This window comes from Acipenser ruthenus, chromosome 11 (assembly GCF_902713425.1).
Source record: "Acipenser ruthenus chromosome 11, fAciRut3.2 maternal haplotype, whole genome shotgun sequence".
Classification (NCBI taxonomy): domain Eukaryota; kingdom Metazoa; phylum Chordata; class Actinopteri; order Acipenseriformes; family Acipenseridae; genus Acipenser; species Acipenser ruthenus.
This window is the reverse complement of record NC_081199.1, coordinates 25464699-25533042: the sequence shown is the minus strand read 5'-3', so window position 1 is coordinate 25533042 and position 68344 is coordinate 25464699. Positions and strand designations below refer to the sequence as shown.

The 68344-nt window shown below is 41.1% G+C and overlaps 5 protein-coding genes and 1 non-coding gene across 6 annotated transcripts; 3 read left to right on the top strand and 3 right to left on the bottom strand.

The window, feature by feature from the left end:
- Positions 1–11959: 11959 nt before the first annotated feature.
- On the bottom strand, positions 11960–17786 carry LOC117426301 (transmembrane protein 169-like). The gene is made up of 3 exons (XM_034043749.3): positions 17543–17786; positions 15580–15960; positions 11960–14296 (listed from the first exon to the last, which is right to left on the bottom strand). The coding sequence occupies exons 2-3, from the start codon at positions 15875–15877 to the stop codon at positions 13656–13658; spliced, it is 939 nt and encodes a 312-aa protein (XP_033899640.1). The 5' UTR covers positions 15878–15960; positions 17543–17786; the 3' UTR covers positions 11960–13655.
- Positions 17787–18813: 1027 nt separating this feature from the next.
- Positions 18814–21253, top strand: LOC117427086 (large ribosomal subunit protein eL43-like). The gene is made up of 4 exons (XM_034045451.2): positions 18814–18886; positions 20073–20201; positions 20478–20560; positions 21051–21253. Exons 1-4 carry the CDS (start codon positions 18884–18886, stop codon positions 21112–21114), a joined length of 279 nt encoding a protein of 92 aa, XP_033901342.1. The 5' UTR covers positions 18814–18883; the 3' UTR covers positions 21115–21253.
- Positions 21254–24321: 3068 nt separating this feature from the next.
- On the top strand, positions 24322–28421 carry pecr (peroxisomal trans-2-enoyl-CoA reductase). The gene is made up of 8 exons (XM_034044247.3): positions 24322–24485; positions 25309–25442; positions 25898–26063; positions 26392–26473; positions 26702–26798; positions 27092–27202; positions 27798–27909; positions 28209–28421. The coding sequence occupies exons 1-8, from the start codon at positions 24374–24376 to the stop codon at positions 28328–28330; spliced, it is 936 nt and encodes a 311-aa protein (XP_033900138.1). The 5' UTR covers positions 24322–24373; the 3' UTR covers positions 28331–28421.
- Positions 28422–30477: 2056 nt separating this feature from the next.
- trnak-uuu (transfer RNA lysine (anticodon UUU)) lies at positions 30478–30550 on the bottom strand. Its single transcript has one exon. It is a non-coding gene; the product is annotated as a tRNA-Lys (tRNA).
- Positions 30551–32184: 1634 nt separating this feature from the next.
- LOC117426723 (uncharacterized) lies at positions 32185–56904 on the top strand. Its single transcript, XM_059033423.1, has 5 exons — positions 32185–32206; positions 52380–52733; positions 53868–53954; positions 55431–55522; positions 55946–56904. The coding sequence occupies exons 1-5, from the start codon at positions 32185–32187 to the stop codon at positions 56066–56068; spliced, it is 678 nt and encodes a 225-aa protein (XP_058889406.1). The 3' UTR covers positions 56069–56904.
- A 3638-nt stretch (positions 56905–60542) lies between these two features.
- On the bottom strand, positions 60543–65049 carry LOC131739324 (tRNA endonuclease ANKZF1-like). The gene is made up of 7 exons (XM_059032684.1): positions 64998–65049; positions 63515–63663; positions 63165–63257; positions 62565–62755; positions 61959–62068; positions 61573–61715; positions 60543–60866 (listed from the first exon to the last, which is right to left on the bottom strand). Exons 4-7 carry the CDS (start codon positions 62712–62714, stop codon positions 60787–60789), a joined length of 483 nt encoding a protein of 160 aa, XP_058888667.1. The 5' UTR covers positions 62715–62755; positions 63165–63257; positions 63515–63663; positions 64998–65049; the 3' UTR covers positions 60543–60786.
- Between the last annotated feature and the right edge of the window lie 3295 nt (positions 65050–68344).

Below are 68344 nucleotides of genomic sequence, written 5' to 3'. Positions count from 1 at the left end.
TCACTGACACTGTTATCTGCTCCGTTATTGAATCGTATTTTGTCATATACTTGTACTTGCTAGAACCGAAGTCATTGTATTTTATCTTGCTCTTAATTGTATTAATACTTATATTGTGATTCTTGAAATGTATAATGTATTTTTGTTTACGACTGTAAGTCGCCCTGGAAAAGGGCATCTGCTAAGAAATAAATAATAATAATAATAATAATAATAATAATAATAATAATAATAATAATACAATACAATACATACATACATACATACAGTACATATATATTTACGTATCCGTGAATAAAACCTTTTTGGCATAGATTGCTGCCTTACACAGCTGGTAGCAAAGGAGACCCACCTGTCTGCACTATTGCCATGCACCCACTGGAAACATCTCCTCATGTTGAGATTGTGTATGGTTTCTGCTTGGTGTGAAGCTCTGCCTGGAATGCATGCTCTCACAGGCTGTGACACAGCTAGTGCATTCCATGGACCTGGGAAGAAACTCTCCTTTGACTTCATTGTCAACAATGCAGGACATTGTCAGTCAATGAGCCAAATGGGGCAGCAGTTTGATGTAAGCAAAGACCTAGTCAAGTCTTGTGAGGCTTTTGTCTGTTCTTTCTATGGTAAAGCAGGAGATGATGTTAATGAGTGCCGTTACAAACTCTTCTGCTGCAGAAATCTTCAGAGCAACCCGTTACCACCATGCCAAGCTGCCTTAAAGTAGCACATACAAAGGGCAAACTACCAGGCTGCCATATGGAGACATGCTCTAGAAGCCAAACAAACTATAACGGACCATGTTGGACATGGGTGGACTGTGGTTGAAGGTGATCTCACTTTTAATCGGATATCTTGCCTGCTCCAAATGCCCTCATGGAGGCTTGTCAGCTGTGTCTGTTCATGGAAATATAATGGAATATGTTGTTCCTGCATCACCAACATGGTGGATTGCACAGAACTGCAAGTGTGGACAGAGCTGTGAAAACTACACATTGCCAAAGTGACAGAGAATCTGAGGATGACAGCGACACTGACAGATCAAAAATGATCTTTGTTTTCCCACCACTGCACATTTAAAAAAAATTGTGATCAGAAGACATTAGTGCTTCATTTTTATATGGCAATCCCCAGCTGAGAAACGGGGAGGGTGGATAGTCTACTCTACTCCACCCCCACGCACTCCTCCTCACACATAGACACGCATTTGTATAAAAAGAAGATTCACAGTTGAGTGTTGATGTGGAACTGTTGACAACAGTCCTTTCATTGATTGAGACTCCTTTATTTATAGTGGCCTTGCTCCTGCCTTAAAAGGACCTGATTGTTTAAATGAATCATTTTTAACCACTTTATTAATACAAGTATACATTCTTTGTTTACCAGAGCTTTACTCCAGCATCCTGCTTTTACAGTCTTTACTTACGAACCAACTACAGTATTTGACCATAAATGCAATTTATTTAGCATAAAAAATTCAGTATAAGCTGTATTATTATGTTTATAAACATGATAAATGACACTTGTCTAGGTAAACTGATCTTGTAGAAGTTAACATTTTGTAGCTTCCTGAATCTGAATCCATCACAGAAAATATATATTTTTAAAAATAAACATATTTTCAGATAGGAGAGGTAAATTCAGAATATATTGCTGCCAAGCCAAACTGATACAAACTCATCTTGGCAACAGGCAGAACTGTGGAGGAACAAAATGAAACCTTAGTCTGACAGGGGGTGCAGTCTACTTGAAAATGTCTGGTCTTGGCCCATGAATGGAGTTATTGCCTGCGTTCCTACCATGCTTGCTAGCTGCCATTGCATTGTATCAAAAAACATAGTGCAAAGTGATTACAATAATACAAATAACTATATATACACTCGTTTCAGTTAAGCGTAAATATAAAACTAGAAGACGTTTCATTTGTTCAGTTCACTTTCAAACTTTCCCATTCTGCTAAAACCAATTTTTTGCAGTCAGTGACAGACACACCAGAAAAGTTTGGGAACAGTGATAATTAACAAAAAGTGTGTTAACTACTTAATAACTCAGCAGGTTATAATGTATATAATGTAATAACAGCACGCAACATATTTACTGCTTATGTCCCTTCTTCTCTGTGGCCGGAATAAAACATTTCCCTAGCTTGGAAAAAAAGGGGCTGCCTTATGTGGCGTAGAGTGTTAGTAATTACATAGCCAGCCATCTCATGAATTATGATTCATAATATTGTGTAGTATGTAATTGCAATACAGCTTTAATTAACATGCCATGACACTTGTCTTCATCATCCATGAATACCATAACTGTGTCACACACAAGCATTTTCAGTTTTACACTGTCTTCCTTTGTGCTATGCTTCATCAATTGACTGACATTGTTAGTTTTCTGGGTTGTTAACAAGAACACGTTTCAGCTGCAGACACACTTGTTCCATGTGATCTCTGCTGTGGTGTATTACAGTATTTCATATGCTCTTTTTAATGCAGTGCCATGTAAGCAAAATATGAATATTGTAGCGTGCACGGGGGTAGGGGTCAGGGCTGGTAGGTGACGCAATCTGAATGGACTTAAGCCCGATATACGCTCCTGCAAGGAAGCCGTCTCTTTTGTACAGCAGTATTATCAATATACGATTATGGAATCCAGATTTTATTTTCTCTTTGCCTCAGGTGATTTCTATAAATCTTGCCCCCACACCACAAATTCACATCCTGTGCAGCAGGTGGACCACACCAAATATCATACTTACTGCACTTTGCTGCACATGTGGGGTAAAATAAAAAGTTGCACAAGTACATTTTTTAAATAACCAATTAATAATAAAAACATTTATTTGTCCACAATTATGTAATTTTGTTTAAAGTGATTTTGCAGAGAAAATAGAATGTATAAGCTGCTTTGTGTGGACAAAATGTTAACTGCAAATTCTATTAGGTGCACAAAATTAATTTAGAAAAACAACATATCGTGCACAAAATGTAAATCTGTAAAATCATTTTGTCCACATAAAAAGCATGTTTGCCTTTTGTGGGCACAATGAAATCCAGGTTTGTTTACATTTTGTCCAGTTTTTTTTTTCTTTTTGTGCACAGAACGTACCAGTATGTACATTTTGTCCACTAAAGGTCCTTTTGTGGATGAAATAATGCATGAGACAAACAGTGCCCCATAGACAATGACCAATAAAAAAGCTGTGTGCCAAACGTGAAGACACGGTTTCATCTTTATTGGACAACAATGGAACTGTACTGAGAATTATTTCTGACTTACCCAGAGAACAATCATGTTTTTATCCCACATGTAATTAACCATTTACTTACTCTAGATAGAGCGATTGTTCCCCAGAGCTGGATCTGGGATCTTGGCCTTATTGCCTAACAGTGTGCACACTCACCTACTGTCCCAAAGGTTGCAGGTTTGCATCCCGCTGTCTCTTAGAGGTTAGTTTTTTTTAATTATTATTTTTATAGTATCATTTTTTATGAAAATTGGATTGTTTTCAAAGCGTTTATCCAGTCTTTAATTAACTCCTATTTTTTTGGAAGGAGAAAATTCCTTGTCAATCATATACAACTGAGAACAGCTTTAACATGTATAAAAGGCCATGAACAGCAGGACTCAAGCTGTTTGGTTCTCAGAATATAACCCCTGGAGTTTAAAATATTTGTATTATTTGAGATTACAGGGCTTTGGAGTTCAGAATAAGATTTTTTTTTAATTTAATTTCATGTAATCTGATTCCAGAGGTGCAATCAGAGGACTAGTCAAAGGCTACAATTACATTTGCCCTGAGGTGTTTCCGTTGCACCGAAAATATGAAGTCAGCATCTTAAACAGTTTATGCGCTGCTGGGGTGAAAAAATAAATAAATAAATAAAAATCTGTGATGATGCATTTATAAAACCATATACGCTCCAATAACAGGAATGCCTACAAATAAAAATACAAGAACTATACAAATAAGAATAAAAAAAGCTTTATAGGAAAATAAACAGATAACAACACACAGATCTCACAAACATAATCGAAGCAATCAGAGTTACAGTAACATGGGCTTTTAGCAGAGAAAGGAGCAGAGTGTATCGCTGTGCAGATACAGGGTTTGTGAGGGACCACAGGGACACAGTTTGAATAGGAAACATGAGCAAAGTGCCTCCAAAGTTCATACCCACTCAAAACATGCACACCATTCAAAAACAACCTTCAGATGCCTGCATGCCAAGGTTGAGACAGGTATGCAGTGTCAAAGTTGACACATAAGCCATTTCAGTAGGTGTCTGGCCCCATTCAGTATGGCTGTATGACTGCTGTAAAGCAATGCCCAGGCCATTCCACTTTGCTTCTCATGGCTGTATAAGAAGCAGTGGGTTTAAACAAGTTCGGCAGTGGGGATTGAAATACAGTGTGAAACGCTGCTCACAGACATAAATAAATAAATAAATAAAATCACATTAATAAATTAGAGGAAAATAGGAACAAATCTCATAGCCAGTCATCTGGGTGCACAGTAAAAAATACTACAAAAGACCTGCTAAATCAACACATTTTTGCTATAGCTTTGGGGGGTGACTTTAATTTTCAAACACATCATTGCAAGTCTATTCTATATTGGAATATTGAACGTCTGTTAGTTTTAGTTACTTCAGGAGTACAGCTAATGCAGAACATGGAAATCAGAAAGCGATTCAACAGTGCAAGTCAAACCTTACATGTCACATGAACGTGCTTGTGATTTCATCTTGCAGCCAAACCAAAAATCTCTTTAACATATAAACTGTGCCGGAAGTAACTATTTGTAACTGTAACTAGTTTTTTTTTAAGGTAATAAGTTACAGTAACTAGTTACATTTTTGTTCAAGTAACTTTTAACTGTCGGTCTGATTACACTGGGAGCGGTAGCAGAAAGCGGTAAGTGGTAAACCGTGCAGTTCCCTTTCAATTCAAAGACGACCACCAATGACATTATGCATGGGATATGCCTAGCCATTGGGTAGGTATCGCTGAGCTCTCTATAAAAGAGCTGCCGATAGGCCCCTTCCTGGTCCCGCCCACCAAGGGATTAAAACCCTGAGGAAGCCATTTCTCTTTTTACTTCTCAAGATGGTAAGGTAAGACCTCTATGTCTAGCTGAGCGTGTTGATAGAAAAGAGCTTTGAGTCGTGTTGTATTTCCCTTGCATTCGTGCTGAAAGACGGCTTGCCGCTTTCCTGGAATCACTGACTCTCTATTTCGGGTCTCTTCTTTCTGTCTTTCAGCAGCCTCCTCGCTTGCGTTGTAGGCTGCTCTGCTTTTTACTGTCTATCGTGTGTGAGCGACTGCCTGTGCAGTTACCCCGTGATTGAGTGTCTATTTCTTTCTTCGGAGAATACAGTTCCTCCACAGGGCTAGGCCTTGCCGCATCCCCGCTGCCTTCAACTCGCCGGCCACAGCTTCAGCCCTTGTGTTTCCCTGGTGCATGCTATGCACTGACCAGGTGTGTTACCACGCGGTTAGGGTAGGCACCTTTGCATGGCTGCCCCCTGGTGCTTCGCTACCTCGGGGCACGCATAGCCCTTGGTACTTCAGTATCTTGGTGCGCATGGTGCTCATTCCACACGGCACACAGTGCCCACTGCTACAGCGCTAGTGCACGAACGCACGGTGCTGTACAGTACACATAGTGCTTACCGTACTCGGTGTGCACAGTGCTCATAAGGCAGGTGTCTAGTACCTTGGTGCGCATAGCGCCCTCGGGTGCTCGGTGCACAAAGTGCCTCGATACCCTCTGCCAGAACCGGTGCTCCACTCCACGGTAGGCTAAGCGCTGCCCAGGTCGTGTGACTGCACGTAGTCCAGACTAGACACCTCTGTCCAGTTGCTGTGATCGAGACTGCGCGAAATAGCTCTCTCTCGAGTTTCCTGTAGTTCCCCTGCAATTTCATTGCTAGAAGCCAGCTTGCCACTTCCCTGGAATCAGAAATCCCGCTTCTGTGAATTCAGCTATAAATGCTGCACAACTGCGCTGAGTTTACTCTTTTTCTTTTCAACAGCCTACATCACTTTGTGATTGCAGTCTGCTTTCTAACCTTACAGCACTCGCTTTTTTGTGTTTTCCTCTGCTATTGCAGTTTAAAAAGAAAAGAAAGAGAGACACGTGATCCTCCACCAGACCCCAGCTCTGCCGCGCCCCGCTGTGGAGTTGACTCCGCTGGATTGTCTCAGTCCTCGGCGCACTTAAAAATTTCAGTTCACCCGCGTTGCTGTGGTGTCTCTTGTATTACCCTCACAGCTTTGCTGTTGTGTGCGTGTATGTGTGGTTTGATTTCACTGCCTTGCAGTTGAAAAAAATATATATAAAATACAAGCGCGATTCCTCCACCGGGACCAAGCTCTGCTGCTCCCCGCTGTTGAGTGGCATCTACTGGCTTTTTTGAGCCTGCCTTAAAAATAAAAAAGCAGTTACATGTGTTGGCGTGGTGACTGCTATTTTACCCTCACAACTTTGCTGTTGTGTGTGCGCGTGTGTGTTTTTTTCTTTACTGCCTTGCAGTTTAAAAAGAAAAAGTAGTAGCAGTGCGATTCCTCCACCGGGACCCAGCTCTGCTGTGTCTCGCTGTTCAGTTGAATCAGCCGGCTTGTTTCAGCCCACCTACACGTCACCCGCCTGGCGTGGTAATGTGTTTCTCCCTGTGGCAAAGTGGTAATGACGTGCAGGTGAGTGCAGTGCAGAATAATCACACAGACAGACGTTGGTACAGGTGCAAGGGTGTTTATTTAATTTAATAAATGTCCAGAGCCTCAAGGCAAAACCTGTAAATAATAATAGTGCTAGAAGTGATACAGCGGCGTGTATCACTTCTAATTGTAATCCTACGGGTTTGACCCGCAACCCCAAAGTCCCGTTCAGACACCCACACTAAACACAAACACAAAGACAGTGCGTGATTCAAGTGCTAAAAGGTGCAGACACAAAGACAGTTCCGATAGTGAAAAAGGTGAGTGGTGAAGTCCGGGTTTTCGCTGGCCTGCGGCTGCAGCTCCGGATCGTGCTCAGTAATCTTTAGTGAGACAACAACACACAAGACACACAGTGTTAGGACACAGACACAAAACACTCACGGTCGATTCCACAATACGGGCTCCTTCTCGGTTATAGGAGTTAACCATATGCAAAGGAACAGATCACTCAAGCCATGCCCCCTATTTATACCCTCGCCCATGACCCCGAGGTTAACGAGCGCATCCGCTCCTCCAGTCCTCGGATGCCACGCCGCTCTGGGTCACTGAGCTCGGGTGCCATAGCTCCGCCCCCTTCCGAACTGACCGACTTCCATCTACCCTACGGAATAAATTGTCGTGCCATTTCATTAAGGGTACTCTGTTCCTCGTACACCGTGCTCTCACAGGTCGAGAGGGAGATCTAACACTAAGACTCATTCGATCTCTGTCACACTCCCATAGCTGAATTGCTTGGTATGTAAGCCTCATTTTTTTCCTACCACTGCCTTTGCAGTTTAAAAAAAAAAAAAAAGTACATTTTTCTTCCTGCCTAACACACCGCAGCTCCTTGAGCTTGTGCTCCACTCTGGCATACGCTATGCACTACTCGTTGTGTGACTGCACGCAGTCCAGAACCAGGTTATTGCCGCGCTGCACCGTGCGCTCCCCTGTACTGCTCTCCTGATTGCCTACCACAGCCACTCGAGCCTGTGTATCCACCCCAGTGTATGCTATGCGCTACCCCGTGTTGTGTTGTCTACACACGGTTACGGCTAGGCGCTTCAAGGTGCTTTGGTGCCCTCGGTGCTTAGACGCTCCATGCCTCCGTGCTTAGTGCCACAGCATGTCAATAACACCTGCACTCGGTGCCCCGATTCTTCGGTTCACCAGTACTGTATTCTACCTCACTCAGTGTCCTCGGTGATTCTGCACCCTTGGTGCCTGAGTGCTTCAATACACAGGACTACACCCTCCGGTGTTTAAACAACGCCCTTGGGGCTGTGCAGACATCAAGCATGGATGAAGTCCATGCTTGCACGTCCTGTACAACGTCCCCTGCTAGCACGGCTGAGCCGTATGCGGCGTTGGGGGGCCCTGGCCAGACAGCAGGCTCAGCTCAGCCGATAACGCCGGCCCTGGAGCTGACCCCGTCTGCACTGGTGATCACCCCGGATGTTACAGAACTGGATGTTAGCATTGCTGAGAAGGACCACGATGCGATTTCGATCGTGGCCTCATGGGAAGGTAGCTCCTTCCTTCTTCCTCCCCTGACCATTCCTTTGGACCAGCAGTTGAGGAATTGCTGCAGCGTTTTTACCGAGAACACAAGGCGTCTCGGCAGATAGACTCAATGCTCCCCTCCTGTCCTCTGGTACGGGAGAGAATGAGATGCTGGCACCGCCATACTCACCAGGCTGTCCGGCCGGGCAAATGGTTTATCACAGTGGACTGAAAGGACGTGTATTCCACGTCCCTGTTCATCCAGCACACAGGAAGTATCTCCGCTTTGCCTTTCAGGGGAGTGTCTGAGTTTTCCTTGTTGCCATTCGACCTCTCCTCATTTTCAAAGTGCATGGCTGTCATCCTAGCTCTCTTGCGGTTGCAAGGGATCAGGGTGATGAATTACCTGGACAACTGGTTGATTTGTCCCAGTCGCAGGAAGCAGCAGTGGCCCACACAGCAATTGTGACGAGCCAGTTAATACCGGTGCCAAATACGGTCTACTTGGATCACCGGCTGGATTCCCTTACAATGCGAGCCTACCTGTTGGATGATAGAGTAGCTGCCATTCGCAACTGTCTGGCCGTGTTCAACAAGGGTTCACAGTATAATTGGTGTTGTGTTAAACTATTGGGTCTGATGGCCGCAGCTTCATCACCCATCCAACTAGGGTTACTCCACATGCGCCCAATCCAAGTGTGGATCTCCTCAGTCAGACGCAAGGCATACTCTGTCACCCAGGACTGGGCAGACTTCAACTGTGGGTCTGGCCCCTGAACTAGACCGTCTGTCCGCCTTAGGGCTCTCAGATGCAGTTGTCAGCACACTGCAGAATGCTAGGGCCTCCTACACAGGGGCATTACATGCCATATGTGGAAGTATTTTCAAAATTGGTGAATGGCCAGAGGTCATGACCCCAATTATTGCCTTATAGCAACTATTTTTCAGTTTTTGCAAGATCTGTTAGAGGCGGGTCGATCCACCTTTACGTTGAAAGTGTACCTAGCAACCATATCTGCATGCCATGTCCCCATTGACTCAGTGTCCCGGGAGCTTATATGCTAGCAACCCGTTTTTTGAAGGGTGTTCGGTGGTTACGCCCTCCCAGCAGGGCCGTTCTCCCCCGAATGGAGCCTTGATGTTGTACTGGAGGCTCTCACAAAGGCCCCGTTTGAGCCTATACACTCCATAGAGTTGAAACATCTGTCTATGAAGACAGCCTTCCTCTTGGCTATCACCTCTGCAAAGCGGTCAGTGAGCTGCAGGCACTGTCGGTGCACAGTTCCTGTATGCGTATTTGGGACGATGGCAGCAGGGTGTCACTGTGTACAAACCCTGCTTTCCTCCCCAAGGTGATTACAGCCTTCCACATGCATCAGTCTGTGGAACTGGAGTCTTTCCATCCACCCCCATTTGCTTCGGAGGAGGATAAGAGATTGAATTTCCTCTGCCCAGTGCAGGCATTGAAATGTTACATGGATTAGATAACAGCTCTGCGTCATACTGACCAGCTCTTTGTCTGTCACGGTATACGGACCCTAGGACAGCCCCTCTTAAAGCAGAGTCTGTCACATTGGATTGTGGACACAGTCTCGACTGCGTATGATGGTGCTGGCTTGCCCCCACCTGGGAGGGTAGCCGCACTCTCCACTAGAGGGTTGGCTACATCTTGGGCCCTCTTCAGAGGGGCCTCGCTGTCCGATATTTGTACTGCGGCTAGCTGGGCTACCCCGCATACTTTCTCCAGGTTCTACTGCCTTAATGTGGTAGACCCTGCCTTGCCTTCGTTAGGCACGAGGGTCCTTGAGGGTGTAAGCTCACACCGCTAACCCTTGGGTTATGCAGTTCTGATGCATCCCTCATATGCTGTCGTTCCTTTTCCCTCGCGACAGCTCTGGTATACATTATCCCATACATAACGTCATTGGTGGTCGTCTTCGAATTGAAAGGGAATGTTAGGTTACTTACCGTAACCCTGGTTCCTTGAAAGAGAAGACGACCACCAACCGCGAGGTCGCATTGGTCGCCCTCACAGGTTCGATAGAAAAAGAGAAATGGCTACCTCAAGATGACGGTTTTAATCCCTCGGTGGGTGAGACTGAATGTGTCATCATCCCAGGAAGGGGCCTATTGGCAGCTCTGGTATAGAGAGCTCAGCGATACCTACCCAATGGGCAGGCATATCCCATACAAAATGTCGTTGGTGGTTGTCTTCTCTTTCAGGGAACCAGGGTTACGGTAAGTAACTTAACGTTTATCACATTACATTGGTGGCGGGAAACCTTCTGCTATATGTACATTTATTATCACATGTTAATGTTCCACATGCAGCGTTTCACCTGTGTAGCAATCTCCAGAGTGACCATTATATTTATATTAATAAACATTATACATTATATATACATTACATTATAATTATATTATAATTACATTTTATATATATACACTCATGTCTGCACCATATAAAGCTAGTGTGCATCACATGACTGAATTGTTTACCTGGCTTGGCGAATCCAAGAGTTTTATGACAATATAATTTAAAAACCTGTACAAAAAACCTCCATGAAATACTTCAAGAAGCCCGTCATTATCAAGACCGCTTTTTTTATTCAACTTTGAAGTGTTTTGCTTGGAGGTCTATGACATACAGCATGCTATATAGTGTATATTTTCTGTTGCTCTTCAAATGCAAATATTTTACCTGTCCAGTTTGGCCACTATGGTGTCCCAGGTGACTTCTTTAGCACATCCTTATAATCGGGATGAGACAGTTGAGGGCATTTTTGCACCTCGGAAGTCATTTCGTTCGCCATCTCTCACTGTACATAGTGCAGATAACGTCACACAGCAGCACTTCAGTTGATTGGTCTAGATAGAGATTTGCCACACGGTACTATCAAAAAATCGCTCTGGTTTCTACCTCGCGCAGTTTTCCGCCATGCTGCTTTCCCATTCCGCGCTCTGTGTAATTGCACCCATTCAAAACAATAGATTCTGTTGTTTTTTGGGTTTTTTTGCCGCAAGGTTGACCGCTTTCTGCTTTCCGCTCCCGCTCCCAATGATTATTTTTTAAAAGGAACTTCCCAAACACTGTCTCTAGCACAAAAAAGGGAGACAACCGATTTAGTGCCAAAAAGAGGCGAGGCATTTTTTTAAAGCCTTGGTTAATCACTGCTTAAAATGATTTCTTAGGATAAGCATCAGGCTAAGAAATTAGAGAGTTACCTCCATCTTGTTCCAAGCTCAATTGTAAACCCTGCTAATGCAGGTTTCTAGTAAAATTAAAGCTGTAGTAATGACTAATTCAGAGTACTGAAGGGTTGAGAACCAGTAAACTCAATACCGAGTGCTGATAATATTACTCGACCAGCATATAACTCACAGAGAACAGAGTGCAAAAGAGAGCCAATATAACACATTATTATGAAGAGCCACACATGTTTATAATAGAGAACTCAGCGCAGAGAGTAATAACATTAAACAAGACAGCAAATTTGGGAAAAGCATTGAGAACTCACTACTGGAGATATAAGTGTAAGCAAGTTTACTGCAGAAAACTTAATACTGAGCTAGCCAGTTGAATTATAATCTAAATAGGCAAATCAGCCAAATTAACCCAGTATGATTGATAAAAGTCCAATTCAAGAGCCGTGTTCTCATGTCTTACTATTACTGCCTCCATTTAAAGTTACAGTTTCATTTTTAAAATATAACCATGTCTGTGGTAGAAATACATCAGGAATGTCAACTTGTCAAGTGATTTGGAATTAAAAAAAAAAAAAAAAACATTTTTAATGGAGAAGTAAACAGGAGATATGCAGAAGTAAATTGTGCTACAAGCGGACACAGATTTAAAAAGCTAAACAGTACTCTAAACCATGGATTACTTTTTAATTAGATTTTTTTACCCAGATTTACCAAACACTAAAATACACTTTATATAAATAGCAAATAAACTATCGTTTTCTTTTAAAATGAAACTACACCAGCAGTACTGAAGTGCAGCTCTATTAAAGAGAAAGTAGATTCAAATGTATTTTACTGTCCCTTACTGTTTTTATAGTGTTTGCAATCATTCTCAGTGGTTGTGGGTTTAGGGAGGTGAAAGGTCACATTATCACATGATTTGAATGGAACGAGGAAGACTGTTCCGATTCTCCAGACCGGCTGAAAGCAAATTCAGATAGACAGAAAAATGAAACTCAATGTTGAACCAGCAGAACCCAGAACCAGGCATAATGGTTGCAAATGCCATCAAACAGTATGAGCAATGTACAAAAAATTATTCAAATGACATTTAAAGCTATCAAAATAATCAGTTGGGAAAAGACAACTTTGGACCATATTATTAAAGATATAATACTTCCTTTTGTGAAAGGAAAAAACTCTAATATTACTACATTTCCATCTTAAATATGCAAAAACTAGGTTTTCCACAGCTGTAAAATAATAGTTGCAAACATGTACACCAACTGCACTTAACTAAAATGTTACACTTGCTATGAACAACAAAGCACAATCTTTGCAATAAAAAATGTAACTTGTGTAATTAAACATTGCAAACAGTACTCCCCATGTAGTAAGCAATACTGAATGTACTAATATAAAAGTTCAGGTGACAACAAAGCAAATTAATAACGTGCCGAATGTATTTAGAGGCCGATATTTGTTTAGTTTAGTTGACATGTGAAAGACTGAACATTTAGCATTATCAAGCTGAAGGAAGTATGTACAGGTTAAACTTAGACTGAACATTTAGCATTATCAAGCTGAAGGAAGTATGTACAGGTTAAACTTGAAACCCCTAATAAAACTAGTTTGAAAACCTTAGAAAGAGTACGTCGATTCAAATGACATTCGATTTTGTTTTTCTGTCCCCTGTGCAATCCTTCTGAGTGATTCTTAGTGCAGTTACTTTACACGCTAGATGGTGCTAGTTCATACAACTATCTAGCCTATGTTACACACACGTCAATGATGAAAGAGAATCTGGCAACTCAGGTCAAAGCACTTTTAAGGGCTAGATTTTCACAGATATTTATTCTTATTTGTCAGTAGCACAATGTTTTCAGAAAGGCAGAACACACACAATAAAAAGTTCCCAAATCCTACATTTAATTCAGGCTCTTCGGGTAAGTAGTATTTGTCATTTTAGAACTGGTGTTTTTCCCTTTCAGAGCAAAATTATGACAATGCCGATTTGAAGCGAATAGCTTTCAGAATGTGGTCGGAAGAGTAACTGCAGTAAAAACCACTCCAAATGATTACAACCTCAAAAAAAGCTAAAACAAAAACTAATTTTAAGCTACCTGCTCTTTAATTTCTGTGGCTCATCAATTTGGTTGCATAGCCAGATTTAATTCTCTACTTCACCACCATTGCACAAAGTAAAAAGCTGTGATAAACCAGAGCCACTCTTCTGTGAGAAACAACGACATGAAAACAGGCTGGAGGACTCAGACAGCGGAGGTCTCGAGCCCCTGTGAAGGGCCCCCCTTGCCCTGCAGGCTGCCCGACAAGTTATCGGAGTCAAGCAGCTCCACGATGCTGTAGGGGGAGCAGTCCTCCAGGCCTAGCTTGCCGCAGATCCAGCCGCATAAGCCCTTCTCCAGGTCTCGGACTGCCTGCCACCACTCGGTGAAGGCCCAGGACACCTGGGTGATGGCCGTGTAGACCCCCAGGGACAGGGAGAGTGCCACGATGAGGATGGGGTAGAAGATGATGAGGCAAGGGCAGATGGTGATTTTGTGCCAGAAAGTCCGCTCCTCGTTGTAGACCAGGAAGACATTGTACCAGGTGATGGTCCCGTAGTAGAAGGACATGACGAAAGAGAGCAGGAACACCACGGGCGCGCAGGATAAGCTCCAGAGCAGGACGTGGGGCCCGCGACCAGCCCCCACACAGCAGGCCCGCTTGCCCTCCTCTCCCCCCTCGCCTTCCCCCTCTCTCCGGACAGGCTCCCTGGACCTGGCCAGCTCCTGCATCTCTTTATCGGTCAGCGTCACGTGGATGTCCACCATCTGGCCCTTCTTCTTCCCACGGGTGATGGTGCCGGTCAGAGTGACGTAGCGGCTGTCCAGGGGAGCATTCCAGCCTCCTGGGAGAGCCGACAAATCAGGCTGTTAATAGCGAACCATCCAGGGAAGGATTTAATTCTCCAATTACATAGAACTGACCAACCTTTGAACCTAAACAGGTGAACAGTGTGTGCTTAAATATGCAGACAATCACAAATCTATGAACTTTAAAACTGAATTAAATGAAAACATTTGGATGAAAAAAGACTAACATCTAAGGATTATCACTAATCCTGGCATACTTAGTGTTACCTTAGGTGAGGTAGTCCAAGATTAGTGCTACATCGGGGACTAAATAGCAACATAGAAATTAAAGTTATAACCAAGCTTTTTTTTTTTTTTTTTTAAAGACTAAAGAGCTTCATATATCATTTCAATTACTTTAATTTTATGCTCTACTATTTTATGGTGTTTGAAATTATTCTGAACAGTTCTGGGTTCTGTTTCACATGTATTGGTTCATTTTTCTCTAAATCTGTCTTTACCTGGCTATGAGCTTGAGCTGGTCTGGAGAATCCTAAATGCCAGCAGTTAAGCCTTTCTCGTTCCCTTCAAATAATGTGACAATTTGATCTTTCAGCTCTGCCAGACCAGCTCTCTGTCTAATAGATAGATAGTGAGTAGCTGGGGATGGCAGAGTTGAAAGGTTACATTGTCACAGGATTTGAATTTAATGACAAAAGCTGTTCAGTCCTGGCACTTAGGATTCACCAGACAAGTTCAAAGCCAGCTAAAGCCCCAAGTAAAGGCAGAAACATTCTAATAACTATTATTGGAGCAACAGAACCCCCCCCCCAAAAATGTATATACCAGTTAAAAATGCTGCAAAAAACTACAAAGTAGCCTGTCCTGAAATGAGGACAATGGCACATGCGTTAAATCAATGACAGTTTTTTTTTCTAAATGAGCTGTGAGAGAAGCACTCATGGCTCCTGCTGGCACCATGCCGACTCTCATCCCTCAAATATAATATAATAAATAAATAAAATACCGGTAGTATGAACTGCTCTTCTTATAACTAAAGTGCCTTAATAAGATGATACAGTTGCACAGTTGACTGGCATACATTCAACTTTATTGTGTTGCACAGCTATACTTGGTTATGGTGGTACCATCATTTTGATTTAATCCAGATGCAAAACCTAAATTTCCTCTGTGGGCAAATTGCCCATATCACACATTAACATTCACCCACTCCGGTGGAAGACACAGGCCCCTGTCTCTCACTGTATCAATTCTGGAGAACAGTTTTAGCCCATTCTAGTTTACAAACAACATGAATTTTAATCTATTCCATGCTCACCCTCGCTTGTGGGGGTGCTGAGGAACTTGGGCCCTTCCTGTCCGCTCTTCTCACTCCCCTCCTCTGCCGGCGACTCCTCGCTCACCCCCTTCTCTGCCTCCGAGCGGTACACAATGATGGACTCCGGTCTCGGCTCCTTCTTCCTCCTCTTCCTCCTCCTCTCCACCCCGCCCTCCTCGCCCTGGGAGGGGCCGCCCGTGACCTCTGACCTGCGCAGCGAGGCAAGGCGTGGGCTCTCGGCCCCCCGCTGGCTCACCTGCTCCATGCCGATGGCCCCTGCTGAGGCTTCTCCCTGCATGGCCTGCTGGTGCCTGACTCCTCAGTGAGAGCTCAGGGCGCCAGGATGTCCCATTCTGCCCGGCACCACACCACACAGGTTCCCTGAGAGGAGAGAGCAGGGTTAGCCACATGCAAATGCCCTCATCATTATTGTATTGTCAGTCAATAGGGAGAAACGCTGACTGGTTAATGACGGGCAACTAGGTCTCATTACCAGAGAACTTCCATATTTTTTTTGGTTTCTGTTAGATGTAGGCACTATAGGAATACTTCATATGCATGCTGGCCAAAAAGTGGGATTATTATTATTGTTGGAGCTAAACACATAGTGAAAGATGGAGCTGGTCATGAAATTATACAAGCAGATTTGGTGTTGGTTGGAGGAACATACTTTGTATGAACTTTGAACTCTGTGGCCTTTAAAGCCACAAAATAAGACAGCTGTGGAAGCAACACTGACTGGCCAAAAAATGTTAGCATGACCTCAACAGCCCACAATACACAGCTCCTGGTGCTTTGTTCATTTGTGCTTTCTTTCCTGTGATGGTTTACAGCAAACGTTGCCATTCCTGGAACACCCAGGAGACTTGATGGTTGGTCAGTGCAGCCGCCTGCACATACACCCACAAATGTGCCCCTTGTAAAGACACAGTTGCTTTCCCATGTAACGTTTCATTAATTACTAACTCAAATTCTCTGAAAAAAAACTGCAAAATAAAAAATGTGAAAACATTAACCAGCCACCAAAGGGCAGTCGTAGCTGTTTCAGACAGGGGCTGCTGTTTCCAGGTGCCTCTGCCATTCTCTTACAAAAACAATCTGGGGTTCAGTGGACTGTTTGAAAGTGACCACTAAATTCAGATGGCTGTACATTTTAACACCAGTATGTTTTAAGAACAAATATAAAAACAATGAAGTATGAGTTTGTCTTGTTTCACTTTTTGTATATCACATTTTATACTACTCCCCCACCCCCCATTTTGCGGATGTGAAATTTTGTAGTCAAATATAAAACCCAGTACTTCAATCCATATTACACCCTGCTCCAGACATTGCGAGACCTTACTGAAGATGTTTTATTGTCATTATTCTCACAGCACTTACTATAATCTGCATTTCCAAATAAAGTATTATTTGCTTTTTTACTCCATACAAACAGCTGTGCTTCCTCTAATCCGATGTTGTCTGTTCATTGCAAGGAATTATGGTGTTTGTGTTATCTCAAATCTAAAATGTATATTTTTGCACTAGTAAATTTTTCTATAAGAATTAAACAAACAGCATGCTGGTTACCGTTGTTTTTACCAACTGCTAACCACAAAATAATGCCTTATATAACACAAACAAGATCCCGTGGTATTATATTATTAAGTAAATAATAATAATAATAATAATAATAATAATAATAATAATAATAATTAAAAACACCAACGAAGCGTTATGTTAAACCGAGCCCTTAAAATTATACTAATTAAGTGGTGCATCCGCTGTATTCCCAGTTGCAGTGAATCCTTAATTTTAACAAAGCAAATACCCGGCTGCCTTATTTAATGACATAAGAAAAAAGTGCATTCTGTCTCAGCTCATCCAAGCTGTATAAATTCAACCGCAACGTCCCGTCTTTGTTTCGAGTGAATGAAAATGTTTTACTAAAAAATAATTAATAAGAGTATCATGATCTTACCTTGAAGAGTTGAAAGGCGATGGGCGTGTGAACTCCGATCTGATTGCGGCACCTTTTTAAATATGCATGTACAGGGTGTGGAGTCCTGCTGCAATATGAAGTGCAGTCACTAACCTACAGCCAGCGATGCACCGCTGCTCCAACCAGCAGCAGCCGCACAAAGGAGTCCGAGAGCCGCATCAGGGGTCCTATTTACCCCGCCCCTCCAGCTTCAACGCCAGGGTCCTACCCAGTTGGGAGGAGATAGAGAGCTTTAAAAAGCCAACAAAAAAAATGCAATTCACAACGAGGCTTGGGGATATCTCCAACTGGAAATTAGAGGGACAGCTCGTATTTACATGGATCTGTATTATCTATTATTTTAAAATAAAAAAGCAAGTTTCAATAGCCCTACTATACTATACCATTACTATAGATGCAATAACAAGAGAGCTCTAATATAGAGTTGCACTGTAATCATTCAGCTGTTGAACATATAGGAATTCAATATGACCTGAAAAGGGAATCATTGACTACTGGTTAGTGTTGATTTATTGATACAGACAGCAAATGACCAAAGAGGATGTACTGGAAAGCCTTAGAATGGTGTCACCTATTGGAAGGGTTACATTGAATGGTTCTCAGCTATATGTTTTACCAATAGCTCTTCAATTTAGCAATTGCTGATACTTTTGGGTAATGTATGTAATGTATCACGCGCTAGGTTCCACTGCAATGAAGTGAACATTGTCACCATGCACTCCATCCACACTATGAACAATATCTTATTTACACAATATCATATCTAAACAATTAATCTAAACCGGGCGAGTCTGCTCCCAAGACATAGCCTGAAATAGCTCTGCCATTCAGGTTTCACCACCATGGACAAGTAGGTCTTGCATATATGGAGAAACTTCTTGTATAAAACAGACAAGAAAAGTTATATCAAATTTGGCAAATGGTTTTGAAGTTTTCATTAGCCCTAGCAATGACAGGCCAGAACTCATTTAAATGTATAGTTAAATGGTAAGTGTGAACATTAATAGAAAGCTACAGACACATTTGCTTTATTCATTGTGCTAATTAAAGGTTTTTTTTACGATGTACTCATATATCTGTGTTTCAATAATGTACATTTTAACATGCTTAATTTTTTTATTTTTATTTTTTTGAACAAAATGCGAATTGTTTTTAGCCGCCGTGTGCTGGATTGTTCGCCAGAAACATCGCATTTGTGCAAATTAAATTATTGACAGGGTCGGAAGCGTTAACTCCCTCACTGTCCCAGCATGCCCGTCTAAACTAAATAGCGCCTGCGCACGGTGTATCGCCCTCTTTTGGACCCAGACCTTTTCCAAGATGGTGAGTGGAAATTCTGGGCTGAGGAAACTAGTCAAACGAATCCCTTTCCATCCCTGAAATTACACCACTCCAGAAATTCAAACCTTAACGACTTTACATACAGACTTTTATCTTCACATATTTGTTTTTATTAACTTGGTGGATTTGATATATATGTAAAAAAAATAAAAAATAAAATAAACACACGAAAAAGGAGATTGCAGTGTTTGGATCCCACAGCAATGGCCACCCTCTGTTGCTGAGTGAAAATGACTGCAATGCCATTGTTTTAAATGTTGAAATTAAACAGAACCTCGTTAAAACTAAGACATTATAGCGAAGGCTTTGTTTGCACGATATTGATTATGTTGAGGGAGTTTGTAAAAACGATGCAGCTAGCTGTGCTGTACCAACAGTATACTGACTGAATGTGCTTATAGTCTGTGACATACGATTTCAAGTGTGTTAACTTCATAATGAATTGTGTGTGTCGGGAGACCTGGTAAGGCGCAACTGTAGTTTAAGAGGAATGTTTAAGAGCATTTACGTGGTCGCTTAGTTACTTTCTGGAACAAACTAGATGCTTTTTATTTAAATGGAGTGCAACACATTCGTCTGAACATGAAAAGGTGTTTACATACAACACGCTTTATAGTACATATATTTCTTCTTAATGTGTGTTATACTTTCTAGTAGATCATGAAACCCTAGGGCACGTACACAGTTCCTCGACTTTATTTTAGTGATATGACGTGTTTATGAAACAGGAATAAGGCATAATATTGCATGTATAAACTGTATAAATGGGTAATTGTATGTAACAAATAGTAATGTGATATCTTGTAACAATTGTAAGTCGCCCTGGATAAGGGCGTCTGCTAAGAGATAAATAAAAAAAGTATCCTCTCTGTCAGATGTCGAGCTGTAATTTTAGTTGTAGGCCCATTCTCGACTTCTGCGCTTGCTGGTTTAGTTGCAAATATAAAATCAATAACACCAACCCATAATTTCAAACACTTAATACATGTTTAGCAGCAATAAGTCAATAGGATAGACTGTATAACACTAAACACCCTGGAGAGACAAAGTGAGTATTAGTTTATCATACAATAACTGTTGCAATATGTCCAGTATGATTTATTTGTTATTTTTGTAAATGTAAGAAAAGAACAATGTGCAATTCTAAACTATCTGGTTCCCTGAACAGGCAAAACGAACCAAGAAGGTCGGGATTGTTGGAAAGTATGGTACCCGTTATGGTGCCTCCCTCAGGAAGATGGTTAAGAAAATTGAAATCAGCCAGCATGCCAAGTACACCTGCTCCTTCTGTGGCAAGGTGAGTAATGCACTTCTGGTCTTTCAATTCTTCCCAGTTATATGAAACCCATAGAGGAGGCAAAACATTTGTTTTGCTATAGTGCTCTATACAGTGGAGCTTATCATACAAGTCGTAGTCTATTCATTTATGTATTGTGGATATCTACTCTTCCAGTTATGCAGCCATACTATAATGATGCAAAAAGTGCTACTTTTTTATCTAGTATTTAATTTGTTGCTGGGAGAAATGCAGGTGCTTATGAACTTGATTCATTGTTCTGCTTTGTTTCCTTAGACCAAGATGAAGAGAAAGGCTGTGGGTATCTGGAGCTGTGGGTCCTGCATGAAGACTGTTGCTGGTGGCGCTTGGACATACAAGTATGTTACTAATTTTAATGTGTTTATTACCCCCCCAACAGTATACATCAGCCAGTGAAGTTCAATTGAAAAAAAAGCTGCTTGAACCAGTGTTGATGAAGCCCTGAATGCCAGAGGGTTGGAAACACTCCAACACGGAGTATGGGAGTAGATGTTGGGACATAATCCCCATAATATTAGGCATTTAATGATATTTCCATCTGTTTCCCAAATTCAAGCTAATCACTTTGGTTGGCATGAAAAATGTTAGAAATTCAGCAGTCGTCCGTGCGCTTTCCTAGTCGTGTAGATCTAGGCTTGGACAAGATTGATAATTTCATGTGAGATTTAGTTGAATCTAAAATGTGTTTGAATTGTGTAAGTTGCACAAATATTAATTCAGGGTCTAAGGTCTGATGTAGTCCCAGAAGTGAGCCTCCAATGTAAAAAAATATCTTGTTTTGTTTTCTTGATCTGTGACCCTAATTGAGATTTAACTTTCATTTTCCAGCACCACATCTGCAGTCACAGTGAAGTCTGCCATCAGAAGACTGAAGGAATTGAAAGAGCAGTAAACTATCCTGAGCGTCGGAACTCTAGAAGGAGCATATGTTTGTACGTGCTTCTAGAGATTTCTGTGTGACGGACTCTAGATCTGCCTTGTTGTACATTGGTAAACCATCACCACACAATAAAGGAGTTATGTCAAGAGTGGCCTTCACATCTCTCCTAGTTATTTTTCATTTAGTCCAATTATTTTCTAAGCAGTGCAAAATTTTTCTGGGTGATCTTTGAGCACCAACCACTCATCAAATTAGAATTTTGAAACAGTTGCTGAAAAGTAGGGCTTCAAAGGAGAACCAAGAGGCTAGATCAAATACTGAAAAGTTATCTGGTTTCTGAATAAGATATACATAGGGCTTCTGTTTTTCGGGTTTTGTTAATTGTATTTTTCGGTGCTTATTTTTAGCTATTTTTGAGTTATGTAAAAAAAAAAAATTCAGGGCTTTTGTTTTTGATATACTTTATGAAATTAGTGTTTTCGGTTACTTTCCAAAATGCTTGAGCTTTTTTTTTTGTGTCAAAATATGTAGAGTAACTCGACAGTACTTGCACACTTAAGTTGTACCTTCTTTCCTTTGCTGTCTTCCACAGCGAAATCCATATGGTCGCTGGCACATTCTTCTGGGGTTTTTGTGTGTAGACATTTTTGTACATTTCGCCACAATTCTGTTTTAAATCCTCCGTATCTTAACTGTAATACATCTTTAAATCCTGCTAACAAGCCTCCATTGTAATCTTGTTTGAAATCTGGCAAGCAGAGTCTCCAATAGAAATGTAGGTGTGTGTTGTCACTCAGTAGTTGGGGCGGGTTTAAAGTATTCAGAACGAATCAATGATAGATACAAGTCAGGAAGGCGGGACATTGCCCAGCAGCACTGGGAAATGTATTTATTATTGTTTTTGTGGCAGGCTTATTTTTATATTTTAATTGGAAGGGTAAAGTCAATGTGAATAGAGTAACCATTTCCACAGTTTTTCTGGTGTTTTGCAGTGTTTATTGGCTAGTCACTGATTTTTTTTTTTTTTTTTTTTGTATCGGGCGGGGGGGGGTTTAAAATCAGAAGCCCTAGATATACAATAAATAAGATATTATGCAGACTTTAAACCCATATTTACCTCAATGCTTAACTATAAATAAAATCAACCCTTACAATAACCTAAGCAGTTTAAATTTCTTATTCTAAAAGTACAGAGACCTCTTTATTGATCAGTGTTGGTTGAGTGGATTATTGTTTTTTTTTTTGAATCTGCAGTTTTAAGCAGAGTTTTTACAGGTTTTAAAAGTTCTCATCACAGATTACATTTAAATGTTTGTATGCCATTAAGTCTTACTGATTGGATTTAACGTAATAAAGATATTTCTTACAAAAGGTGTGCATAGGATAAGCAAGGGGCATTTTTGTACTGAATTAAAATTGCTTTCTGGAGTAAAAGTATTGTATTTAAATCCTGCGTGGTTTGGATTGTTTGTTAATCTAAAAGATATTTAGATTTGATGGATTACATCCATGGTTCATCGACGAAATGAAAGCCGTTTCCCAAAATGATTTCACCTGAAGTCAAAAGAATGAACTTACAAATTTGCCTCGGAGTTGAGGATCATTAAGAACAAGGTGTTTCAATTCCTGTGACGGTAAAAGAGCGTCATGGGTTAGGAATGCAAAACTGAGGGACTGTTTTACAGAGATGATGGGGGCAGGGGTAAACTATACATCACAACTGCTGCTGCAGAGTCACTTGCAATAGGACCTTGGTTTTACATCTCAACCAAAGGACAGAGCGCAAGGAGGTTAAGGGACTTGCTCAGGGTGATACACAGTGGGTCAGTCAGTGGCTGAGCTGGGATTGAACCAGGAACCTGGTAACTAGCCCCTTTTCTTAACCACGGGACTACCAAGCCTCCTTTGTCCTCCCAGAGACCGGTAATTCTCTGACATCTGCTCTGGGTGTAAAAGGAAGTTTGGTCGTGGGTTCGATGAATGCCCATTGAACTTCCCGTTCTGAGCTGTGTGGGGAATTGCTGCAGGGAGGGAACATAACTGAATCTAAACTGGGGAGAAAATCGGGTAAACTCATAGACCATTCTTTAAACAAAATCAAAAACAAATTATTAATCTTGAACCACTTTACCTACGGTTGCTCAAGATTATAGAAAACATTTGTATTATGAGATAAAACTACCTTGAATTGGCTGCTTTAGTTTTATCTTAAATGATGTTGCTGGAAAATAATATTCCCATGTCCTGAACTATAAAGCAAATGTACATTTGAAGTACTAAAAATATGTTATTTTATGGCTGTTCAGAAGGACAAGAGACAATCCACCCACATACTTTCTGTGTTAAGTTTCAGTAGGATAAAGGCTGTGTTCTATAATTAGTATTCCAGGTTTGCAGAATTTTTAATATAAGTGATTAGATAAAATGTCTTTGGTAAGAATTGGGTGTATATATACTGTACAGCATGGGCCATAATTTTATACCCTTTCATTTGCTATAATACAGTTCAGTACCTCAGTGTTCAACGTAAATTTAACGCAGCTATCCAATCCATAAAAGGGATTTTGTGGAATGCAGGATTATGGTCCAGCTTTAAGCATATGAAGGTTATGAAATGGGAGAATCTGTTCTCTGCATTTTTGCTGTTGCTCAAGTGTGTTGTTATCTAAAATCGGACACAGTTGTCACGTGAAACGGATTAATCAACACATTGAAATTGATGCAAATCATTACATTTTAAAGGGCCAAGGCAACAATTACCTGGGCCAAAAGCAGCATATCCAATACAGTATTGAAATGAGTATCTGGAAGTATGATTGTGAAATAACCGGAGCACGAATTCGTCCAGTAAAACATGCATGTATTGAGTTTTGTTTTACAGGCACCGTTGTCGTTTTAAAGCATGGTTAACGCCGTTATCACAGATCATATTTATTACACGTAATCAAAAAAGTGATGTTTTTATTACACGTAATCAAAAAAAGCTAAGTCGTTTTGTCCGGGCTAAAAATTTAACTAACTTATTCCAACCGCTTTATTAACTTTATGCTTGCAACATTTTTACCGTGTTATTGGCAACTTAAGAAGAACAAGACGACTCCATAACTGCATATTGTTTTGGCAGCCAATCAAAAAGACAATTTACTTAAATTACTGTTATTTTTTTTCGTCTCGTAGTACAACGAGAATGAGCGCCGCGATCATGTGACGTGCGCACTTCATTGACGTCACGTGACCGAACTCTTGCCCTGGCTGTACAGAGATTACAGACATGGCAACTAGCAGTGTGTTCAGGGCTGGACTCTTTAATCATAAAGTTGCAATCGTTACAGGCGGTGGGACGGGTATCGGAAAGGCTATCACATCTGAGCTGCTCTATCTAGGTTTGTGCAACCGTCACGGGAAGGAATCGTATTAATTTAACTTCAGAAAGTGACACACAGTAAAATGGGGTAACGTATGTGTTGCAACACAAAGACCTTTAGCCACAATGGCACTGACTGGGAGAGGGGTTTGTCAGAAAAATACAGTTCTAATTCTAAAAAAGACCATCTTTACTGAAGGATGTCTCAGTTGTTCTGATACTTTTGAATAAATATCTACACTACACGTTCACTGGTTAAAACCTGCTTGCTGCTGTGTCCAAATGTGATTGAAATATGTGTGCTACGTACTTAGCAGTTTGTTATAATTGCATTAAAGCTCTATAGCTCATGCTTTTTTCTTTACTCATCACAAGCATATATTTAAATATTTTAAAGCAAAAGAAACAGCTTTAAATAATAATACCAAAAAAAAAAAAGTTTAACAATTTCATTTATACACAAATATTCAGGAGTTATCAAACAAAACATGGTGCCTGCTGGTTTACAATATAGAATGTTGCAAAAGGACTTTAAACTTTGGAAAGTGGTTCACAAAATTAAATCTTATGTCTTAGGCATTTGGTATTATTATAATAATGGGTCAATCTAGGTTTCATCAAGTTTTGGCTGAAGAAGCAGGTTTATTAGCCCCAACCAATCGGAGGTCGTACCAAGTTTGGTTTGAATTAGTGGTTCTCAAAATCTAGCTAAAATGTAAGTGTAGAGGGATCCCTTTTGGAAAGAGACCATTCCAATGTAACTCCAGATCTCTTAGCTTCCTGGTGGATGGTGCGTGGCAGTGATTTGTAATCGTGTGTTTAGGATTGGTTCTGGGTTGCAGGTTGCAGTGTTGTCATTGCGTCCCGGAAAAAGGAGCGATTGGAAGCTTCTGCGAAGGAGTTATCCAGCAGTATTCCACCCTCGAATCCAGCGAAAGTGACCCCCATTCAGTGCAACATCCGTCATGAAGCAGAGGTAAATGCTGCAGGAAGAGGGAGCAGGGCCAGGGCTGACATGCTGGAGTATTTATTAACCCAGTGTTATTCTGCTCAATTAGATGAGCCTTGATTACAAGAGTGTATGAGACATTGATCACAGTCGCCGTAGAGCAGTTACTTTAACAAGCAGGGGCACATTCACATAAAGATCCAAACTTTGGGACTATCAAATAAGTTGAGGGCATGTGATCACTATTAATTTTAATTGTCTTTGCTGTCCTGACCATTGGAAATGAAGAGATTAAAGGTTATTTTATTCTAATGTCTTGAAACTCCTCCAAAAGTAAAAGAACATCCATGATAATCAATTATCAGTCAATTTCAGTTTTGTTTTTGAAGTGATTTTATGAACATAATATTTTGGTACATAGGGTTAAAATGATGGGTTGTACACAGCACTGCCTCCTAGTACCTGCCTCTCTTCTTGTGCAGGTGAGGAGTTTGGTGGCCTCTACTCTGGAGCTCCATGGCAGGGTTGACTTCTTGATAAACAATGGGGGTGGGCAGTTTCCCAGTCCAGCTGAATATATCAATGCGAAGGGCTGGAATGCAGTCATGGACACCAACATCAATGGGACCTTCTACTGCTGCCGGGAGGGTGAGGCAAAACAGGAGCAGGACACAGAGATTGTCTAATTTATTGGCTTAAAGCCTACTGATTTACCACCAAATGCACTTTCTTAATAAAGGGGTACTCTGAAAGTGTGGATTGAAAACAAAATTCTTTTTTACCATATCTTGCTATTCTTTACAGTGCTTTGTCATGCTTTCATGATGCTTTATTAAACTCTGCTGTTGTTTTTTTTTTATTACGGTAACATTTTATAAACGAATAACTCATCCTGTATTATAATGGATCATATTTATGCAGAGAAGCTGCTGTTGGTTCAGAGCAAGCTCTTGCATAAACAGGTTTGTCCCTGCAGTGTACAATGCCTGGATGAAGGAACATGGAGGAGCCATCGTGAATATTGTCGCTGATATGTGGAAAGGTTTTCCAGGCATGTCGTAAGTGAAGCAATTTAAACAGTTTGTTTCAGCTCTGTAAAACCCCCTGATTTCATTAAAAAATACTTTTGAGGGGGGCTGAGTGAGGTATGGGTATGCATGAAGAATGATATTTGTGTCTTTCACATATTTGCTGCCTTCTTGGTCAGAAAGAAAGATTAGAATCCTGATTGCGGTTAAATAAAGGTTACAATAAAAAATAAAGCAGCAGCCACTGTCTGTCCACAGCCATACGGGAGCAGCCAGGGCGGCAGTAGACAACTTGACTAAGAGCCTGGCCATCGAGTGGGCTGCCAGCGGGGTGAGGGTCAATGCCGTGGCTCCGGTGAGTGGAGGGGGGTTTACATTATCAAGTCTGCCAACTGAGCCCCACGTGTGTTAGTGTGTTTGTATGGACTGGTACAAAGTTCTGCGCATTTCTTGGTCCAAGATAAAAGCTAAAAAGAAGCAAACAAGAAGCTTACAGTAATTGTCATGTTCAAGATAGTATTGACTAAGTTTTGGCACGTCTTTATTTTTCCATCCGAAGACATTCTTTTAGATTGACATGAAAGAACAATTTCTGAATAATATCAGATATATTTATTCAGATTATGGTCTCTTGTTGTTTTTCCATAGGGAACCATAGTCTCCAAAACCGCTGTTGACAATTACAAAGAAGTTGGAACTGAGCTTTTTAAGAAAGCCATACCCCACATCCCGGCAAAAAGACTTGGAGTACCAGAGGAGGTAGGTGAAGACCATTCTGCGGTGATCGGTATGGCTGTGGTGATAGGGAGTTGACAGGCAAAAGGCAGTTATACTTTTAATGTCTTTAAAATGGCGATTGAGTTTTGAGCTATTTTAACCCCATTTTTCTGTACAATTTCAAATGGCGCTTAAAACTAAGGAGGATGGAAGATCAATGGGGGACATCTTTTCCCGCTGTCAAGCCAATCCACTTTTCACCTGAACCCTGAAGGAGTGGCCCAGCCTGGCTAGTCACTGCCTGGCCTTGTGGAGCATCTGACCAGTAGAGGTCGCTGAAGCACGATGATAAGTTAAACACTCCAGCTGCTTTTCCACCCTATCCCTACTGGAGTGTCAAGCCAAGGGCAGCACTCCCTGTGGGCCCCTCAGCCAAGAACAACAACTCAGATCATTGACTCGCCAGCACTCCAGGCGGTAGTGCTTTTAGTAGGTGACTGGGGACTCCTCATTATTTTGATCACGCTGCAAGAGATTCTATTCTGAAAAGAATTAGATGTTCTTTAGCAGTGTCATTCATTTCAAAGCGTTTAGACTCATATAATGTTTGTAATAACTGGAATGCACTTCAATTTAGATCGCTCCAGCGGTTTGTTTCCTGCTTTCTCCCGCTGCCTCCTATATCTCCGGTGAGACTCTGAAAGTGGACGCCGCACAGAGTCTGTACAGCTCCCCCTGGGAGGTACCTGGTAAGAGGGCACCATCTTCACCCTCGCTTTGTCTGTAAAACAACTCAGTTGTCAATGCTTTGAAAGATAGTGAGGTAAGATAGGCCTGCTGAGATCCAACATTGAGTTAACAGTCCTGTCTGTCAAATAAAATACGAAGTTGGGTCAGTTGGTTTAAAAGGAGTGCTAACCAAAACTTTAAAATCAATTGCCATACCTTTTTGTAGCTTTATTAACATTTTCTGTTGATTAAGTAAAGTGACAGGTTTCACTAGAATACTCAAAAGCACGGTATGTTAATTCCTTTTGATCTTGTGCAGATCACAGTGCGTGGCCCCCTGCACCTGAAGGAGAGAACACAGAACTGCTGTTAAAAATAATGGAGAAGAAAGAGGACAATTCCAAACCGGACGGAACAAATGGAACGAAAGCCCGTCTCTGATTGGTTGTCTGAGAAGCCGTTAATCGCCTTGAACGAACCATGTTTCCAATGCTGATAATAAAACACAATATTGTGCTTTCATGCGTCCTAATCTTGCCTTTCAGAGTTGAGTCTCACAACACAGCTAAGGTTCCCCTCAGCCTTCACTTGGAAGACAACACAAGGCATGCAGTCTGCCAGTTGTACATAATTGTGCTATACTTTTGCAATGTGAATAATAAGAGGATACAAAAAGCATCATGGGTCTATTGCAACAAACTTGTAGAGTTAGTACGGAACTGCGGACTAAGTTGCAGACTAGCTAATATGGTACTATCTCAGGATCATCCCCAGTTGCATACTAACTTAGTACCAATTGCAACAAAAATAAATGGGGAACAAAGTTGGGGACTAGCTTATCCCCAGCTTTAGTATGGAGCTCAGGATTAAGGTTTTTATTGTAGCGTGGTACCAAACAGGAACTGAAGTTATGTACGGAAATGTATTTACGCACGAAAGTAAATACTAAGGCTGAATTGCATGAGAATATGTCCCCATTTTCTTACACCAAATTCTCATGTATAATCTAATTTTCCTAAAACTCCAAAATTAATGAAGCTGCATTAGAGGATAAACAAAACTTGTATTTGTCCTCATTATTTAATTCACACACCAAACAAATGCATTAGTTTATAGAACCTAAAGGTGTAAATCGAATCAGAAATGCTGATTAGATATTTCAGGTATAGCCTATGAAAGCTTAATTTTACAGTACATCCATACAAAGGCAATCATGGCCTTTAGTCGTGTGCAAAATGATACAATGGAGCAAAAACTTTATTTCATAGAGCGTATAGAAGATTTTATTGAAACCTTGGAGGATGGCTGAAAGGATTTCACAGCAATTCTGCAGCACACAACTGCATGGAATACACCAAGCAGATTTAATGCTGCCTTCCCTGAGGTGTGGACAGGTACAGCAGCAAATTAAACAAATCTGTGAAAGAGACTGGAAAGTCGTACTGGAATTATTTGTTATTATTTATAAAATAGGCCTGTGTTAAGTTGAATAAGGATAAAACTAGTTTTGTTGAAATCCCCCTCCCAGAAGATTTCAAATTATTTTATAATTTTTTAATAGTTCAGTTTTATAAAGGACAGGGAACAGCAGTTACTTTGGGTTTTTTGCAATTGAGAACATTTTTAATACGCAGCATGGGGACTATCTAGAGCTGCTTAGTTCGCTTCAATTGGTATTAATTTGTGTGGTAGTTTAGTATCGTCCTCTGTACTAACCACGGGATCATCCCCAGTTACTGCAGTATGCTTCTGTTAGTTTGTTGCAATTGACCCAAAGTGATAGGACTTTCAATTCTGTGGCAGACCCTTTAGACTGCACCCTGACTTCTAACCAGATCATTCCATAAACCTTTCCTTTCACTTCAGTTGTCTATTGTGGTCTCAAAAAGCAAAAAATGTATTTTCATTTTAAAAGAAAGTTATCAGTTTGCTCACCTTGTTTACATCAAGTCTGTTACTGTTTCACTTCACCTCAGCAGTGTCTTCAGGGTGAAAGTGTGTTACTGGCTATAAAACATGTAAATCAATGAGGGAAGCAATGGGACAATTTTGCTAACCAAAGAAGTGCAATGTAATTGAGCCCTGGTCTCAAAGGTTGTTGGTTTGCATCCAGCATTTTCACAGATTTGTAAAATTATTTTATTTTGATTGTGTTTTATTTATTAAGGTTGCATGCAAGCAACAACGAAAGGGGTTAAGTCTGGTATCTACCTCATATCCAGCAGGCTTCTCATTCAGCTGTTAACTTGAAAAGCAGTGTGTGCCTGTGCAACACAGATATATTTCCCCACCATCATCCTGGAGGGGTCTTTTCAAAAGTCATGTTTACTGGAACAGTTAGTAAATGACTGATATTTATTTATTTATTTAATTTTTTTTTTTGTGGATCTCACCAGTTAATTTTTTAACTCATTTATACTAAACAATTATTAATTACCACCCAAAAGCTTTCTTTGGTCAGTATTCATGTATAAAACTAAAATCTATGTGTTTGTTTATTTTTTTTTATTTTTTAATACAAATTGTGATTTAAATAATATATATATATTATATATAATAAAAATAAAAAACAAATAAAAAAACACTTCCGCCCGAACAGGGACTTGAACCCTGGACCCTCAGATTAAAAGTCTGATGCTCTACCGACTGAGCTATCCGGGCTCCGTGAGACTTATAAAAGACGATATTGTATAACAAACTGCGCACACGCACTGTAAAGGTCTTAAATTACGGCTATTGCATGGTCTTAGTTTTTTCATTCAGCATAGCTAAATTCTGATTTTCCTTGGAAGGTCTAAAATAAAAGCATGTGTACATGTTACTGTTATACGGCAGAAGTTAGAAAGTTGTTGATCTTCTCCACTCAACACAAGCTCCGCCCTGAAATTTACAAAATTATGCTGCAGGGAAGTATAACGTATAATCACGCAAATAGGCTCATATGCTTTTTCGGGTATTTGCGTGACTGGTGGGTTTAAAATGGTCTTTAAACAATTTACCCTGTTGTATAGTTATATGGCCTGCACTCTGGCCAATGTGCTTTTTATACTCACACAGAGCGAGGTATAGGTGCACAAAATGAGTAACCACATGTTTGAAGAAAACAGCGGTCTTCATTGCAAAATAAAATAAATCCGGATATTTCACTGATTATACGGTAAAGCACATGCTGCACTGTACTGCACTCACCAGGCAAAATGACGGCGCTGGTTTATTACCGCGACCACACTGTAACGGCGAGCAACCACCGATTTATTTTATAGATCTGATTTACAGATCAGTACAGCTCCCCTGCCTTCCTCGGTGTCATTTGAAACTCCGCCCATCATCAGCGTTTTTTTATTTTTTTTTATTTCATTTGTTTATCTATACATTTAGATGGTATGGCGCCCTCTGTCTGGAGTCATTAGTCATTTTTTTTCAGTATCGTCTTAATATATAAAATTCCTGCTTTTCCTTTTTCCAAATCTTTTCTCTTTCCTGTCTCCCTTCCTCTTTCCCCAACACGTTATTAATAATGTAACGCAGTGACTCTAGTCTAGTAAAGACTGAATTCCAGTTAGTGATTGTTATGTCAGTGACGTATGTATATAGTCTTACAAACAGAACATGACGTCACAAGATATGAACGTTACTTGAGTAGAGTTGACAGTTGGACATAAGAAGCGAGACCGAGAGTCTTAAAATATAACCGTTACTTTTTAGCACTGTATATGTCAGTGTCTTCATTGTAACACTCACAACACTACACTGGCGACGAGGATTCTGAAAAAAGAACAGACTGATATCGACACAGACCCGTGTTCTGTAGGGCCGAGATAGAAAAAATGGCTTCAAAAGGTTCGAGAACTTTCTAATTGCTTCCAGCATAGAAAACAGCATACAAAAAAACGGGCCATGTTATTGCATTTTGCCGGAGAAAAGGTGTATGATAAATTTGCTACCTTAACCAATACAGACAGCGCTGAAAATTACAATAAAGCAGTAGAAAAGTTTAATATGTTATACAGAAAAAGAATGTTGAATATGAAATATGTGTTTAGACAAACACCAGACAGAATCGTTAGCGGAGTACCACGCACGACTGAGACAGCAAACAGCCAACTGTGAATTCACGGACATTGATAGAGAAATAAAATCGCAAATACTAGTGCTCTTCATCGAGAGCACGACGTAAAGCTTTAAGAGAATCTACATTAACCTTAACTGCATTACTCGCTTTCGGAAGAACATTTGAGATGTCCAAGTTTCAAGCCAAACATATTGAACAGACGGAAAAGCTCACAGATGCCGCGATGACATTGCTCAGCGCAGACGGTACAAAACACAAAGAACTCGAAAAACAAAAACACAAGCAAAACGCAAGTCAACAAAAATACCTGTTACAACTGCGGAGGCACATTCCCACAGAAAAGGTGGGCAAGCATGTTGCCCTCCTAGAAGCACACATGTAACTCCTGCGGAAAGCGGAATCATTTTGCGAAGCACTGCCACTCAAAACCACAAGAGGGCAGTAAAGACCGTGAAATAGAAAACAAATCACACAAAAGAAAACACCGTGTAACAATTTTTTTTTTTTGTTCCTGGGTAGTAAGTGTTATTTCCTAATTGCTTATGCCTCAAAAGTATAGAAAATGGCTATTATTCCCCACAAACTTTGCTTTTGTGACCAGGACAGTGCTATTTTGAAATCTACCTATTTTCCAGAACATTCCAGATAGATTCAGTGCTGAGTAAACTTGGAGTAACTTCTAGAACTTTCTAGAACTTTCCGGTAATATAAATAGTAGTATAAATACAGGGGCCTTAAGCCCACCAGTTCAGTTTAGTTCCAGCTGCCTAAGTGGATACATATCTGCATTTTTCTGAGATGGCATCAAGAGGCTGCAAGCATCCGGCAGACACATTTTGCTATGTCTGCGGCCAATTTATCAAGACAAGGGCGAAAAAGTACTCCGTGGAAGCATCTGCTAAGATGTGTGAGGCCTACAAGGCATATTTCGGCATGCCTGTCGGAGATCAAGACAAACCCTGGGCACCTCATTTCACCTGCGAGCACTGCAAAAAAACAGTGGGTAACAAGGTAAGATGGACAATTGTTGCTCGGAATTTTATGTTATAAAATATTTTAAAATTTTTAAAATTGTAAAAGTTTTTAATTTTAAAATGTTTTACAATTTTCAATGTTATTGAAAAAATATATCATATATGAAAAATGTTGTGAGAATCTCTTTCACATTAGTCATGGGTGAAATAAATGTATTTTTGTAGTATGGTACAGAGGGGAAAAGAGAGCCATGAAGTTCGCTACCCCAAGAATTTGGCGGGAACCCACTGACCACTCAAGCAACTGCTACTTCTGCATGGTGGACCCTTCCAAATGTCGGACTGGCAAGAATGCACCTGCTATCACGTATCCGGACCTTCCTTCATCCATTGCCCCGGTGCCACACTGCCATGAGCTCCCCGTACCCACTCCTCTGGAGAGAGAGCAGCCGTCTTTAGAAGAGAGCAGCAAGTCAGAGAGCAAGGAAGACGTTGTAGATCCAAATGACAATTTCAGAGGTGGAGCTGAGGATAGAAATGCATACTACCCCAAGCAAAAAGACCTCAACGACTTGATTAGAGATCTTGGTCTCACCAAGTCCAATGCCGAGCTTTTGACGTCTAGGCTCAAGCAGTGGAACTTGTTGGATGAAAGTGTGCAAGTCGCAGATCAGAGGAAGCGTCACCAACCTTTTTCCAGCTTCTTCACCCGTCAAGATGGGCTCTGCTTCTGCCACAATGTGACCAGTCTGTTCGAGGCAATCGGAATCGCCTGTAACCAGAATGAGTGATGCCTCTTCATTGACAGCTCATCCAGGAGCCTCAAAGCCGTGCTGCTCCATAATGGTAACAAGTACCCGTCTCTTCCCCTGGCTCACTCGGTGCACTTCAAAGAGGATTACAACAGCATCAAGACCTTGCTGGACGCCTTGAAGTATGATGAGTATGGCTGGGAGGTCATAGGAGACTTCAAAATGGTGGCATTCCTGATGGGTCTCCAAGGCGGTTTTACCAAGTTTCCCTGCTATCTTTGCCTTTGGGACAGCAGGGACACCAAGGCGCACTACCACAGGCGGGACTGGCCACAGCGGACCGAGTTCTCTGTGGGGAGGAACAACGTCAAGTGGGAGCAACTGGTGGACACCCGGAAGGTGCTGATGCCACCACTGCACATCAAATTGGGCCTTATGAAACAATTTGTCAGAGCTCTAGATAAGGAGTCGGCAGCCTTCAAGTACCTTCAAGACTTCTTCCCTAAGCTGTCTGAGGCAAAGGTCAAAGCCGGTGTCTTCGTCGGACCACAGATAAAGAAGATCCTGGAGTGCAATGAATTCCCCAAGAAGCTCACTAGTAAGGAGAAAGCGGCTTGGAACAGCTTTGTCGCAGTGGTTCAGGGCTTCCTGGGCAATCACAAGGCCGAAAACTATGTGGAGCTGGTTGAGACTCTGGTGAAGAACTCCGGCACAATGGGCTGTAGGATGTCCCTCAAAGTCCATATCCTTGATGCTCATCTTGATAAATTCAAGGAGAACATGGGAGCATACTCGGAGGAGCAAGGCGAGCGCTTCCACCAGGATATACTGGACTTTGAACACCGCTACCAAGGACAGTATAACGAGAACATGATGGGAGACTACATTTGGGGGCTGATTCGTGAAAGTGATTTACAGTATAATCGTAAATCTCGAAAAACTACTCACTTCTAAATCTTTTGTAGTCATTTTTGTATTACTTTAGTATAAATACATGTTAATTTGGATTCATATGTTGTTTTTTTCTGACTTTATGTGAACGCTGTTTTCTCATTGGAAATAGGTAAATTTCAAATTATCACTGTCCTGGTCACAAAAGCAAAGTTTGTGGGGAATAATAGCCATTTTCTATACTTTTGAGGCATAAGCAATTAGGAAATAACACTTACTACCCAGGAACAAAAATTGTGTTACATAGTGAAATCAACAATCAACAAAGTTCTATCTAAAACTAACGACGATGCTGAAACGACGGAGAACGAAAATGAATGTTCCAGCACATAAGAATATTTATACACTATAACAATGTAAACTACCCTAAACAACCGTTAACCATAATCAACATACAAGAAATACCAGTGAAGATGATGACAGATTCCGGAGCCAGTGTGAACCTACTTGATGAAACTGCGTACTGCAAATTGAAACATTTGATGAAGCTAAGGAAAGCAAATTATCAAAATAACACCACATGGATCCACTACAGCGTTAGAGCTAAAAGGCAAGTTCGACACTAATGTAGAATCAAGTGGAAAACTCACACCTGCAACATTATCTGTTGTGAAAGGAAACAATGGATCACTACTCAGCTACCACACAGCATCAGAACTAGGATTGATTAACATAATCAATTATATACCAAGGACAACACTGAAGAAATAGCATCCTCTTATTGCAGGATATTCACTTATTCAACGAAATAGGTAAAACTGAAAGACTTTCAAGTCAAACTACACATGGACAGGGGGCAGCAGTGTGGAGTAGTGGTTAGGGCTCTGGACTCTTGACCGGAGGGTTGTGGGTTCAGTTCTAAGTGGGGGACACTGCTGCTGTACCCTTGAGCAAGGTACTTTACCTAGATTGCTCCAGTAAAAACCCAACTGTATAAATGGGTAATTGTATGTAAAAAATAATGTGATATGTGAAATAATGTATAATGTGATATCTTGTAACAATTGTAAGTCGCCCTGGATAAGGGCGTCTGCTAAGAAATAAATAATAATAATACTAATAATGATGGACACAACCGTGCAACCAGTAGTATAGCCACACAGAAGAATATCTTTCCACATCAGAAAGAAAGTGGAACAAAGAACTCTATTACAACACTGGGAATCATCAAAAGCAGTGAAATAGAATGTCATATCTCTCCCACAGTGGATGACATAATACATGATTTGAATGGGGCTACTGTTTTCTCCAAGCTGGATCTCAACGCAGGATATCATCAACTGGAACTTGCACCAGAATCCAGATACAGAACTACTTTCTCCACACATGTAGGACTCAGACACTACAAGCGTCTCAATTTTGGCACATCAGCTGCAGAAGTGTTTCAAAACACAATACAGCTTGTCTTACAGGGCATACCAGGAGTTTTCAGTGACGACATCCTTATCTACGGTGTCACCCAGAAAGAACATGATCAAGCACTCAAAACAGCATTCCAAAGACTTCACGACACAGGCCTCACTAAATAAACCGAAATGTGAATTTAACAAAAGCTCATTGGAATTCTATAGTTACATTTTTTCAAAAAATGGAATAACTCCTCATCTGAAGAAAATAGATTCCATCAACAACCTCAGCACACCAAACAAGCCTAGTGAAATGCAAAGTCTCTTGGGCATGGCAAACTACTGCGCCAGGTTTGTTCGAGAGCTCACAAAAAAAAAAGACACAATGTGGAGTTGTGGCAAAGAAACGCAGCGCTCTAAATTTTACTCTGGAAGAGAATAAGGTTTTGATCGCAGAAAAATCTACAATAAAATCTAGTTAACAATAAATAAATACCACTATTCAATTCAGGTCATAAACACCATTTTATTTTAATTAGGAATGCCAGCACACAATCTCACAGGCTAAAGTAAAGCTAAAAATAAATAACAGTATTGTGATATGTTCGTGCCACTGGTGTGAAAGAAAGTTATAGTTCAATGGAGCGTCTTGCTGTGTAATACAATAACACAACAGAATCAACACAGAATACTTCATATCTTATCACTCAGTAAAGTTTCAAATATCAATAATCATAATCACCAACAGTAACTTGTGAGTGAGTCAAACTCCAACTCCATGCTGTCCCATACATAACACGAACCACCACCGGGAGGTGGGGCTAGATCTAGACGTTACATGTAGCCCAAATATACAAATTGACCAGTATGGTCACTATAGAATATGCTGTATATAATAAGACCTAAATGCCCAGAAATATTTGTGCAATAGAAAACTTAAATCTAAAGTACAATAATAAATGTGCATAATTTTTTGTTTAGTTTTTTGCATGGTTTGTTCAGATCTTGCAAAACTAACAATTTTCTTTTTCTAACCGACAGATAGGATAAGTTCCCTAGTCCTAAATGTTAGGAAAGAAACTTAGGAAATGACCAAGTTAGGAACGTTCTGTAATATGCCAACTTAAAATAAGTTAGGAGAGCATTTTCTGTAATGTCAGCTCTCCTAAGCAGACTACATGTCAATACACCCGCTAACACAGTCAACTAATCAACACAACAAAATATCAAGTAGTGCAGAAGAGTATATACATTTTCAGCAACTAATGCCGTTCCCAAGCCATGAAAATACAGGACATCCAACTAGAAACTGCAAAAGATCCAATACTTCAACAGCTCACAATCTACATACAGGTGACTGGAACTAAAATGACAATTTATCCAGAGAAGACAAATACACTCAAAGCCTTCCACACAATAAGACATGAACTAACAAACAAACAAACAATCTCACGTGCAGCTGACATCATACTGAGAGGAACCAGAACCAACAAGTCTACAAGCTCAGGCCTTGTCACTAGCTCATGCAGGACACCTAGGTGTTGTCAAGACCAAACAGCTCTTGCGTGAGAAAGTTTCCTGGGATTGACAAACAGGTTGAATGAATGATTAAGTCTTGTATCCCATGCCAAGCTTCACTACCCCAGAACACAATGGAACCTTTACAGATGACAACCTTACCTCCAGGGCCATGGTTACACGTTTTCATAGACTTCTTTACCATTCCTGTCAGTCGTGATCGATGAATATTCCAGATACCCAGTGGTGGAAATGGTAACTTCCACATCAGCAAGGACAGTCATACAGTGCCTTGCGAAAGTATTCGGCCCCCTTGAACTTTGCGACCTTTTGCCACATTTCAGGCTTCAAACATAAAGATATGAAACTGTAATTTTTTGTGAAGAATCAACAAGTGGGACACAATCATGAAGTGGAACGAAATTTATTGGATATTTCAAGCTTTTTTAACAAATAAAAAACTGAAAAATTGGGCGTGCAAAATTATTCAGCCCCTTTACTTTCAGTGCAGCAAACTCTCTCCAGAAGTTCAGTGAGGATCTCTGAATGATCCAATGTTGACCTAAATGACTAATGATGATAAATAGAATCCACCTGTGTGTAATCAAGTCTCCGTATAAATGCACCTGCACTGTGATAGTCTCAGAGGTCCGTTTAAAGCGCAGAGAGCATCATGAAGAACAAGGAACACACCAGGCAGGTCCGAGATACTGTTGTGGAGAAGTTTAAAGCCGGATTTGGATACAAAAAGATTTCCCAAGCTTTAAACATCCCAAGGAGCACTGTGCAAGCGATAATATTGAAATGGAAGGAGTATCAGACCACTGCAAATCTACCAAGACCTGGCCGTCCCTCTAAACTTTCAGCTCATACAAGGAGAAGACTGATCAGAGATGCAGCCAAGAGGCCCATTGTGACAGTCTGGCTCGCAGTGGTGATGTGGATGACGTCACGGACCAGGAAGTAACTCAAACCAAACAGTGGATGGGCGGGTGAAGCTGAATGCTGCGGCACTCAGCGTATTTAATAAACAAAACAAAATATTAAACAAAAACACAAAACAAAAAGGCGCGAGGGCCAAACGAATAAACAAACAAACAAGTAAGTGTCGTGCTGGCTAATCCAGCACGTTTTAGCAATTGTTTTTTTAAATGTTATTTTCTCTCTCCGTTCTCCCGTACTCTCCTCTACACTCTCAAAACCCCGAGTGCAGAGTGCTGCTGGTTTATATACTCTGGCCGAGGGATTTAACTAGTTGGTAATTATCTTATTATCCCCCGGCCAGAGTCTGCACGCGTTTGGTAAGGATGCATGACTGTCAGCTAGTTAAATAATCAGTAGCTGATCAGCCATGCATCCTCACGGGGCTTTTAAATATAATAACAAAAGACGCGGCGCTTTTACCCGCGCCGCAAACAAAAATACAAATAATAATAAATAGGGGCGGGACACTCCGCCACACATGCCCCCCCTTGTGCGCAGCACACATGGCCTTTTCGGCCACCTCCCCCCTTAGTCCCCAAAGTCCCGGTCAGCAGTCCCGGCGCAGGAACAGGGGCAGCAACGGGCCAAAGGTGGCGGCCACGGTGGGATGTCCTCCTCCCACCCAAACAGCCGTAGTGTTCCAATGGCCCGCGCACCGGCCAGCTCCTCTGGCCAAAAAATTTTTGGGGGTGGTCTCCAGACCTGCCCCCCCTTCTTCATGGCCGACAGCTCCCCTCCGTGGGGCTCTGGCCACCCTTTCTCCTGCAGCGAAATTGCTGCGGGGGAAGCTGGTCTCCTGACCTCCCCCCCCTTCTTCATGGCTGACAGCTGCCCTTCACGGGGCTCCAGCCACAGTATTTCCTGCCGCGAAAGTGCGGCTGGGGGAGCTGGTCTCCTGACCTCCCCCCCCTTTTCCATGGCTGGCAGCTCCCCTCCGTGGGGCTCCGACCACAGTGTAGTGACCCCAGGCGAAGCAGGATCCCTGGCGACCCCAGGCAAAGCAGGATCCCTGGCGACCCCAGGCGAAGCAGGATCCCTGGCGACCCCAGGCGAAGCAGGATCCCTGGCGACCCCAGGCGAAGCAGGATCCCTGGCGACCCCAGGCGAAGCAGGATCCCTGGCGACCCCAGGCGATGTGGAACAGGCAGCCCCAGGCGATGCTAGGCAGGCATCCCTGGGTGGTGCGAGGCAGGGCAGGAGCAGTCCTTCCCATGACGGTGGATGTGGAACCAGCAGGTATTCACCCTCTGCTGGTGGAGGTGGGAGGGGAAAGCAGTCCTCCCACAGCGGCTGAGACGGAACCAGCAGGTATTCACCCTCTGCTGGTGGAGCTGGGAGTGGCAAGCAGTCCTCCCACGGCGGCTGAGGCGGAACCAGCAGGTATTCATCCTCTGCTGGTGGAGGTGGGAGGGGCAAGCAGTCCTCCCACGACGGTTGAGGCAGAACCAGCAGGCATTCATCCTCTGCTGGTGGAGGTGGGAGGGGCAAGCAGTCCTCCCACGACGGTGGAGGCGGAACCAGCAGGCATTCACCCTCTGCTGGTGGAGGTGGGAGGGGCAAGCAGTCCTCCCACGACGGTGGATGTGGAACCAGCAGGCATTCACCCTCTGCTGGTGGAGGTGGCGGAGGCAGAGGCAGCTCTTGCTGCTCTGCTCCTGGTGATGGTGGAGACAGAAGCAGCTCCTGCTGCCCTGCTCCTGGTGGTGGTGGAGACAGAGGCAGCTCCTGCTGCTCTGCTCCTGGTGGTGGTGGAGGCAGAGGCGATGGGGCGGATGCTGGCCACTCAGAGGGAGGCTGTGGCGGTGCTGGCTCCCTCTGCTGTGGCGGCTGGGCTGGTGTGTGCCGTGCTCCCTTCAGCAGCATAAATAGAGGCTGCTGGGGAACACCAGCATCCTGCCCTTCTCCCCCCCAGAAAAATTCAGGGGGTTGAGCCTGTAACTCCTCCCCTTCTGGCTCTTGGGACTGCAGCTTGGGTCCTAAGGCTGTGGAAGCGCAGACTTCCACCTCTTGGGCTATGGACGCACCGACTCCCCCCTCTTTGGGCTGTGGACGCACCGACTCCTCCCTCTTGGGCTGTGGACGCACCGACTCCTCCCTCTTGGGCTGTGGACGCACCGACTCCCCCCTCTTGGGCGTAGGACGTTCGGGCTCCTCCCACTCGGGCGTAGGACGTTCGGGCTCCTCCCACTCGGGCGTAGGACGTTCGGGCTCCTCCCACTCGGGCGTAGGACGTTCGGGCTCCTCCCACTCGGGCGTAGGACGTTCGGGCTCCTCCCCAGGCTGTGGAGGCGAAACCAGCAGGCATTCTCCCTCTGCTGGTGGAGACAGTAGCGATGGCTCCTCTCCCTCTGATGCTGGAGATGGCAGCGATGGCTCCTCTCCCTCTGATGCTGGAGACGGTAGCGATGGCTCCTCTCCCTCTGATGCTGGAGACGGTAGCGATGGCTCCTCTCCCTCTGATGCTGGAGACGGCAGCGATGGCTCCTCTCCCTCTGGCGCTGGAGACGGCAGCGATGGCTCCTCTCCCTCTGGCGCTGGAGACGGCAGCGATGGCTCCTCTCCCTCTGGCGCTGGAGACGGCAGCGATGGCTCCTCTCCCTCTGGCGCTGGAGACGGCAGCGATGGCTCCTCTCCCTCTGGCGCTGGAGACGGCAGCGATGGCTCCTCTCCCTCTGGCGCTGGAGACGGCAGCGATGGCTCCTCTCCCTCTGGCGCTGGAGACGGCAGCGATGGCTCCTCTCCCTCTGGCGCTGGAGACGGCAGCGATGGCTCCTCTCCCTCTGGCGCTGGAGACGGCAGCGATGGCTCCTCTCCCTCTGGCGCTGGAGACGGCAGCGATGGCTCCTCTCCCTCTGATGCTGGAGATGGCAGCAGCAGGGTCTCTCCCATATCCGCAGCCAGGTAGTTGAACACCATGGCTGCGATGTCTGGGAGGGAAGCTGGGTGGTGTTGCTGTTCCCAGGCCTCCCAGCGCTCCCCATCTCTTGCCCACAGGAGGTTGATCACTGCAGGGAGGGCTTCCTCATAATCCCTCCCCGGCTCCACCAGCCAGTCCCAGACTCCCTCAGAGGAGAGTGCATTCGTCCTCTTTGGAGGATGCAGGTCCTCCCTCACTGGACGCTCTGGCTCCTCTTTCTCCTGCCATGGAGGGGGTTGGTCTGGTGCCACGTGCCCAACCTCACCAACCGCGAAGCACCACTCCTCACCCTTCAGGCAGGTGAGGCAGATATCCAGTGTGGCAAGGTAAGGCTGATGTTGCTGCGCCTCCTGCTGCTGTTGTTGCTGCTGCTGCTGCTTTCTCCTCCGGCTACTTTTCCCCATTTTTAATTTGAAAAAAAAAAACGAACAAACAAAAAAAAACGCACTTTTCAATCCTGGTCCGGCTGTTGGAGGCGTTGTTTGTCCCACGCAGGACACCATATGTGACAGTCTGGCTCGCAGTGGTGATGTGGATGACGTCACGGACCAGGAAGTAACTCAAACCAAACAGTGGATGGGCGGGTGAAGCTGAATGCTGCGGCACTCAGCGTATTTAATAAACAAAACAAAATATTAAACAAAAACACAAAACAAAAAGGCGCGAGGGCCAAACGAATAAACAAACAAACAAGTAAGTGTCGTGCTGGCTAATCCAGCACGTTTTAGCAATTGTTTTTTTAAATGTTATTTTCTCTCTCCGTTCTCCCGTACTCTCCTCTACACTCTCAAAACCCCGAGTGCAGAGTGCTGCTGGTTTATATACTCTGGCCGAGGGATTTAACTAGTTGGTAATTATCTTATTATCCCCCGGCCAGAGTCTGCACGCGTTTGGTAAGGATGCATGACTGTCAGCTAGTTAAATAATCAGTAGCTGATCAGCCATGCATCCTCACGGGGCTTTTAAATATAATAACAAAAGATGCGGCGCTTTTACCCGCGCCGCAAACAAAAATACAAATAATAATAAATAGGGGCGGGACACTCCGCCACACCCATGATCACTCTGAATGAACTGCAGAGATCTACAGCTGAGGTGGGAGACAACAATCAGTCGTATACTGCACAAATCTGGCCTTTATGGAAGAGTGGCAAGAAGAAAGCCATTTCTTAAAGATATCCATAAAAAGTGTCGTTTACAGTTTGCCACAAGCCACCTGGGAGACACACCAAACATGTGGAAGAAGGTGCTCTGGTCAGATGAAACCAAAATCGAACTTTTTGGCAACAATGCAAAACGTTATGTTTGGCGTAAAAGCAACACAGCTCATCACCTTGAACACACCATCCCCACTGTCAAACATGGTGGTGGCAGCATCATGGTTTGGGCCTGCTTTTCTTCAGCAGGGACAGGGAAGATGGTTAAAATTGATGGGAAGATGGATGGAGCCAAATACAGGACCATTCTGGAAGAAAACCTGATGGAGTCTGCAAAAGACCTGAGACTGGGACGGAGATTTGTCTTCCAACAAGACAATGATCCAAAACATAAAGCAAAATCTACAATGGAATGGTTCACAAATAAACATATCCAGGTGTTAGAATGGCCAAGTCAAAGTCCAGACCTGAATCCAATCGAGAATCTGTGGAAAGAACTGAAAACTGCTGTTCACAAATGCTCTCCATCCAACCTCACTGAGCTCGAGCTGTTTTGCAAGGAGGAATGGGCAAAAATTTCAGTCTCTCGATGTGCAAAACTGATAGAGACATACCCCAAGCGACTTACAGCTGTAATCGCAGCAAAAGGTGGCGCTACAAAGTATTAACTTAAGGGGGATGAATAATTTTGCACGCCCAATTTTTCAGTTTTTTATTTGTTAAAAAAGTTTGAAATATCCAATAAATTTCGTTCCACTTCATGATTGTGTCCCACTTGTTGTTGATTCTTCACAAAAAATTACAGTTTCATATCTTTATGTTTGAAGCCTGAAATGTGGCAAAAGGTCGCAAAGTTCAAGGGGGCCGAATACTTTCGCAAGGCACTGTACCCGTTCTCAATTAAATATTCTCATCATTTGGCATTCCACAGCAAGTAAAGACGGACAATGGACCGTCATTCACGAGGGACAACTTAAAAACAGTTCAGCGACTATCTAGGTTTCCAACATCGGAAAAATCACCCCTATTGGCCTAAAAGAAACGCAACTGCAGAGCACTTCATGAGAACTTTGAAGAAAAACATTACAGCCACCACAGCTGCAGGCCAACCTTGGAAACAAGAACTATACAAGTTTCTGAGAAATTATCATGCTACATCACACAGCACAACAACCAAGTCACCAGCCAAGCTCCTTTTTGGCAAACCAAATTCACACTCAGCTACCAAAAATTACAACACCTACATAGAATCAATTTGCCAATCTGACCAGCATGCAAAAAGCAACATATGCTGATTCTCGTTTTTATGCCAAGCAGTCTTTGATCAAACCAGGTGATACAGTTCTCCTTCAACAACACCAAGACAACAAACTTTCTACACCCTTCAACAACAAACTGCATACTGTAGTGATCACAAAAGGATCCATGATTACAGCAACCTACAAGGGCCATCAAGTAACAACCAACTCTTCCCACTTCAAGCTCATCCCTACACCATATCATCTTTCATCAGAGTTCTCAGACAACACAGACGAGGAAGATGACGACACTGTGACTGAACCATCATCTACACCTACTCAGCCGCTTGAAAAACAGCGACGATACCCTACGAGACAGACCTCAACATCTGCAACAATACGAAAAAAAACCCCACATGCAGAGATTGCAAAAATACTGACAGTATGGATATCAAAACAATGATTGAACGTAACTTGTTCAGTGTCCTAAATCTAAATGTAAATAGTTTATTAGAAAGCGTAGAAAAGAGTCTGTGTAATTAGTCAAACCTAAGTTTAAACAACTAGAAAGAAGGAAGGGATGTAACGTAGTGACGTCAGTCTAGTAAAGACTGGCTTCCAGTTAGTGATTGTTATATGTCAGACAGTGACGTATGTATGTAGTCTTACAAAAGATGTGGCTAGATAAGAATGTTATTTAAGTAGCGTTGACAGTTGGACATGCAGCACGAGAGCGAGAGAGTCTTAAAATATAAACAGTTACTTATATTACTAGTGTCTTCATTGTAACACTCACAACACTACACCCATGTTCACCAACTTCCTCTAAGTTCTTTCTTTGTTCTTCAGATTTCTCACACTTTTACATAATGTTCCACCGTTTCTGGAATTTTAAATTTCTCACATAAACCATTGATATGTTTATCTCATCTAAATAAATGCTCATTCAAAGTAGTATGTCCAATCCTTAGCCTATCCAAATATATTTCCTCTTTCCTGCCCAATCCCTTATTTATCCAGCTATTAACCTCTTTCTGAATATTATAAGAAAACCTTCCTTTTACAGTTTTATCCTATCTCTTCTTTTACTATTGCTTTTTTTTTTAACAAAAACTTCCATTTCCTGAGATCCCAGAGGAATCACCACATCAATCTTATGCCTTTTTAACCAAATTCTTGCATTTCAGAATGCCCTGGAATCCATACTAACCTAACTTAAATCACCTTTATTGTACAATCCTTGTTTCTTTGAATTATGACAAAAATGATATCCTTCCTATTAACAAAATATCCTTTTAAAGCATTGAGCACACTTAATGAGTCTGTAAATATGACTGCTTTCTTAGGATTTAAGTCCACTATTTTAATTATTGCAAATAAAATCCATCATCAGCTTGTGCTAAGACCTCTCGTTTCTAGTGACGTGTCACGTGATGCAGAAATTCACAATAAATGGACATGTGCAATTTATTTTTAATAAGGAAACAATAAATTAAATTACATTAGGCACTATATTACACTGTGGATGTATACACAATACAAGTTTCTGGTTTTGTCTTTAATTATTTTTCTTCCCACAAATGACAGGTAGCCGTGGTGTTATAAACCTTACATATAGAGTACAACAGGAAATTTTGTCTGTTATTAAATTCGGTGGATTTTACATTGGGGGATTTTGATGGTTTTTGAATTGAAGTTTTTAACTTAGTACGTTCACACACACACACAAAAAAAATGTCACACAGAGCTGGTCTATTAATTACAAAAACATTAAAATAAATGTTTACTTAATTAAATATATCTGCTAAAAGTATCTCATACAGTAACTCATTATAGCATCTACAATGTAAATGCAGCAACTTGTGGACAACAAAGAAGGCCTTCTAATCAGTTACAGTAATTTATCATTCTTATATGGACCTTCATTTTAATATACCGGTACACTTTTACGATATGCATATAGCTCTTAATTTTAAAACTTTGCTATGGTTCACAACTTAACACAGTGCAATGATCACAGTACTAGCAGTAATTATAGTACAGTATTGTAACGTGTGAAATCTTTAACAATAAAGGCTGGTTAATAGACTAGCACTGGCAAAGTCAGCTCAGTTTTATATGGTGCTGAACCAATTTATTTTAACGTTTTGTTTTGTTTATGGACTTTGCGATACCTGCAGTAATACAGTTAGCACTCACATATCCAAAACTTTGACTTAAGTGCCGGTTAAACGAGTGTGACACATCTGATTATTTCATTTTGGCCTGTTCCAACCCTTGTCAGTTAAAATAAGTAGGCTTCCATTTAGATGTACTGTGGTTGGTACAGTACTATATTTTCAACAGTATTTTAATTCAGAACGATAGGATTCTGAAAAATATCACTTGCCAAAAGAGAGGGCATTGTAGCAGTATGTAAAATTCCCCATTAACTACCCAACTGCAAAATCAAATCAAAATGGTACCTAAACATAAAAAGGCAATGCAATTTAGCAAAAGATTTAAAAAAAAAACCTACTACACCACAATAACAGTTTGAAAAATTAACAGTATCCAAAGTCAGTATTCACAATTGCAGAATATAATACTCGATAAGGTCATAATATGTCACAGTTCACTGTAAATGAAAAGCAACTAAGACAAAAAAATATACACCACAGTATCTAAAACTGTTTAATGAACTATTTTACATTACAGTAGCTGATCTCATTCGCTTTGTTTTTGCTGCATTTTCGTCAGATTAAACTGGAGGAAGCACCTGTGTAACTGCATAATAAAAATAGTATGCGATAAAAACCTGAAAAAAAAAAAACCGCAGGCTGCGACGAATAATCAGATAAACAGTAACATTGAAGAGATGGGCTTTGTATCAGAAAACGATGAGTCGGAAATCGGTGTGTGACGGGTAAGTGCATTAATTTGTTACATATTGTGGCAAAGTGGTTTGTAGTGTGCAGGTGTAGAGGTGATGCAGCGCTCCAACAATTACACACAGACAGAGCTGCACCGTTCAATAATAGCACTAGCAAGTACACAGCAATGTGTAGTTTGCACAGCGAAATACTAGGTTTCAGTCCCAAAACAGTAATACACAAAGGCAATGTCCAGGCATGGCTCCTTGTCCTTTCGCGGTGCTCCTGTGCTGGTGGTGAATACACAGTGATTAGTGATTGGTGCAGTAGTTTGGGTTTTAATGCTTTAGTCATCTAATAAATTACAAATAAACAGTTATAAAACACAAAATACAACACTCACGGTTATCTTATCGCTGTACTCCTTTTACAGGTCTGTTCGTAACCATAACAAAAGGAACAGATCGCTTGGCCACATCCCCTGAAATACCCTTAGTTGACAATAACAATCAAACATTTTGTTACACAAATAATTTTGGCTGTTACTATTGAGAAACAAAACAAACAAACAAAAAAAAACAACACACCAGACAAAATGCTTAACATAAAAAAGGTGAACAGTCCTACTACAGTAGCAAGCACAGTTTACAGTGCCTCTAGGTTTCTGATCGCATCATCAATTTCAGATTTGTTAAATCCATTGAGGGAAATGTCTGGTCTACTTTTATAATGTTTTCAAGCAAATTGGCTTCATTACTGCCATTCTCACATCCACTTTGACATGTGACACATTATATCCCTTGTCCAGCACTTCTTTATCTCTGTTCTGCATAGCAGTCTGTCAGAGGGCGTGATCGCTACAAGCACTGTATGCAACCATCTGATTGGTGTAAGTGTTACTGTCGATCCAGTCAAAACCGCCAATAAAGCCAAACTAGATGACCCGCCTGGGTTAGAGGATACCATACTTCCAGTGCTTTACCATGCTTTCTGCTTTGCTCTATCTTTACCACAGTGTCACCGAGTGTCACCATGCTTGCCAGTACACTCTGAGCTGGGCTATTATCCTCTTCCCTTTGACAGCTGCATCCTTTTACTTTCTTTTACTGCCTACTTTTCCAAGTTATATCTCTGTCAACTTTCCTTAGTGTTATTATATTGAGCAGCGGCCTGCTCTGAAATGAGCTTGTACACTGAGGTAACAGTCATGCTGCTGGAGTCCTCAAGCATAGTAAAACCACACAGCCAGGATGTTTAAAATTACATTTGCATTTTTGTACAAATCATTGGTCAGGTTTTAAGGGTGATTGTGCCATACTGCCCAGTGTTTAAGTATAGAATTTCACCATGCAAATACAAATGCTTATTTCTGTATTTGAGTACATTTCCCTAAAGTTTGTAACACAATTTTTGTTCCTGGGTAGTAAGTGTTATTTCCTAATTGCTTATGCCTCAAAAGTATAGAAAATGGCTATTTATTCCCCACAAACTTTGCTTTTGTGACCAGACAGTGATATTTTGAAATTTACCTATTTCCAATGAGAAAATGGGCGAATTTGTGTCTTTTCGTTCACATAAAGTCAGAAAAAAACAACATATGAATCCAAATTAACATGTATTTATACTAAAGTAATACAAAAATGACTATAAAAGATTTAGAAGTGAGTAGTTTTCCGAGATTTACGATTATACTGTAAATCACTTTCACGAATCAGCCCCCAAATGTAGTCTCCCATCATGTTCTCGTTATACTGTCCTTGGTAGCGGCGTTCAAAGTCCAGTATATCCTGGTGGAAGAGCTCGTCTTGCTCCTCCGAGTACGGTCCCATGTTCTCCTTGAATTTATCAAGATGAGCATCAAGGATATGGACTTTGAGGGACATCCTACAGCCCATTGTGCCGGAGTTCTTCACCAGAGTCTCAACCAGCTCCACATAGTTTTCGGCCTTGTGATTGCCCAGGAAGCCCCGAACCACTGTGACAAAGCTGTTCCAAGCCGCTTTCTCCTTACTAGTGAGCTTCTTGGGGAATTCATTGCACTCCAGGATCTTCTTTATCTGTGGTCCGACGAAGACACCGGCTTTGACCTTTGCCTCAGACAGCTTAGGGAAGAAGTCTTGAAGGTACTTGAAGGCTGCCGACTCCTTATCTAGAGCTCTGGCAAATTGTTTCATAAGGCCCAATTTGATGTGCAGTGGCATCAGCACCTTCCGGGGGTCCACCAGTGGCTCCCACTTGATGTTCCTCCCCACAGAGAACTCGGTCCGCTGTGGCCAGTCCCGCCTGTGGTAGTGCACCTTGGTGTCCCTGCTGTTCCAAAGGCAAAGATAGCAGGGAAACTTGGTAAAACCGCCTTGGAGACCCATCAGGAATGCCACCATTTTGAAGTCTCCTATGACCTTGATGCCATCTCAGAAAAATGCAGATATGTATCCACTTAGGCAGCTGGAACTAAACTGAACTGGTGGGCTTAAGGCCCCTGTATTTATACTACTATTTATATTACTGGAAAGTTCTAGAAAGTTCTAGAAGTTACTCCAAGTTTACTCAGCACTGAATCTATCTGGATTGTTCTGGAAAATAGGTAAATTTCAAAATATCACTGTCCTGGTCACAAAAGCAAAGTTTGCGGGGAATAATAGCCATTTTCTATACTTTTGAGGCATAAGCAATTAGGAAATAACACTTACTACCCAGGAACCAAAAAAAAAAAAATTGTTACACGGTGTTATACTTGTAAACAAATTGGCACATTTCCATAGTTCCTTATACAAGCCTAAGGTCTCAATGATTTATTTGCACATCTTTCCAATGCAGAACAGGTCTCAGGATGCTCCTTGCTGTACTTTACGGTATGTGCTGGCTGTGTTACGTTTGTTCAGGGATAAGTTTAAATGTTTAAGTGGAAAAAATAGCATTTCAGATACAGACAAACCTAGTAGTTGACTATCTAAAGGCAGTCTTTAATTCAGGGTATATTTTCAATACTGGTACTTGGAAATCATTGTTTGCTTTGGTAGAACAGCAAGTTATTATTTCAGTAGTTCCAACTAAATGGAGCCAGTCCATTTAGAAATCTGTATTTAAAGTGTTTTCCTCCAAGGCTACATAAATTGAATGCGATGATGTTCAGAAGTAGATGCTCTGCCTCTGGGCTAGTCTTCCTACCACCTGTGAAAATCCAACATGAACATCCACCAAATGCTATTTCAGTAGATCGGGACAAACACCAATCACAAAATGTTTTAGTACAAATATTTATTGTGGAGAATGCAGAGTATGCGATTTTACAGATAAGTATATTGTATATACACATTAATTTGGCATCAAACCTAATTTGGTTTGAGGGCTCGCTGCCTGGCCGACTGGACGAGGAGGAGACCCCCAACCTTTAACAAATGATCATCAGTGCGCAGGCGAGGAAAACAAAACCCATTTTTGGGAAATAAACCTCCATGGCTGATTCGATTGCCCTTCCTCCGGGGAGGCTACTAACGCTTAAGAGCATATTTTTATAAAAGCATTTTTAGGATCTGTAATATTTGTTCTAATGTAAACTTGGTAAGCACTGGAAGACCAACAACCTAACCGTTTGATAAGGGAGTCTGTGGCGAGAAGTGGTGAGAAGCTGCTACGATTCTGAAGGTTTCTTTGTCCGTGCTCATTTTTATTCATGGAAAAATACAAAAACATGGAATTTTCTCATATCAATTACAATGTGTCATTGTTTACCTGGGTTATGGATTGCACTAATAGTTTGACAATATACCGTTTACGCACAGCACTAATGATCCGCAAATACGATGTTGTTTTTTTGTGTGTGTAGTTTTTCCTAAGATATGTCCTTAATATGATACACTTGCCATCATCCTGGGGCAATGCGTTTTTATACAGAAAATCAATTAAATAAATAAAAGCAAAAATCAAAACGTGGCAAATCAACAATCAAATAGTAAAGCATAAAGCAGGGGTCTCCAATCCTGGTCCTGGAGGGCCGGTGTCCCATTAACAAAGTCATTATACTGACAGCAGATAAAGGTGGTCAATTGAGACGCCAATTGATGCGCCCATTAGTAAAGTCACTATTATGTATAAAGAATATGGGCATTTTCATGTTCGATACAGATGTGTAAAACTTCTTTGGGACAATCCGTTCTGCATATAGGAATGACACCTTGAATGACTATAGACACTGGTGATGTCATTATAATACTTAATAGACATACGTTTGGCGCAATGCAAATTAAGTATGTAAGAGACATTTGTCTATGCAGTATAAAAATTATCAATGGGGCAAGGCGCTCTTTATTGATAAAACAACCTTAATTAAAAACTGTATATTGCCTAAAGAGAAACTTAGATTAATTACTGATCCATCCTGTGTAAAACATGCGTACTCCAAACTTCAAGTCCTTTTTCAAAGAGATATGTGGAGAAATGCATTTTCTTTATTAAAACCATGGCGGAAGTTAATTTGATGCTTCAGGTCGCAATGCTGTCAGCAAGAGTTCCACCTCCTCCTCCGGCTTTTCCCATGACCCAGCTGGTTGTAAAATGTCGAAATTTCGTGTTTTCAAAGACGAAATTTTGCCTTTAAAAGCACTAAATTTCGCCTTTAGAAACACGGGATTTCGCCTTGTAAAGTCGAAATTGAGTTTTAAAGACGACATTTTGATTTTGTTTTTTTTTTCTCCCATGGCCCTAAGTCTTTTTCCGTAGAGTAGAGTTGCCAAGTCCGCTCATAATAATCAGGATTGGGTTTGTTTTTAAGAGCCGCGGTTGGAATTTGCATAAACACCCATACTCGATATGCTGCGGTTGTTTTGGTCTTGTTTGGGCTTGTTTTTAAGAATCAGGTCGCTATTTTTCTGTCAGAAATCTGTCAACCCTGGATGAGAGTAATGCTGCAGAGAAAACGAAAAGCAACCGAATAATAAAACGACTAGAGGTTTTCTTATTTTTAAAAAGTACTGTTTTAGTTTGGTATAGTATTAGTGTGCAAATGGGAAGAGAGAAATGTTCAGGAAGCATAGAAATAATTAATTCTGAGGAAGCAAGTCTCCAACACAACAGGCTGAATCAGCAGTGAAAAAGTAAAACGACTTGTTAACAAACACCCCTTCCATCAAAAATGTTCTAATTTTGGGAATAAAATAATCAGTGGTTAAGAATATTATTCTGACGTGTGTCTAATTCCAGAGTGCCTACACAAACACCTTTTTCTAATCACTAATACAAATGAAAGTATTTTGCAAATAAGAATGCAGCTGTTATTAAATACAACCTACCTTTACTAATGACACAGCGCAAGTTTTAGCATCAAGGTGAACTACAAGGTAAACAAAACTTCAAAACTGCCATTTCAAGAGCTCCATTTTCCATGCCCGTGTTTCATCGAGTCAATGCTGTTTTCATTGTTAAATACTGCTAAATGTTGTCACTAACTTCCATACAAGAAGTCCATGCTATGTCATAAACCCAGCCCCTGACTTTCATGATTAATAACATACAAAGCAGCCGTGACAAGACAAAATTGCTTGCTCAACTTTCTGCAGCCTTCCAAATGTCACCAATGAGCTAGTCTGTCTATCTGGTCATATCTACTACAATTTGTCCATTTTATAGCATGCTGTATTTCCCATATATGACACAGTAAATTGTACCATGGCATTCTCACAACACTTATTTCATAGTCCTGCTCATGAGCTGCAGGCTTGTATGACTAACAGTGCTCTGTCTTTCAGTTTTCAGTTTGCTCCCTCTCTGCTCTGGGGTGCAGAAGTACTTTGTGGGGGACACAGTGACAGACTGGGCTGGAGCGAGGCTGTACTGTCAACAGCACTACACAGACCTGGTCAACATTCAAAACAGTCAGGAGCTGAATGATTTATTAGGTTTTGTCGGTGATCACTTTTGGACTGGGTTGTATACAGTGTCTGGTGAGTGGAAAAGTTCAGATGGTAATCCAGTGAACTATACTGGGGCGCTGTCTTCAGGAAGTGGCTGTGTTGTTGCGTGCTTTAACCACAAGCTGTATGAACTGGAACCCTGTAGTAATAATTACAAACCTCTGTGCTACCTTGGTAAGTATGAGCTCACTTTATTGTTAGGTATAATACTGACTAAAACATGCTTTAATAGAGGCTTTATAAATTTATAACAGTGCGGCCATCATCCTATTTCCTATTTCTCCTTCGACCTAATGAAAAAAAATAAAATAAATAAATTCTACTACAGGTCTTGGTTACAACCATGTTTTTAATTGTTTAGTTGAACCAATTAAACCTCCAACCAAGTCCTAAAGCAGTTAATGATCTCATTGGGTATGTTAAACCTGGGGTAGAATGTATATGAAATGTCCTCATGAAATTCTGATTAGCATAACTTAGAATTACAATCCATACAGACCTGATACACTGAGCTTGGCTAAAAGATAAGGGCGTCTGTTAAGAAATAATGTCCCATCGTTTCAGCCTTACATCTGCATAAAAAGTAGTGTGTGATTAATAACTACAAATTGCTGAATGAATACATTTGTCTTCTACCTGCATACAATCCACATAGCTTAATGCCACGTTCATAATGTACTCTCTTTTTTACTTTAATAACCATCTCAGAGTTGCCAGTCCTTAAGTAAGTCTATATACTAATGAGCAAATTTTTGTCAATGCATTCCTTACATCTTTATTTTGATGGCTGAACAGGGGAGAACGGTCTTGAAATCAAAATGCTATATTAGAGTGCATTTTTAAACATACGCTGACAGTAAAGTTTATTAGAATAAACTATAATGGACTACTGTTTTATTTTAACTGTTGGCTAGTGGAGAATATGCGTTAAACAGGCACATAGGGGTAAAACATTAAGAAGATATGAAAAGTGTTGTCAGTCATAATACAGTAATAACAAGCGGTTCAAGCCCTCTGCCTTTTTTCTGCCTCTACATTTTCTTTTGGTCACCAGCCACCAATGGGGAGAATCTGGGAAGATCATGTATAATATAAATTAAAATAAATGAGAGTGTATGTGTGTATAGACAGATGAATAGAAAGAGACGCAAACACACACACTTTCATTTACTTGGATTTATAAAGGAGAACTGGCATATGAAGGATACAATTGAGCTGTCATACTGTATATATTAACAATGTATTTAAATCTATAGATTAATATGACAATAACTGATCTAATTTTATTCCATGGCATTGATTTACAAGATCCAGCCACAATACAGATCACTCTAGAACCGACAACTGGAATCACATCAACTCCAGAACAGTCCACTGGAAACCCTGACAACCTGGGTATGTTAGTATGTGGTCATTTTAATAGCAGTAAGAATAGTATTGAAATAAATAAATATTGAATTGTAACAGGGCGAGGTGCCCTGTACATTCATTTGTTTATTTATTTTCAGAACGGGTGTTCCCCCTCCACCCTTGTGTTAGTTTGTGTTTGTTTATTATGATTAATTGTATTGTAGCGTTTTTGTCAGGTTTATGAAGCAGGACTCACGGAGACAGTGTGGAACTCTCGGTCTCGAATTTTTATTTTAATAAACAGAGAATTCCTGTCAGGGTCCGGAATTCACGCCACTAAAACAACAAACCCTTCTTTATCCTCTATTGCTATCTCTCTCTCTAGTCGCTGTCACTCTCTCTCACTCCCCGTCTCTCCCCCCGCTGTCACTCATCCACCACCTTATATAACCTCCCCTCATCTCCCGCCACTGTCCGGCTCAACCAATCGACCCATGGTCTGCAGTCCCCCTTTTCCCGCTGCCAACTAACGGCGTGACCCGTTCCCCTTACAATACACATAACATAAAAGATAGACAAGACAAACGGGACAGACAACAAGTCCTGCAACAATACAATTGTCCGGGTCGTTACAGTATTTATATGACGGCGAAGCGTCGGTTGTTTTGTATTTTTACGGCTTAGCATTTTAGAAACTCGTGCAGAAGTTGGCCATCTCCCGAATTAATTAGGTGATTTAATTTGTTGGTTCAATCCCCAGTGGGGGACACTGCTGTTGTACCCTTGAGCAAGGTACTTTACCTAGATTGCTCCAGTAAAAAAAAAAAACCCAACTGTATAAATGGGTAATTGTATGTAAAAATAATGTGATATCTGTATAATGTGAAATCTTGTAACAATTGTGATAAATAATAATAATAATAATGGTCACCTGTTATAAAAAGCCTGCAGCTCTCTAGCTCGAGGTGGGAGTTCAGAGGAGGAACGAGAGAGCAGAGAGACGGCGAGTAAAAACGAAAACGAAACTTAATAAAAGAAACATAGGAACAGTGAAGGCAATCTGCCCAGCCTGACCTTTGTTTATGTATTTTTGTGTTTGTGATTTTGTTTTGTTTAAACCTTTTATTTTCGCTCTGTGAGCAAGTGTTTCTGTTTAAATATTTTATTTGTTTTTTTATTTGCTTAATAAAAACGGCAAACGCCGCCTCAACTGCAGTACTTCCCTGGTGTCAGTTTCCTTCCTGCTTCTGCCATGACGTCACCACTCATCATTCCTGTCACATGAATACTTTTTACATAAATTACTGTACATACTGGATGTTCTCATTTTCTCATCTCAAATTGTCTTCCCTGAATAGACACATTTCACATTTGTAATGAGTTTTAAAAAAGTGACAGGCAGTTTTTGTTCTGACTTTGACTTATTGTTAGATAATTTTATTGAATAGGCAATTTGACATATGAGACAGAGAGAGGATTCTATTTAATGTTAATTATGTCTACTGTTGTTTATCTTCACAGAGAAAAGGAGACACGTTGTAAGAATTAGTATAAGAGCAGCAGGCTCAGTGGATGTGAATGAACCCCCTCTGCATAAAGTCATTCTAGACAAGGTAAGCGGCATTACTACAACTTCAAACACCTATTCAAGATATTTATAGGTAGTAATAAGAATGGAGACAAAAATGGACAAGTCTCATGTTATATCCTGTTTTGCATACCATACCCATACAGATATAAATAAATAAATAAAAATAAATAAATAATTAATAGTAAGCATTGAAACATCTATCACATCTGAATAGCTATTGCAGTATACTGGCCAATTCTTAAAATCCTGTTCCATTTTTTCATTTGATCCTTGATCAGTGATTCCAATGCAGGATATTCTGAACAAGTATGGACATGTTAATACTTAGGCAGCACTATCAGGCATGGGGACTGATGATAGATCAATACAGAACCACAGTGGGTGGGGCCAACTGAAGAAACATGCTGCAGCGCACATAATGAGAGCACATGACTTGTTGTTTCAGGTCCAGGAGCTGCTCTCCAAGCAGATTCCAATGAGCGGCTCCACTCTTCACTGGCTAGAAAAGGACGGAGTGATTTTCCACCCGCAGCAGGAAGAGCAGAACACAGGGAACACTTGTGAATAGTGACAAGCAGGAGGGATGTTACAGTTTCATTTTACCATGGATGTACAAGCTCTTATTGCATTAAATAATCACAGACACAGTTTGGTGATGACTCGCTCGTTCATACAGTATGCCTGCATTAATCAATTCAAACGAAACAGCAAGATTTAAACCCCAGGTTACATTAGAATTTATAACATTAGCACATTTTTTGTGACTTTGTTTTTAAAGAGTGCAGTTAAATAAAGTAGTGGTTTTAGCAGCAGCTTCTTGTTTTTAATTGCTTGCAATGTAATTTAGTTTTCAATTTAACCCTTATCAACACCCCTGGAGCCAGAAAGAGGGTTTTGGTAACAGACTGAGAGGAGGAACGAAAAATAATGTTTTTCATGCAGAAAGACCCTCCATGAGACCAGCTCCATATGAAAAGCAGCTCAGAGCCAGCTACAAACGACCTGCAAGGGTTTGGGTTTTGTGTTTTTGTTATTTTACGATTTTATCTGAATATAGTCTGTTACATCTTATACTGGAATTGTTATCTGCTTTTATCTATTATTTGAATATTCCTTTCTTGTCCACATTATATATTTTCTGAATGACATATAAACAGTAAAGTTCTAAGTTATTACATTTCATAGCAGTGGAAGACATTTTCAGAATAGACAACGCTGTATAAACTGTTCAGTTCCACAGTGGGACTGGAAAGATTTGCAGTCACCTGTTGGCATTTCAAGCCTTATATTTGTTCACAACGTAATAAATAATAACAATATATTTTCATATTTATAATGTATTTCCTGTGCATTCTGTTGTGGAAGTGTGTAAAACACAATTTAATATTGATAGGCTTTTTGTTAATCTGCAAAACTTAATAAAACTTATGTCAATAAAAAGTCTCTTTCTTTATTCAGTATTCCTTTGTATGAAATCGTTGTGATGTATACGTTTCTCCATGCTTCTCAGTACTTACAAAGCTGCACTATTATTCCACCCTAGTCTCTTTTTGCTTTATCCTTTTACCTTGCTTTACTGCTTTCCTTTAATAGTCAACCCTCCTGAGGAATAGTGCAGACTTCTATAGAACATTGTAAAAGGCAGCCTTTAATTGACCCTTCTGGAAATAGTCAATGCACAGAGAACATATTCAAATAGAGGGAAATGACACACACACACACACACGTTTCATGTAAATGATATAGCTCGCATGATGGAGAACAAATGATTTCCATTGCACGAGATGTTAAAACTTCATGCTGATTTGAACTCGGCTCTCGCCAAGATAAGCACCAACTAAGACGTAGCTTTACAGTAAACTAATGTGATCTATATGTGTCTCTATCCATTTATGTTTCCTTCCATATGATGATGTAGATATCCTTCTGTCTGGTGTTAATGGCTGAAGTGTAATGCTGGCTCTAGGGATCAGCTTATTTGCCTTCCTGGCGCATCAGCACACACAACGGCTGCAATGCTGGCTCCGGGGATCAACCACAGTGCGGTCTCCCCAGCGCATCAGCATGACAACAGTCTGGATTGAGCGAAGTAGAGTACACCTCTGGGGTCTTCAAGTGAGCACCTTCCATCTTCTGTGTTTCGTCGACTAGCCCACGACACCTCAAGAGGGCTCGATGGTGATTCTGGCATCCCAGCACCACCCCCCTCCGTCCCCCACTCAACTCAGCCCAGCTTACGTACCCGTACATCAATGTTTCTTTCTTTCTCTTGTGCTTCAGATACCCAGCCAGAATCTTTCTGTCTCAACCACAGCCAGTTGCTGCTCCTCTCTGCTACTTCAGATAAGTTCTTCACTGTGCGACGCAACTCTTGGCCACTGAATCAGACTTCTCTGAGAAACCGGGTTGTAGAGTGTGCCACAAATCCTTGACAACCCACCTCCACTGGGTAAACCCGGACTCTCCATCCTTGCTGTTCCGCTGCAGAGGCTAGTTGAGCATACCGCAGTTTCTTCCTCTCATACACCTATCTACAGCATCCTCCCATGGCACTGTTAACTCTACCAGGTGAACAAGGCGTGGTGATCCAGACCACAAGACAATATCTGGTCGAAGGTTAGTGGTAGCAATCTCAAGTGGAAAAATAAGCGGTTGACCAACATCTGCCAGCATTTCCCAATCGCTAGCAGGTTCCAATTGTCCTGGGCGAGGATGGGTTTTAACATCTTTCCTTGGTGGTTACTCTCCTGGGCGGAGAAATGTTGTCTTTTGTGTGTAATGTTTGGATGGAACTAGTGGTAACTTATTGGTCATGTTACGCTTGTCTTCCAGTGCTAAGGCCAAACATCGCAGCACCTGGTCATGGCACCAAGTAAACCGTCCTTGGCTAAGAACCACCTTACATCCTGTCAAAATGTGCCTTAATGTTGCAGGTGATGAACACAAAGGACATGAGGTATCCTTTCCTTCCCAGAGGTTTAGGTTCTGTGGTGATGGGAGAACATCATATGTTGACCTTGCTTTACTGCTTTCCTTTAATAGTCAACCCTCCTGAGGAATACTGCAGACTTCTATAGAACATTGTAAAAGCCAGCCTTGAATTGACCCTTTTGGAAATAGTCAATGCACAGGGAGCATATTCAAATACAGGGAAATGACACACAAACACATTTAATGTAAATGACATAGCTCGCATAATGGAGAACAAATATATTCAATACAAATCAAATTGCTTTGTTTTCCTAGTCCTTTTTACAGTTCAAGTACAGTAAACAATGTACAGTATGTCAAAGTGTACATAAGAGCTTACACGCAGTGTTAGTGTCCATTAAAAAAAGGGCTTTTTCAATTTAACCTGCTGCATCCTGACACTACTGGGACAAGCTCCTGCTTAATATCAATCAAACGTAAAACTGATCTTCACCCAACTCAACGGCATTTTAGGAAACACATCCACTTAAAGTTACAGTGCAGTAGACTGTATAGAATACATTGCATGAATATTGTAAACAGTACAATACCTAGACTAGGGCTGGGACCAAATCAAAACTTTGACAACCCGCTAATCGCACTTAACAAAACTGTATTTAATAGCATTCCCTTTTTTTTTGGTAAGTATCTTATATCTTCTACTCATAAAAAGAAAACACTATTAAATACAGTTTTGTTAAGTGCGATTAGCCTAGATTTTGGACCCAACAGACAAACAAAAGTTGTATTAAAACTTTTGTGTTTATTTTGTGAGGTTATTGTTGCAATGTCCTTTTAAAGTGGTAATAAATGGGTATGGCTTATTTCTTTTGTACCTGCTTAAGAAATGCATGTTTTTTTGCCTGATTTACTGATACTATTATTATTAGTATTATTATTATTATTATGCATAATACATATGCACAACATGTACAGTTAAGATAGAGGCTAGGTATAGTGTAAAGAAAAAATACAGACTGACTTGTTAATAACAGTCATAATTACTCTTCCTGTTGACTTGAATGACTACCATGTTTTGTGCTAAAATGAATTCAATAAAGTTTGATATTTATGGAATCGTTCTCTTGGCTCAATAGGGTGCAACTCGGTAGAGATTCTCACTCAGCAGAGATTGCTTATTGCAGAGCTGATTTTCCTACAGACCTAACTGTACTTTGTGGTTGTTTGTTTGTTTGTTTGTTTGTTTGTCTAAAACAGAGCTAATCACATAATCACAGGCCTCCACACCACAGACCACTCCAATGCAAACTACCTTACCTGATCCAGCATCAGCAACTGACATTCGATCAACTCCTGGAAACTCCACCAAATCATCAGCAACTAGAATCCCTTTTTACAAGTCCCCACAGTCCATCCTTGCATGTCTTTGATATGATACCATGATCATATACACATCTGTTATACCATTTCAGTTTTAAAAAAAAAAAAAAAAGCCAACAAAATGCTCAGATATATAGTAAAAAGTGTTGCATTTAAATCAAAGGAAGTAATGTTAAAACTTTACAATCCATTAGTAAGACCTCATCTAGAATATTGTGGTCAGTTCTGGTCACCTCGCTACAAAAAGGATATTGCTGCTTTAGAAAGAGTGCAAAGAAGAGGAGTGACCAGAATTATTCCTGGTTTAAAAGGCATGTCTCATGCAGACAGGCTAAAATAATTTAATCTATTCAGTCTTGAACAAAGAAGACTGCACAGCGATCTGATTCAAGCATTCAGAATTCAAAAAGGTATTGACAATGTCGACCCAGGGGACTTTTTCGACTGGAAAAAAAGAAATAAGGACCAGGGGTCACAAATGGAGATTTAGATAAAGGGGCATTCAGAACAGAAAATAGGATGCACTTTTTACACAGAGGATTGCGGGAGTCTGGAACCAGCTCCCCAGTAATGTTGAAGCTGACACCCTGGGTTCCTTCAAGAAGCTGCTTGAAGAGATTCTGGGATCAGTAAGCTACTAACAGCCAAACGAGATGGGCCGAATGGCCTCCTCTCATTTGTAACCTTTCTTATGTATACAGTATAATGTTACATTTATATAGCACCTTTTATTTCAGGAATGTCAAAGCACCGAGTTTAAATTGATGACCCTTATACTGTAAGGGCAGCGCTCTAGGTAAGCTATTTATTATACATGATATGGATCATCGGGCCTGCTGCTGTTGCATACCGTGTGGCGAGAATCTCATGCACTTTCTTGATCTCTCGGAAGGTGGCACAGCGGGTGGGGAAGGGCAGGTTGCGCGGGTCACTCCTGTTCAGCGAAGCAGCCTTGCCCCTATGAACATGGCATGGTTATAGCTGGGGGGTTTCATGAAGATGGCCCTGGCTCCATTCAGATGCTCTGACCAGCTCTCCAGCAGGTCCTGAATATCCTGTGACACACATAGTGAGGAGGGAAGGACTGAATAACATGTCCATTTCCATTTCCTAAACATTAGGCTTAAACGTTTTTATCGGGTTAATCTTTAACCTATTACAAATCTTTGTAACTAACTTGAGAGACTCTCTATGAGAGTGCAGTTACTTTTTTTACAGCGTGCTACAATATTAATGTGTGTTACTTTTCCCTGCTACTGTAGACTCGATAACTTGCCATCTATATTTAACCAACATATTTTTGATAGTGGTTAAACATTTAGGAAAAATTCTAAATGTTCAGCACTTAAACTTTTTTTTTAGATAAATTCAAGATTTGCAAATATTGAAAATACACACTTTAGATAAACTGTTGTATCCTGGTTCCTTTGCTGTAGGTCAACTAATACCCATTGCGTCTCAACGTCTACAAAAGTACCAGGAAGCTGCAGCAACTGTGAATACACCAAATATCTACATCGACTACATGCAGTTACCATTTACTGCATTCACTTAACACACATTTCTAGGAGTGCAGTTAATGCACCTTTATTTTAAAGTGCGTTTCCAACTTTTCATCTGTAAGATCGTATTTGAAATATCTGCAAAATCCAAACTGAAGTATAAAAGACAACCAAAGAAACAAAAGATCTTCAACAGAAGAAAAAAAGAGTGACCAGTGACAATATTTTTAATAAGTAGTAAGAAAATGGATTTTAAAACCTTGGTTAACTCTCTGGCGCAGGGCAGCGGCGGTGGATTTGGGCGTGTGATTGCGGTTCTGCCCATCCTGGAGCCCCTGTGCCATGCCTTGCTTCGCTCGCACAGTGTACCGATGGAAAGTCTTGTGCTGCAGAACTTCCCTCCTGCAAAAACAGAAGGGGAGCCATCAAAACCTCTCACACTGCAGAGTTCAGCCTCCACATTAGTGCAGAGCTCCTTCGCTGGAATGCACCCCTTTATAGCAAAGAAACATTTAAAAAGTGTCATGGCTGCAGTTTCATTCACCCTAAAAATCTAAAAAAAATGCTCCTCTTTTGACACATTAAAGAGACAGTGATAATTCATTTTTCAAGGGGTCATAGAAGACAAAACCCCCGTCTTCTTACCCTTGGAAAACTGTGCCTGCAATGTGCCCTCCTCCAGTCATCAGGATGACCCACACAGACTTGTTACTGAGATTCTGGAGAGAGGCTGCAAGCACAGTCTTGCTTTCCATCTGCAAGAGAGGGTAAAGAGTTTATTGAGTTCCTTCCTTCTGACTGACACACACACTGAAAGGTGACTGAGCACACCAGGTTTAATACAAGAAAAGACTGGACAGGGAGTGCAAACACTTTGGAATGGTCTACCTTCCTATACAAGGCAAGTAAATACTAACTACTCTTAATAAATAGATAGCCCCTATTTCTTTAATAAACAACCTGTTAGTTTGATTGAAAACAAAAAAAATAAGCAATGCCAGGTGGGCAACAAGATGCCAATGTTATTGTCATTATTAACATGCAATACTGAAGGAATATTAAAGTGCATCTTGCTACGCCCTGACCAATTCTCTGATCCCTTTGTCACAGGACTAAAGGGGGATCCGTTCTCAGTTGTTTTTCCTAGTTAACCAAGGAATTTGAATTGATATACCACAGACTGTACAGTAGGTCAACATGCCCCAGGAGAGTTCAGCTAAAATGGAGCACTGTCTCAGACTGGTGTTCTACCTTGTTGCTGTGCAGTATGCAGTGGTAGATGGGGAGATACTGCCCCCTGGTGTTCCGGAAGACAACTGCAGGACAGGCATCTGTTGTGGGCCTCTGGAGGGCTGTTACCATCGCCGTGGTAACCTCAGTCACTGTCGGAAGCATCGTCATCAGATTCTGAACCAGAGATGCTGGATAGGTCACCTGGAAAGCTTAAACGTGCATTAGGGGTCATTATAGAGAGTCACTGTTTGTTTGGGTTATCAATTAAATCGTCTACACCACCCCAGAAACCCTTTCTGGTGCTGTTACAACTATTAAACATGTGGAAAATACACCTTTAAACTGAATCTAAAAGTAAATGTGTTTTTGTATCATTGGACTGGCAGAGTATGAAATACTAAAGTTGAATATTGATTTTTTTCCCCCACCCTCCTCATCTGTTCCTCTCAGCTGTCGAAGGGACACTGGCAGGCTGAACAAAACATCCTGTCTGACACCTCGACGGTCAAAGCATCCCTCTTACCGCTATCAACCTTGGGGCCTTCATCTGGAAAGAACAGCCTACTTCAGCCATACAGACTAACAACAAGAAGACACTTGAAGAGCAGGGTACTGTACCGTAACTTGGTTTTCTTCTTGGAGACTCTAATCAGGAATTCAGCGCATCAGAAACATCCATCTCTCCCATCATGAGAAACAAGCCACCACGATCTACATTTAGAACAGCATTTAATCTCAAATACCTATGCACAGGTTTCAGTAAAAACAGCCAATTGGTTCCCAAGACATTTCCTTGAATGCCCTATCCAGTACCATAGGAAAGTAAGTCACAGTAACAGTCACAGAAATGGCCATGCAGAGTTTACCAACACCCACAATAGGTTTAACAAATGCTGCTCAGAGTCAAAAACGGTGGGGAATTCAGAGGTTCAGATACCTGTGATATCTATATAATCGGTGTGTTGTACCTTCATGTGGAGAGTGTGTCTGAGCAGGTAGGGACAGACTCTGGACAGAATTGACCTCTTGTAGCCCATCCAGAAGACCTCGGTCCTGGGAGCAGTCAAACACTGACCGGCAGTCAGGTACCAGCGACATCACTGGCAATGCGTTTCACCTGCTTGAGGCAGAGATACACCATTTACACTAGAACATCTGACAAATAAAAAACAATTAAATAAATACTAGACTGCCATCCAAATTCACTATATTTTTCTATAGTATTTTGCAGGACCTAGTATAGTGCACTAAAATAATTTGTGGTGTTTTGGACTGTACGGCAGTATTTTTGTATATGGGACAAAGCATCCACATAACATTGAACTACAGTATTTAACTGCAAGTAGTAAGTGGTATACACACTTATAAACAAGGTATGGTTGCGACTTCTCATAAACAAATAAATAATATGAATTGCACATGTAATTACAGAAGCAGGTCGCCTGGACCGCCAGTACATATTGCCCTACCAATCAGAGGCCAACCGATGCAAAAGTAGGTCACCATTATCACTTCCGATACCCTCTAGTGCACTTTTTCATGCTACACTGGTTTTGGATAGCCAATGCATGCTTTCCTATCTATAGTTAACAGCAATATTGACCGTATTTGATACATGTACAAAGTTATAAGCTAATATATTATAACTTACCAAAAATGAGCTCGGATTTTTGGGCCTGTATTGAAAAAAATATCATGGCATTCGAATTTTGTGTGAGCATGCGCACTTTGTGTAGGTAGCTCATCCTGAGCGGTAGCTCAGATTGTGAGAACAGGGTCCCGGTTTTTATTTTTATTTTTTTTAACATCGAGCACACGAGCCGTACTTACCGTACTTTCGATGGGTACGATGGGACCAGCAAATCAGATGCTAGTAAAAGAAAAGCACGCCCACTGCTTGTCTTGCAGAAATACTGGGTGAGTTCACGGAGATCATTTTGCGCAGGTTATGTGCAGAATCTAACCTATTTAGCCAATGTTCACATCAAAATATATGTAAAATATAAACTCAAACATTGGTGGAGCGGGGCACACGTTCCTGAATATTGGTGGAGCACGCGGGCACAACGGGCCCATATAACTCGCCGCCTATGATTATGTGCTGTTGTGATTGTAAACCCAATTTCCTTTATTTATTTATATTACCCCGTTTCAATTGCCTGTATGAACGCAGTTTTGTCTTTTTTCCGTTTGCATAGTAAGCTTTTGCATGCTTTTTATGTCTATAGGCTGCATAAACACATTTATTTTCAATGTCCTGTTATTTATTTTGTGTGTACAGTTTTATTTAATCATAATATAGCTGTATATAGAAGCATTTCTATTTTCATAGAAAATTCATTATTTTTATTTTATGCAGTCGGATAGTATATGTGCGTTTTAGTATATAAACACATTTATTTTAAATTGGGGTCTTACTTATTTACAGCGTTTCGGATGTGTAGTACATACCTGTACCTCGTGCTGACAGACAGCTCTAAAACGGATCTCGGCTCGTAACACCCTCTTTCCATCAGTGCTATCTAGCGCGCGATTTAAAGGTGTGCTTTATGGTTAGCACAGTTTAGTAAATATCGCCTGAATATCATTAGCTTCATTAGTGCTCTCATGCCACTTCATTTGAATACATCACCCTGCATTTTGCATATTCAGCAAATGCTAATGTACCATCGTGTTATTTTTAAGGCGTGCATGTTAACTCACTTCTTAGCTTTAAATCGCGCTTTATCGTGGTCAATAAATAAGGGATTATCTAGCGCGAGCCTTATCCTTTGATAACACGCATTGTATTGCATAAGAACCTTTAATAAATGAGGCCCCATGTGTCTTACGGTTTTCATGCAAGTAACTTGAACACTGCAACTTTTTAGAAGCTGAAAACAATTTAAAAGGTCCAATTAAGCAAATTATTAGTTCAATTAAGGGTCTAGTTCAGCAATTGTAATGAAAATCAGAAGACACATGGGGTCCTCAGCACCAGGGTTGGGAAACCCTGGATTAGAACCAGTGGAAAAATCTAAACAGCAGTCTTTCTGGGGTTTCCTATTAGCAGTACAAATTCTACTGGCAGTAAGTATAGCCCCCCCCCCCCAAAAGACCATTGCACAGTGGTTTAAAGTCAGGGCTGAAGAAAGAGAAATACCGGTATTTATATTTTATTGACTTCAATTTCAGAGAAAGTGAAATGTTTGGTTATATTAACAATTTGTTTTGTGCAGCAACTGGCAGCAGCAGAATCAGCTGTCTAGTGCCAGTGAATACCTGGTATAGTAATCGAAATTGAAACAGCAAATTTAGAACTTAAATAATTCAAATGTTACAATAGAATTTACATTGTCAAATAGAAGTGCTTTACGAGAAATCTTTAACATGACCGCCAGAAACTTTACAGTCGTTTGCAAATTAGTAAAAAATATATTTCTGAAAAAATATCCTATCGACAATAATAGTACTCGACTCCACAGCTAAATAAAACGGTATATATCAATGCTTTTCTGTATTTAATTGCATCCTACAGTGTTCAGTAAATCAAGACCAATAACTTACACGAGACAAAATGAGTGTTAACTCCACATGTGCATGTAGCTAAATCGTAAATGATTATTATCTCCTCTGCTCAACCAAACGTATTCATTTTCCAAGTTACCACATAGTTTTTTACTGTCAGACCCATTTATCTATATCTCATAAACATATATCCGTTGTTGCAACATACCTTACTTTAAAGACTAAGTTAAGAACACGCTATCAACCTAAGAGTATGGTAGCCGTAAGAGGACGTGCATTCACATGGTGTAAAAACGCGTTTTTCAACTTCAGGTTGGATTGGTGTGGGAAATTATTTTCAAAAAACGAACGTGCTTTCACAAATTACTGCATTTACGTTATTGAATGAATTACCCAATATTGCCTGTCACATCCGCTGTGAACGTAAGGTGTAGTTATCTCAATAATACAATCTATTATTACACAACATAAGGAAGCCCCGCCAAAGCAGGGTATCAAAAAATTAGATGAAACTCATAAATGTTCCTCTCCACGGAAATCTTAGTAAAATACTCTTTTATTTGAGATTTTACATATTTTACATTTACACCCATTCTTTTTTCATTCATTTAACATTTCTTTTAAAGATGACATTCATGCACACATACATTTTGTTTTAAAAGCATTTAAAATACATTTAAAAACACCAAGACAAGTGTGCTTTGTACAAGGTTAAAACAGACACAGATTAAAATCAACATGATAAAACCTGTGCTGCTTTAAAAGTGACTGGGAAAAAAAGAACCATCTATAAAAAAACAGTGTTTGTGAGGGCTGGGGAGTGCTCTCTTAAAAAGGTCAGAAGGTGAACATAAAACAGAACTGAACTATACAACTAAAATAAACTAAAGGGACAGGGGCAAAAGGGACAGTGTATGAAACGGTGTGTTAAAATTCTAAAATTTTAAGACACTTAAAATGTAACCTTTAATAGTATACTTTAAAAATATTTTAAAGATACATAAAAACAAAACAAAATCAAATAAAACATTAAAAATAAATCAAAAACTAGAGTCCATAAAACTGAAACAAAAAGACTACATAAAACCAGGGCACCATTCAAAAACGGTCATGCCAGCTAAAAAGGGCGGAATGCTGGCATGACAAAATAAATAAAAGGCTTAACCGGTGCCCCGTAGGCCCGCTCCTAGGATCTAGCGGTTCCAGTCTTTGGTGCTATTAGATCTTCACGTCCTGGAGTCCGACGATCCTCCAATCCGCGCTGGCCTTGTCCTTCCCGAGGGTCCGGATGTCCAGAATTACAAAGTCCTTGATAAGAGTTTGTGCCCTTCTGGTCGTGGTGATAGTGTCTACCTCTTGCTTGTGGTAGACACAGACGTTACGGCCTTCCCACAGGATCTGCTTGACAACATTGATGACATGCAGTCCTTACATTTTGTATAAGACAAGCCACAAGACCGACATGAACACCTTCCTGTCTCACATTTCAACTGTTTACATCTGCAACTGATGACACGTACAACACTCTCCGGGGCAGGGTCCACTGTCATCCAAACCACCCACAGGTCATTGTCCATTTTCCAACCATGGCCAACAGGTGATGGTGCTTCAATTTTTTGATGCAGAGCCAGATGCATCTTCTTCACTGACTTCGGTTGTTGTTCCTCAGTCAATTCAGTAGAAGACTCAGTTTTAAATCTAATGACTACCGTCCCTGTTGATAATGTCTCAGTAAACACAAGCTGGCTTATGTTTCTTCGTGGTGGTAGATGAAAAATTAGTTGTGGAAAATCTCTCTGCAGCCGATGCTTCAATAAAAAACTCCTGTAAAACATAAGAATGGGCAGCGTGTTAGCTCTACGACCAAAACAGAGCATTATTTATTTCACAAATGTGCTCATAATATGAGGCTTCACTAACAGCTTAAAAAAGTGAATGAGTTTTGTCAGCCGGAACACCTCATGATTGTTGATCAGTCTCTTCTTTATTATGTCCTCACACAACACCTTATATGCCTTGGGGTACATATCTCTGAAATAAAAAAAATCATGAATGAGTTTGTGTTGTATATACAACAAAAGCATATGTTTATCAGCAACATACTGTATTTCTGAGGACTGGGTGCCTTGGGCCCTTGTGTGGGGATTCACACATACTCCTTGTAGCATGTTGCATGGTAACACATTTTAGTGCAACACAGTCCTTCTCCCTGAGATTTACCAAGATGGTCTCATCGTTTTTCAGTTCAGCAGCCTGCATTAACTTCCCTGCAACAAAAGCAACAAAATAAT

Bases quoted from the DNA above. Each gene is read 5' to 3' on its own strand.
- LOC131739324 (XM_059032684.1), bottom strand. From the start codon at position 62,714: ATGACGATGCTTCCGACAGTGACTGAGGTTACCACGGCGATGGTAACA. The intron at 62,069-62,564 runs GTAGAACACCAG...CCTCTCTTGCAG, and splicing joins GCATACTGCACAGCAACAAG to ATGGAAAGCAAGACTGTGCT. The intron at 61,716-61,958 runs GTAAGAAGACGG...CTGTTTTTGCAG, and splicing joins GCAGGCACAGTTTTCCAAGG to GAGGGAAGTTCTGCAGCACA.
- LOC117426301 (XM_034043749.3), bottom strand. From the start codon at position 15,877: ATGCAGGGAGAAGCCTCAGCAGGGGCCATCGGCATGGAGCAGGTGAGC. The intron at 14,297-15,579 runs GTGAGCATGGAA...CGGCTCTCCCAG, and splicing joins CAGCACCCCCACAAGCGAGG to GAGGCTGGAATGCTCCCCTG.
- pecr (XM_034044247.3), top strand. From the start codon at position 24,374: ATGGCAACTAGCAGTGTGTTCAGGGCTGGACTCTTTAATCATAAAGTT. The intron at 25,443-25,897 runs GTAAATGCTGCA...CTTCTTGTGCAG, and splicing joins ACATCCGTCATGAAGCAGAG to GTGAGGAGTTTGGTGGCCTC. The intron at 27,203-27,797 runs GTAGGTGAAGAC...ACTTCAATTTAG, and splicing joins GACTTGGAGTACCAGAGGAG to ATCGCTCCAGCGGTTTGTTT.
- LOC117426723 (XM_059033423.1), top strand. From the start codon at position 32,185: ATGACATTGCTCAGCGCAGACG. The intron at 32,207-52,379 runs GTACAAAACACA...TATGACTAACAG, and splicing joins GACATTGCTCAGCGCAGACG to TGCTCTGTCTTTCAGTTTTC. The intron at 52,734-53,867 runs GTAAGTATGAGC...TTGATTTACAAG, and splicing joins CAAACCTCTGTGCTACCTTG to ATCCAGCCACAATACAGATC.
- LOC117427086 (XM_034045451.2), top strand. The intron at 20,202-20,477 runs GTGAGTAATGCA...TTGTTTCCTTAG, and splicing joins CCTGCTCCTTCTGTGGCAAG to ACCAAGATGAAGAGAAAGGC. The intron at 20,561-21,050 runs GTATGTTACTAA...TTCATTTTCCAG, and splicing joins GGTGGCGCTTGGACATACAA to CACCACATCTGCAGTCACAG.